Source organism: Hevea brasiliensis, chromosome 15, assembly GCF_030052815.1.
Source record: "Hevea brasiliensis isolate MT/VB/25A 57/8 chromosome 15, ASM3005281v1, whole genome shotgun sequence".
Classification (NCBI taxonomy): domain Eukaryota; kingdom Viridiplantae; phylum Streptophyta; class Magnoliopsida; order Malpighiales; family Euphorbiaceae; genus Hevea; species Hevea brasiliensis.
In genome coordinates, this window is record NC_079507.1 from 60,063,173 (window position 1) to 60,135,261 (window position 72,089).

At 31.3% G+C, this 72,089-nt stretch overlaps 6 protein-coding genes across 10 annotated transcripts; 2 read left to right on the top strand and 4 right to left on the bottom strand.

The window, feature by feature from the left end:
- Positions 1-11,489: 11,489 nt before the first annotated feature.
- On the bottom strand, positions 11,490-15,984 carry LOC110635614 (vacuolar fusion protein CCZ1 homolog B). Of its 4 annotated transcripts, XM_021785028.2 has the most exons (10): positions 15,695-15,983; positions 15,494-15,587; positions 15,219-15,402; positions 15,081-15,122; positions 14,858-14,967; positions 13,761-13,856; positions 13,101-13,559; positions 12,537-12,692; positions 11,927-12,156; positions 11,490-11,820 (listed from the first exon to the last, which is right to left on the bottom strand). In XM_021785028.2, exons 1-10 carry the CDS (start codon positions 15,874-15,876, stop codon positions 11,790-11,792), a joined length of 1,584 nt encoding a protein of 527 aa, XP_021640720.2. In that variant the 5' UTR covers positions 15,877-15,983; the 3' UTR covers positions 11,490-11,789. The 4 variants fall into 4 exon arrangements, with proteins under 4 accessions (XP_021640720.2, XP_021640722.2, XP_021640721.2 ...); XM_021785030.2 differs by lacking the exon at positions 13,761-13,856 and having other exon boundaries at positions 15,695-15,984; XM_021785029.2 differs by lacking the exon at positions 15,081-15,122 and having other exon boundaries at positions 15,695-15,982.
- Positions 15,985-20,367: 4,383 nt separating this feature from the next.
- Positions 20,368-21,479, bottom strand: LOC110635620 (uncharacterized). Its single transcript, XM_021785039.2, has one exon. The coding sequence runs from the start codon at positions 21,405-21,407 to the stop codon at positions 20,640-20,642; it is 768 nt and encodes a 255-aa protein (XP_021640731.2). The 5' UTR covers positions 21,408-21,479; the 3' UTR covers positions 20,368-20,639.
- Positions 21,480-33,550: 12,071 nt separating this feature from the next.
- LOC110635599 (receptor like protein 29-like) lies at positions 33,551-35,253 on the top strand. Its single transcript, XM_021784996.2, has one exon. The coding sequence runs from the start codon at positions 33,761-33,763 to the stop codon at positions 35,183-35,185; it is 1,425 nt and encodes a 474-aa protein (XP_021640688.2). The 5' UTR covers positions 33,551-33,760; the 3' UTR covers positions 35,186-35,253.
- A 2,411-nt stretch (positions 35,254-37,664) lies between these two features.
- Positions 37,665-43,121, top strand: LOC110635601 (glycolate oxidase). Its single transcript, XM_021784999.2, has 12 exons — positions 37,665-37,816; positions 38,840-39,013; positions 39,209-39,333; positions 40,101-40,147; positions 40,317-40,394; positions 40,889-41,013; positions 41,234-41,300; positions 41,382-41,444; positions 41,530-41,599; positions 41,769-41,869; positions 42,375-42,479; positions 42,904-43,121. Exons 2-12 carry the CDS (start codon positions 38,877-38,879, stop codon positions 43,087-43,089), a joined length of 1,104 nt encoding a protein of 367 aa, XP_021640691.2. The 5' UTR covers positions 37,665-37,816; positions 38,840-38,876; the 3' UTR covers positions 43,090-43,121.
- Positions 43,122-44,579: 1,458 nt separating this feature from the next.
- On the bottom strand, positions 44,580-48,824 carry LOC110635607 (probable disease resistance protein At4g27220). The gene is made up of 2 exons (XM_021785012.2): positions 48,608-48,824; positions 44,580-47,653 (listed from the first exon to the last, which is right to left on the bottom strand). Exon 2 carries the CDS (start codon positions 47,646-47,648, stop codon positions 44,742-44,744), a length of 2,907 nt encoding a protein of 968 aa, XP_021640704.2. The 5' UTR covers positions 47,649-47,653; positions 48,608-48,824; the 3' UTR covers positions 44,580-44,741.
- Positions 48,825-56,582: 7,758 nt separating this feature from the next.
- LOC110635608 (protein TIFY 5B) lies at positions 56,583-58,364 on the bottom strand. 2 transcript variants are annotated; one of them, XM_058136917.1, is made up of 3 exons: positions 58,054-58,364; positions 57,856-57,958; positions 56,583-57,008 (listed from the first exon to the last, which is right to left on the bottom strand). In XM_058136917.1, coding segments are annotated over exons 1-3 (306 nt in total). In that variant the 5' UTR covers positions 58,056-58,364; the 3' UTR covers positions 56,583-56,807. The 2 variants fall into 2 exon arrangements, with proteins under 2 accessions (XP_057992900.1, XP_021640705.2); XM_021785013.2 differs by having other exon boundaries at positions 58,082-58,336.
- Positions 58,365-72,089: the final 13,725 nt, after the last annotated feature.

Consider the following 72,089-nt stretch of genomic DNA (forward strand, 5'->3'; position numbering starts at 1 on the left):
AGAAAAGCAGGTTAACCAAAATAAAATCCTCCTATAGCCTGAAAAAAATATTGAACAGGAGTGGCGTTACTCGAGAGTAAAATATCAATTTTAACCATAATCTCTATAACTATCTAAAACTAATGCACCCTGTAGAGTGAAATGCAACATCAACAACATTTTCACATTATAACATCAACAACATTTTCACATTATAACATCAAAAAGGTAATTTGGAGCACTCACGCACCCTGTAGCATCAATCATAACATATGGGAGCTCATCCCCTATACAGCTCTCTTAAATCCAACCTGGTGCCAGCGAAGAACTCAAGCCGGACTTTCGCTTAATAAACCAAATCGAGGGTCCCAGCGAAGAACTCAAGCCGTGACTACCCCTCGAAGGATCGGGTCCCAGCGAAGAACTCAAGCCGTGACTACCCGTCCTATCCATAGTCCACACCACATCACACGCACGCCAACGCACGCACACTGCTCCAAATTACCACAACAACATCATGGCACTTTAACAGTTATCAATGCATCATAAATCGTGCCTAGAGTTTAACTACATAAATATAAGCATATAAGTGATGCATGGGCATGCTGAACATATAATAATATCGAAATTACAATTAAAATTAATATTTTACTCACAGACTTGACGACAATCACTGTAGCGGCTGGGCGGAGGAAGAAGGCATCGACTCACGACAATTTTATTACAATCATTTAATAAATTTGACTCAATACAAACACACAAAAAGACCATTACGTCCTAAGTCGTAGAAAATCCGTGAGTCTCCCCTATACCTAGGACCTACCCAACCTGCAAAAAGGCTCAAATCACACTTCTATATTCGCAACTCATATATCCACAGTTCAATCACATCACACAGCCCCTCCTGGGCCCATCAAATCAGTCATTCATCACAGTATGTAAAATTACAATTTAGTCCTTAAAATTGATCATTTTTGCAAAAACTACCCAAATAAGCTCTAAAAATTCTAAAACTTTGCCCCGCGGTCCTTAGCAATATTACTAAGCTATTGCAAAAAGAATCATAATTTTCTAAGCTACCACGAATATTTTATGGATTTTTAATCCTATTTAAGCACTAGAAAATTATAAAAAAGCAATGTTCGGGTTTACCTTTGCCAATTTCGACTTCGGGAATGCGCTCGGGACGTCTGACAATGGCGGGCTAGCCAAAACCTCGGCCCAATTCGGAGACTTTTTCGTGCAGTGCATCTGGCAGAAATTTGCGGACCGGTCAATCTGTCTAATTCCGCGAATTGAGGATACCTACGAATCCCATAACACGGGGTTAGTACATAAATTTTCAGAATTTTCTAAGCTCATTTAATGCTCGGAAAAACAACTGCGAAGTTAGTGGGACCCACGAAAAATGGTGTCGGAAAAATTTGAAATTTATGTCGCGCGAAGCTCTCGGCGAGTGGAGCGTCTTTGGTACCCTCGGTTTTCGTGGGATTCACGGTTTCGAGAAATCTAGCCCAAAAGTCGAAATGGGCTAAAATCTTCCCGAGCAAAAATCGGACAAACCGCTCGATGGATTTGGCGTTCTTGGTGTCTATGGAAAGCTCTCGAGTAGATGATTTTAGACACAAGACCGGTCCAATTGGTGGCCGGATTGGCGAATTTTGGAGAAGCGCAGCAGCTTGCGAGGAGAGTGCGCGGTTCCGGCCGTTACGGCGGCCGGTGGCTGGGGTGGCGGTGTGGCGGCCGGTCAGCTGGGTGGCGAGGGAGGTGGTGGCCGTGGCGGAGGGAGGAGAGAGAAAAGAGAGAGAGAGAAGGGGAGAGGGAACGACGCGCGCGGGGAAGAAAAAAAGGAAAGGGAGCAGGTCCGATTCGACCGGTCCGATCCGGTCCGGTTCGATTCGGCCGGTTCGATTCGAAATATAAAATTTTGAATTTTTACTCTGCCTCGGGACCGAAAACGCGGTCCAAAAATTCCGAAAAAATTTCAGAAAACTCAGAAAAATACGTAGACTCCAAATATATTTTTAGTTTTGCCACGTGGTCTTTAAATAAATTTTTAAAATTCATCAAGGTTTATATTTTTCGGAAAATCGAACCCGATTTTTAAAATCCGAAAAATCTCAAAAAAATTCCTAAAATTTAAATAAAATTAAAATACCAAAAATGCTCATAAAATTTAAAATTTTGGGGTGTTACATTCTTCCCCCCTTACAGAAAATTCGTCCTCGAATTTTACACAAGGCAGAATAAAGCACATGATTATACATTGAACAGATAAGGGTACTTGTTACGCATGTCCCGTTCTGACTCCCAGGTGCACTCTTCCACTGACTGACTCCTTCACAAAACCTTAACCATAGGGATCTGTTTGGATCTTAGCTGTCTCACTTGGTAGTCCACTATGGCTACAGGTTGCTCCTCAAATGTCAAGTTCTCTTTTAGCTCTATCACATCCAGTGCGAGACATGAGAAGGATCGGGAATGTATTTCCTGAGCATGGAGATGTGAAACACGGGATGAATGTGAGAAAGGTTGGGTGGTAGCTCCAACCGGTAGGCAACTGCTCCAACTCTATCAGTAACCTCAAAAGGTCCGATATACCGAGGTGCCAACTTGCCTTTCTTTCCAAACCTCATGACTCCCTTCATTAGAGAAACCTTCAGGAATACATAGTCGCCCACTGCAAACTCCACATCCCTCCGTCTGGGGTCTGCATAACTCTTTTGCCTACTGAAAGCTGTTTTCAGTCGTTCCCTGATTAAAGGAACTACCTCTGAAGTGTACTACACTAGGTCTACATCATGCACCTTCGCTTCCCCCATTTCTGTCCAACACAGAGGAGACCTACACTTTCTTCCATATAGTGCCTCATAGGGTGCCATCCCTATCTTTGGAGTAATGCTTGTTGTTGTAGGCAAACTCCACCAAAGCTAGCTGATCATCCCATTGACCTCCAAAATCCAAAACACTCATGCGAAGCATGTCCTCCAGTGTTTGGATTGTCCTTTCGGACTATCCGTCTGTCTGAGGGTGGAAAGCCGTACTAAAGTTCAACTGTGTGCCAAGTGCCTCCTGCAACTTCCTCCAAAACCGAGAAGTGAACTGGGGCTCTCTGTCAGATATTATGGAAGCCGGAACTCCATGCAATCTGACTATTTCTCGAATGTAGAGTCGGGCGTACTGTGCCACCGAATACGTAGTCTTCACAGGCAAAAAGTGAGCTGATTTGGTTAGACGGTCCACAATTACCCATATCGAATCATATCCTTGCGTGGTACGAGGCAATCCAGTCTCAAAATCCATAGTGATCATTTCCCACTTCCATTTTGGAATAGGGAGCTCTTGCAGCTTCCCTGACGGTCTTTGGTGTTCAAACTTCACCTTCTGACAAGTCAAGCACTTGGACACAAAGTCTGCTATGTCTCTCTTCATGCCATTCCACTAGTAGCTATCTTTCACATTATGGTACATCTTGGTGGAACCTGGGTGGACACTGTACAGTGTGTAGTGTGCCTCTCGCATGATTTCATTCCTGAGGTTGTCCACATCGGGCACACATATCCTAGAACCTTGCACTAGGGCGCCATCATTGGCAAATCCAAACTCACCACCTTCACCTTGCTGTACTCTTTCTATAATCTTCATCAATTGTTGGTCTCTGTGCTGGGAAACTCTAACTCTGTCTCTCAATTCTGGCCTCACTGAAAAATGAGCCAGCAATACCCCCTCATCAGAAAGATCTAGGATTAAACCTTGATCCATCAACTCATGTACCTCCTGAATCAATGGTCTCCTCTCTACTGAAATGTGCGCCAAACTGCCAGAAGATTTTCTGCTCAAGGCATCTGCTATAACATTGGCCTTCCCAGGGTGGTACTGGATGGTGCAATCATAGTCTTTCAGAAGCTCCATCCATCTCCTCTGTCTCAAGTTTAAATCCCTCTGCTGGAAGATGTACTTCAAACTCTTGTGGTAGGTGTATATCTCGCACACTTCACCATATAGGTAGTGTCTCCAGATCTTTAGTGCAAAGATTACAGCCGCCATTTCCAAATCATGGGTGGGGTGGTTCTGCTCATGCCTCTTCAGCTGCCTTGAAGCATAAGCCACTACCTTTCCATTCTGCATCAAAACACACCCTAGGCCAACTCTGGAGGCGTCACAATACACGGTGTATCCTTCACCACTCACAGGTAGTGTCAACACAAGGGTAGTGGTTAGACACTCCTTAAGCTTCTGGAAACTCACCTCACAGTCATTTGTCCAAATGAATGGAACATTCTTCCTGGTCAACTTAGTTAGGGGAGCCGCTATCCTGGAGAAATCTTGTACAAAACGCCTATAGTAGCCAGCTAAACCCAGAAAACTTCGCACCTCAGTGACTGTTGTAGGCCTAAGCCAATCGATTCTGACTTCAATTTTCTTGGGATCCACTTGAATGCCGTCACTAGAAACCACGTGTCCCAAGAATGAGATGCTTTCTAGCCAAAATTCACATTTTGAAAATTTGGCATATAGCTGGTGCTCCCTCAAGGTCTACAACACCATCCTCAAGTGCCACACGTGTTCTTCCTCGGTCCGAGAGTACACCAAAATGTCATCTATGAATACGATGACAAAACGGTCCAAAAATGGCTTGAACACCCTGTTCATCAAGTCCATGAAGGCTGCTGGTGCATTAGTGAGTCCAAAAGACATCACCAAGAACTCATAATGACCATATCTTGTCCTGAATGCCGTTTTGGACACGTCCTCATTCCTGATTCTCAACTGATGGTAGCCTGATCGCAGGTCTATCTTGGAAAAGAATCTAGCCCCTTGAAGCTGATCAAACAGATCGTCGATCTGAGGAAGTGGATACTTGTTCTTCACAGTCACCTTGTTCAGCTGTCTATAGTCAATACACAACCTCAATGACCCATCCTTCTTTCTCACGAATAGAACAGGAGCGCCCCAAGGTGAAGTGCTCGAAAGTATAAAACCCTTGTCCAAAAGCTCCTGTAGTTGCTCCTTCAGCTCTTTCAATTCTGCTGGTGCCATCCTGTAAGGTGGCATCGATATGGGGTTTGTACCCGGCACAACATCAATGCAAGACTCTATTTCCCTTCCTGGTGGCAACCCTGGAAGCTCTTCAGGGAAGACATCCATAAATTCTCTGACAACAGGAACATTTTCCATGCTGACACCTTCTACAGATGTATCTCTCACCAATGCCAAATACCCTTGGCATCCACGCCTCAACATTTTTCTACCACTAATTGCTGACACCAAATTATATGGAGCCACGCTCCTGTCACCATCAAAGCTAAACTCTTCCACACCAGGTATGTGGAAATACACCTTTTTGTTCCTGCAGTCTAAAGTGGCATAGTGAGTTGCCAACCAATCCATCCCCAAGATTACATCGAAATCCATTACTGGTAGAGGAACCAAGTCTGCTGGGAGGATCTTTCCATCTACTACTACTGGGCTACCTGGAAAAATCATATCTACATCTATGTTGTCACTAAGTGGGGTAGCTACCGACAAAGGACATCCTAAGGTTGTAGGGTTTCTACCCAATCTCATGGCAAACACAGGGGAGACAAATGAGTGCGTAGCACCCGGATCTATCAAAACACGAGCCTCATAAGAACAGACCAGAAGAATACCTGCCACAACTGCATTTGAAGCTTGAGCATCCTGGTGGGTCAGGGTGAAAACCCGAGCTTGACCCCTACTGAGTGGCGAACCACGATCGACTTCTACCTCCTGATCTACCTCCAAATCCACGTCCCCCTTGTCCTCGGCCCTGTTGGCCACTGAACTGACTACCTGCCATGTTGAAAGTACCCGGATACAACTGGCGAGGAACATTTGCAACAGAACCCTGTGACCCCATATGTGGCTCACTGAAAACGGGGCATTCTCTAGCAAAGTGACCTGGTTGGCCACACCTGAAGCATACTCCTGATCCCATCAAACAAGGTCCTGAATGTCCTCTTCCACACTGTGCACAAGGTGCCAAGGAGGATCCTGAACCAGACCCAGAACTGCTGTACCCTGAACTGTGACCACTGCTGGATCCGTACCCTGGTCTGAATCCTCGAGGTTTGTGTCTAAAACCACTCTTCTTGTTCCTACTTCTTCCTCTGTAATTACTCTGGCCACCACTGTCCGGAGTACCCATGGAAGGGACACCTGAGGAACCCTCTGCTCTGTTTTTCTTGGCTCTCCAGCTGTCATCCGCAGCATAGCTAATCTCTATCTGTCTGGCTCGATCAACTACCACGTCAAAAGACTGATCAGACATCATGGCTAGGTTCGCATACCTCCTGTCAAGCCCCTTTAGGAATCTCTTCACCTTCATAGTTTCTGTAGCTACTGCTGCAGGGGCATATCTGCTCAATTCCAGAAATTCTGTAGCATATTCGTCTACAGACCTGCCATTCTGTCTTAAGGCCTCAAAGGCCCACTGCTTCTGATCTCTGAAGCTTTCTGGCACAAACCGATTGATAAAAAGTTCCACAAACTGAGCCCATGTCAAACCCTCCATCCGGGGTAACACGTAGTCATTCATCCATTGTCTAGGCATAGGCCCCATGACATGCTGCATACACTCTATCAATCTTCTATCAGTCAACTGTAATTGCATTCTGCCATGCAGTAGGAATCCAAAAACCGATATGCATCGTCTGACACATCATAAGTACCAGGCACCAACTTCTTGAAATTTATGAACTGTTTGTAAGATTCCTCTCTTGGTGCGGTGGACTGCTGCTGCTGTGGAGGGTGGACCATATACTGCGCCATCATATCAATGGTCCTCTGCAAACCAGCTAGAGTAGCTGCCATGGGGTCCATGGGACCCTGTGCCATAAAGGACTGATCCTGTACTGGGGGTGGGTGCTCCTCTACTTGAGCAGCTCAAGGCCTCCTACCCGCCTCCTCGGGCGGGCGCCTCATCTGTCTTGACACCTCGTCAGTACATGCAGTTACAGTGCGATGGCGGCTCTCACCTTCTGCGCATTTTCTGAAATTCAGCATTAGCCCACAAAATTCAAAAGCGCACATTACAGCTCTATAGACTCATATTTATACACAATATATGGAGCAGAAACTAGAAGCAAAGACGACAATGCAAGACGAATGTGGACCCTATTTTTCCGCATGTGACTCCTAGTAGACTCTTCCCAACACTTTAGACAAACATTCCCTAAGAATCTGGAGCCTAAGCTCTGATACCACATTTGTCACGACCCAACCTATGGGCCGGACCGGCACTAGGACCTGGTCCAGCCTAAAGCCCCCGAGGCCCGTAGTAAGCCTAACTGTTCATTAACCCAACTCTAAGGCCCATTTGGGCCCAATATCAAGAAAACAAATGGGCCAGTCCGCCATAAAATGGACTTTCCAACGGGGAGTTTTCGACTCATCCGACCTGTAAACATAATAAATACTCAATTGGGGAGCTCAGCTCACCCTCCACATACTCATATCCTCATAAAAATAAATGGGAGCTTAGCTCCCTCATCCAATCCATCAAACATGCATATCATTATACGTTTACAGGTCCAACATGATAATAATATTACAGACCATAATCAAATAAATACTTCTAACACATGCGGAAATTCTAGGAGTAAATAAAATTACACAAATATTGATAAACAACCTGAGAAGGAGAAAAGCAGGTTAACCAAAATAAAATCCTCTTGTAGGCTGAAAAAAATATTGAACAGGAGTGAGCGTTCGACTCAGAGAGTAAAATATCAATTTTAACCATAATCTCTATAACTATCTAAAACTAATGCACCCTGTAGAGTGAAATGCAACATCAACAACATTTTCACATTATAACATCAAAAAGGTAATTTGGAGCACTCACGCACCCTGTAGCATCAATCATAACATATGGGAGCTCATCCCCTATACAGCTCTCTTAAATCCAACCTGGTGCCAGCGAAGAACTCAAGCCGGACTTTCGCTTAATAAACCAAATCGAGGGTCCCAGCGAAGAACTCAAGCCGTGACTACCCCTCGAAGGATCGGGTCCCAGCGAAGAACTCAAGCCGTGACTACCCGTCCTATCCATAGTCCACACCACATCACACGCACGCCAACGCACGCACACTGCTCCAAATTACCACAATAACATCATGGCACTTTAACAGTTATCAATGCATCATAAATCGTGCCTAGAGTTTAACTACATAAATATATGCATATAAGTGATGCATGGGCATGCTGAACATATAATAATATCGAAATTACAATTAAAATTAATATTTTACTCACAGACTTGACGACAATCACCGTGGGCGGGCGGAGGAAGAAGGTTGTCCTGGCTCACCTGACAATTTTATTACAATCATTTAATAAATTTGACACAATACAAGCTTAAAAAAAAGACCAAATATGTCCTAAATCATGCCAAAAATCCGGCAGAGTCTCCCCTATACCTAGGATCTACCCAACCTGCAAAAGGGCTCAAAACACACTTCTATATTCACAATCCATATATACACAACTCAATCACATCACACAGCCACTCCCGCCCATCAAATCGATCATTCATCACAAGATGTAAAATTGCAATTTAGTCCTTATAATTAATCATTTTTGCAAAACGCCCAAATAAGCTCTAAAAATTCTAAAACTTTGCCCATGTCCTTAGCAATATTACTAAGCTATTGCAAAAAGAATCATAATTTTCTAAGCTACCACGAATATTTTATGGATTTTTAATCCTATTTAAGCACTAGAAAATTATGAAAAAGCAAGGTTCGGGTTTACCTTTGCCGATTCCGACTTCGGGAATGCGCTCGGGACGTCTGACAATGGGGGCTAGCCAAAACCTCGGTCCAATTCGGAGACTTTTCCAGAACAGTCCATCTAGCCCGAAATTTGCGCACTTGGTCAATCGCCGAATTTTCGCGAATTGAGAATACCTACACGAAGCCCATAACACGGGGGTTAGTACATAAATTTTTCAGAATTTTCTAAGCTCATTTAATGCTCGGAAAAACACTGCGAAGTTTCGTGGGACCCACCGAAAAACGGTGTCGAAAAAATTTGAAATTTATGTCGCCGCGAAGCTCTCGACGAGTGGAGCGTGCTGGTACCCTCGGTTTTCTCGTGGGATTCACGGTTTTCGAGAAATCTAGCCCAAAAGTCGAAATGGGCTAAAATCTTCCCGAGCAAAAATCGGACAAACCACTCGATGGATTTCGGCGTTCTTGGTGTCTATGGAAAGCTCTCGCCGAGTAGATGATTTTAGACACAAGACCCGATCCAATTGGTGGCCGGATCGGCCGGATTTTGACCGGAGAAGCCGAAACGCCGCGCGCGCAAGGGAGGGAATTCGCGGCTTCCGCCGCTCGGGCGGCCTACCGGTCAGTGGCGGGTGGTGGCGCGCGGCCGATCGGGTGGCAGGGGAGGTGGTGGCCGGGAGGTGGTCGCGGCAGGGGAGGGAGGAGAGAGAAAAGAGAGAGAGAAGGGAGAGGGAACGACGCGAGGAAGAAAAAAAAGGAAAGGGAGCGGTCCGTCGACCGGTCGATCGATCGGTTCGATTCGGCCGGTTCGATTCGAAATACAAAATTTTGAATTTTTACTCTGCCTCGGGACCGAAAACGAGGTCCAAAAATTCCGAAAAAATTCTAGAAAACTCAGAAAAATACGTAGACTCCAAATATATTTTTAATTTTGCCACGTGGTCTTTAAATAAATTTTTAAAATTCATCAAGGTTTATATTTTCGGAAAATCGAACCCGATTTTTAAAATCTGAAAAATCTCAAAAAAATTCCTAAAATTTAAATAAAATTAAAATATCAAAAATGCTCATAAAATTTAAAATTTTGGGGTGTTACAATTAAATTCTGTATCTGAGAGTTATTGAGAGTGATTTCTTCTACACCAAAACCTATTTAAGGTTGTGTAAGTGTGAGGACACACTTATGGAAGGTTTTCAAGTACCTTGTGAAGCTTGTGAAAAGTTTTCAAGCACCTTATGAAGCTTATGAAAAGTTTTCAAGCACCTTGTGAAGTTTGTGGTCTTTTGTGGGAAGCAAAGACGTTGTAAAGGTTCTCAAGCACCTGGGAAGCTTGCTGAGATTGCAAAGGCTTTGAATCTTACTTGTTGAAAATATCAAATAGTGGAGTGACTCTCAAAGTGGGATTTTGGGAAGAGTGGATGTAGGCAAAGAGAGCCGAACTGCTATAAACATTGTGTTTGATTCTTTTCTTCCCTTAACTCTTTAATTTTCAGCACTTTGATTCTCTAATTATATATTGAATGTATTGAGAATTTGTTTTATTGAGTTAATACTGAGCTTGAACAATCAAACCTGCAAACTCTGATTTTTATGTGAGAAGATACTCTTGATATTAAGTAATTATTTTGTGTATGAGCTGCTATTTGTGGATAACTTGTTTGATCACTTAAATTACATCTTAAAAACAGAATTATACACATATATAGAAGTGCAAAGCCATAATTTTTCATTAAGTCTTAAGCAAGGATTAAAAAATTACCTAAAGTGTCTAATTCACCCCCTTCTTAGTCACTTTCTTCGGGACAACACTATCCAACTGCATAAATGATGGGTGAATCTTCATTGTAGTTGCAATTTATGGATCTGTGTATGAAGGGTTTTGATTTGGAAATTATGTATGGAAAAGATTATGGTTACTCCTTTGTAATTGGTAATCACACACCAAAGCGCCAAACAGTAAATTTGTGGAGTTGATCAGGGTGATTTTTCTTTCGGCTTGATGACTTGATAGGGGCTGTGCTGTCTAGACCTACCACTCCTAATATTTGCAGGAAATAGGAACTTACCATATTGAGCTCAATTTGTGAACCAGTTTCATTCAGAAATTGAAGCAAAATAATGTAGGAAGTATTTCTATCATGTTGTCATTAGTGTGGAAAATCATATTCTGATGTGAAGCTCATGTAACTATGGCGTGCCTTTATTTAAAAAACCCCATCTTTTCATATCCTTACTGCTAAAAAAAGTATTGATCTTACTAAATATAAAATTCACTTACAAATTTTATTAATTTTACTTAAATCAAAATTACAGGTTTGCTCATTTAGAATTTATTGATTAATTGATTTTGATAAATTTAATTAAATATAATTTTATTTTTTCACTCTAAACGATTTTAGGTTAAATCTTCCGAAATATAAGATTTAATTAAATACAATTAATTATACAAAATTAAAGAAATAAATTTTTAAATACAATAAACATGTCACATAATTTTATAAACAAAATTCAAAAAATTTTATACTTAAAATAATTTAGGTTGAAAATTAATGCAAGGCGATCTCCAAGTTCAGGCAAGAACAATTACGAAAAATTAATAAAATTAAACGCATTACATATTCTATCTTCATTGCAGCTATTGGAGTTTCTTCAGTGGCAAAAAATGATTGTTAACTTGAGTTAAAATTCACACAAAATTACTAACTCACAGAACAATAAAGACTATAGACAAAGGTGTAGGGGGGAGAACAACTGAATAACAACGAAAACAGCATGTTAACATGCCTGGAATCATCATTAAAAAATATACATGTATATACATACACACGCACACAACAGAAACGAATATTTAGTTTTGGACCTCAGTATTACAAAAATCTATACCATGCCTCTACACGTGTAAAGCAATGAAAGAAGAAACAGAACATCATTGATAAAAATACAAGTACCTAATCCAAATATGCTAGTCCAAAGCAGTTCCTCTAACGTCTAATCCTCATTATTTGCTGCACATGCAGTTTCTCTAATCCTAATTATATAGGAACACTACACTTCCCCTAATCCAATGAGAAAGTGCCACCACAATACCTGTATGAAGCATTAAACATATCAAAGAAAATTTTCTAATATTCAGATACTCATAAAATTAATATGCGTCATGCTATTTGAATAAAAGAGAAAAGAAAGTATCTACCTGTTGCTGAACTTCTCAACAGCATCAGAGGCATAAAGGAGAGTTTCGTTGGCCTTTTCTAGAACCATATAAAGCTCCTTCCCTCTGGTAGTATGAGCAATAACCCAAGCATTGTTTTTTGCTCTAATGCATATTTCCAAATCTTTCTCTTGATCTACACCATTCCTTTTTGCTCTACTCTTTTCCAAATCTACCTCTTCTCTAAGCTTATTCATGGCAAGTAAAGATTCCTGCAATATGATGGCAAACTCTTCAACTGACCAGATAGGGTTCTCAATGGAAAACCCAGTATTAACATTCTAGACAATGTTGCCGAGTCCTGTGATTTTCATTTGACCTGTGCAAGGCTGATGCTTGATTGACAGACCAGACTTCAAAGTTAACCAAGATAAACTTCACAGAGAATGATATACGGGCATATTACATGAGCTAAATATTGTAAATTGATTCTTAATAACAATTCTAGATGTAAGCTGTAACCATAATACATATTTTTGCCTCATTACAAGAAAAAAGGTATATTATCAAATTCAGTTGAGCCAGGTCACATCCAGCCCATGTTAAGCCAGACAATTATGTATTCATTAAGCAAGATTGAAGGGGATTATACCTTTGTAAGGGTTGTAACCTTTACTGGCGGAGAAGCCCTAGATATATTTCGATCATCATCGACTAGCAAGTAACGATACCCACTAACGTGATAAGCATTCTCACCACCCCATCCTTTTGATAGTTTCTCTTCAACTTTCAACATCTTAAGGGATGCCTAGTACATCACAAAAGAAAATGAGAACCAAATAAAAGATGGATAAACTTTCAACATGTGAAAATCAATTGAAGGTATAATAAGAGCGTAAAGCAGAATTTCCATATAGCTTGACCTTTCTCTTGTACTACCAGATAAAATTATTCCAGCATGGGCTATTCAAGTAATGCTTGGTAAAAAATGCTTCAACATTGTGCACTGTGCAATATCATTCTGACGTTCAGATATCAGACAATCAAGCACAACTGATGAGATGACCTCATCTGTCGCATGTCAAAGCTATCATTTGGCTATTCATGCTGCAAATCTTTGCACATACAACAGAACGAGTAGAGACTGGTAGAGTTTATTTTTTACTGGCTGAATTGTGTAAGGAATAATTAGCAATTGTCACAGGAAGGGACTTACATTTTCAAGAACTTGCTGCTTCACCAGGGAAACACCTTGCTCCCCATTAAGAATGGAGGAAACAGGAATCAGAAGGATTAAGGTCAGACCTTTATACTGATAAGCACAGAGATACACTCTTTCCTCAGTCTGACGAAGCCAAATTGTTGGGCTAACTGTAACAGAGCTACCAATCTCTGCACCCCAAATATCAGTGACAAGAAAACCATCCTTCCCTTTAGCCCACTTGTCATGCTGTAAGGGTCTCTTAACATGGTAACTGTCATCTCGACCAGGAGAGTTATCATGTGAGCGATATAAATGTTCTGAAACAGAAGCAGATTGGGCCAGTGTAGACCCTGCAGCAACATGAGATGCAGTGCTTCCTTTGCGTAAGTATGACCATGAACTTGCCCCAGAGGATAAAGCACGAGGAGTCAACCTCAGAACCGCATATGTAAATAAATTTATGGTGTCATCCTGACAAAACAATGCAATGAAAGTGAGATTTTGGCCCAAAAAAAGTCCCCAGCAATGTCATTATTAGATTTCTGGTGAAATAAATCTTATGTAAACCTTAAGATCCAAATAAAATATTAAAATCTAAGATTAAAGGCAACTGCATATCATAAAAAATAGAAACTCATGAAAATCAAAAGTTATATGGAGAATGAAACATACAGGAGAAACTGTTGTGGAGACAAGCAGGTCCTGAAAGAAAATCAGTGAATGGCAAGGTGTGGTCCCAGCACAAGACTCTAGTACCCTGACAAGTGACTGCCAAAATAACATGGTATCATTAACATTGAACAACCCTTCTACTCACAAGCCAAACATGATATTTCTGTGTTCTGTATGGTATACAACAGGAAGCTTCAACCGAGAAATGGTCCAGTGTGGTGTGGCCCTCTTAATCACTAGAAAAAAAAAATGGCAGTCTACATAGATAATTAAATAAGTGAAGATTGAAATAGAAAACAGTACATATAGCATGGACAATAGCACTATCATAGTATTTGACACTAAAAACTGGGAAAAGGAAGAAGTGTGTAATAGATGGCATTACATGCGAAAATACAATGGGGAAACAGATTATCATCTATTATAAAATTGAAGGCTGCTAGTGAGGTATGTTTATTTACTTATTTTTGCTATTCTGCTAGTGAGGTATGTTTATTTACTTATTTTTGCTATTGATTGATTTGTAGACCCGCGAGAGACATATAAATGGTTTAATGACTATCAAGCATGTTAATTTAAACATGCTGGGCACCACTCCACAACAAAATGATAATAACAACAACAAAAAATAAGGACAATGCATTGAAAACTAAAATTGACATATTGAAAACATTGTATTAACCAATAACATGAACTACAGATTGAATTGCCCATTACTCCAGCATACCCTCATATGGACAGAAAAAGACTTGTTCAGGCTTAGCTATTATCAGTCTGACATTATACATCTAAATACAAGAAATCCCAACACCAAGTGGCAAAGGACCAAACCATATATATTTTTTTAGAAGTTTAAAGAGTAATCCTGCAAATGGCCTTGGAGCCAAATGGCTGCTTTCCTTCCCACAACATGTGTGAAGGGTCAGATTGCAGGTTAGATCCCACATAGGTGCTAAGCACACTTTCATAGGGGGAAAAAGTAATAAGAAAATTTTAGGACAGGTTTAAATAGCTTATTCTGGCAAAATGTCAATGAGCTTTGGCATTTCAAAATTCAAATGTATAGGATCACTCAAAATTTTTTTCTAAAGGCAAACCTGAACTTCAATTGCAGCTTCTCTCCCAACAGTCAACATCTGAACAGTTCCACGCTCCGTTAAACAGTCACGAAATGATGGTAATTGGAGTTTCTTCCCAACAAGAAAATCTGTCCCAAAGATAAAAGTTACACGTAAGGTACTACAAGATACAGCAACTTCAGCAATACTTTGGATGCTCAAATCCAATGGAGGTCATTTGATACAGCAACTTCAGCATTACCCCAGCAGCAGTAGTTTTCCAATGGAGACCACATTTGACATGCTGACAATTAGTGACTTACAATGAAACATTTTGAATCAAAGACAGGATATTTGATTTAAAGCAACTCTGGTCGGCAAACAACTGTGTATGTCTTACCACTCATATAATCCATTATGAAAGGGTATAGATGAGATCGAATTACTCCTCCACTAGGTTCTCTCTCAAGCATTGCTCTTATAGACCCATTAAACATCATGAAAAGAGAGTGAACTTCCTTGAGAACCTCTCGTAATGCATCTATCCGCCATATGACTTCCAGCCCCTTACTTTTCTCCACTACCTACAGCAAGGTTAATGACCGACTAAAACTAATCAATTGCAACAAATTCAGATTCAACCCACGTCGATTTAAAAGGGGAGGAATACCATACCATCACCATCCAGATGTCCGGCTCTGCCTCGTAAAATACATGAGAATGCCTCTCTGCTTCTATGACCTCGCAAGCTGCTTCTGGAGAGAAAATTCTGCGCATAATTCAACGGATATCTTACAATAAACTTGATGGAGAAAAAAAAAAGAATTTGCGATTGAATAAATAGGCTCCATATACCAAATCAAAATGGAAACTGACCTTGTAAAGGTGATGAGTCCTTCACTGAGTCCTATGACGGAAAGTTGGGTAGAGAAGGGCAAATCAGCAGGGAAAAAGAAAAGGATCTTATCCAGCTCTTGCCCTTCAAGTTGCCCTCTTCTCAAATCAAATACACAAAGTTGCATGCCTTCACTGGAAGTGTTAGCGGAGGCCAAACCCATAATTTGGAATGTTAGAATGCTTCAGAATTCGAAGATTGTAGTGGCTAAACAGCGAGAGAGTCCAGGAAATTGAAGACGTTCGAGAGAGGAAGTAAAAAAGAAAACGTTTAGATAACAAGAAAAGGAGGCGAAAAAAAAAACCTTTTAGCCCAATTCATGTTGGGCTTTTTCCATTACGGCCTTGTGTATTGGACTTATTCCTTTTACTCTTTTGTTGACTTGAGCAAAAGGGAATTCCAAAAAGAAAGAAATAAATGAAAATATTGTTAACTCAATATGCTTAATAATATCAATGTTGATAAAAGAAATGTAATTCTTTAATAAAAGTATAAACCCAATTGGCCATTCCTTTTAGTTGCTAATTAAATCACTGATCTACCTGCAAATAATTAAGGATGATATTTAGTCATCCAGAACAATATTAGATGCTAAATGCAGCCATTAATTTGCATATAAAATACAACTATAAATGCAAAAAATTAACTCTTACTCATTTCATCAAGCATAAAGCTAAATGGGTTATCAAATTAGGTGGAGCTGCTGATGAAAAATCAGGCAGAATGCAAGAGAGAGATAAAGATGCCTGGAAAACTTGAACAGTTCCATCCTCTTCTTTCTCTAGTTCATCTTCTTGGGCAGCAGCAGAATGAAATGAAGGAAATTTTGAATTGAGATTGTGCAAGTTGAGCCAAAAAGTAACCACCACTAGAACCAAAGACTACAGCCCTTCTCCTTGCAATAATGAGACTCTTGTTTGTGGAAACTTGAGAATTTGAAGAAAAAGAAGATGTCCCCTGAACTAGAGGAGAGGGAATGCCATGCAAGGAACCCAACACTACCAATAATGTTCCCTCTGTTGTCCAAATGAAGCAGGTTAACTACAAATGGTAGAGTACCCTTCTCCTTTAGTGGGCTGAGCGAAAGTATACATGAAATCGGCTTGTGTTGGGTTCTGATAACTTTGGATCGCAAGCATTGAGTTGATAAAGTTTAGTCTTGCCTTACTAAGTGTTCCTGGCTCTAAAATATATAATATATATCCAGTTGATTAACCTAATTGAGATGAAACCATTGATCAACAATCTTCTTAAACCTTAACTAAAGAACTCTCCAATTCCAAGCTTAGACTTAGCTTGATATAGCCAAAGAATTAAGGAAACCCACCTTAAATCCTACACTAAAGTTGTCTACTAACGTTATGTGCTAAATTATAAAGCACCGGATATGCTATCAAGCATAGCATGACATGTTACCTGCTACTTTAAAAAAATTTTTCCTTTATTTTTCTTTTTTTAATTATAATATTTAAAAGAGTTTCATAAATTAGAAAGAATTTTTTTAAAAATTAAATAGATGCATCTTATAGTTATTTTGGTTTTCTAATATTTTATTTTAACTTTATTTTTTATTTATAATATAAAATTTACTACTATTATATAAAAATAATTGTTGAATTTTTAATAAAATAATTATGAGGATAAATAAATTAAGCCAAGCCGAGTTTTGAAAAATTCAAATTTATTTTGTCAAAATTTTTCAAAAGTCGAGTTGAATATCAATAAGCTCAAATTTTGCTCGTTTATATAACAAGTCGAGTCATGCCAAACTTTTATTGAATCAAATCTCAAGCAGCTTGTAAATATCTCGACTCATTTACTTTACTAATGAGTTTTTAAATTTAGAATTATAAAGTTCAAATAATGTAATTTTAATTAATTCTCATATAAAAATTAATTAATTTCATTTTTATAAAAAATAAAATTTAAATTACAAATAACTATATTTTATAAATAAATTTTATATATTAATTATATCATAATTTAAATAATATATTATTTTTTGAATATCTGTAAATAAAATAAATATATTTATGATATAATGAAATATAATAACTAGTATAAATATCTTATAAACAAGATTGTTGATGGAGTTTATTCACAAACCATTTTATGAGCTTATAAACGAGTTAGCTTGCAAGCTTATAATGAGCTAGTTCGCAAACCTTGACAAACTTGACTTATTTAAAAATCAAGCTGAAGCGAATCTCCAGCAATTTAATTCCTTCACACTCCTAAAATTAATAATAAAAAACTCTTAAAAAAATTCCCCATATATATAGGAGATTTATACGGCTTATAATGCGAAGCTGAAATTAGACTAATTCAAGTTTCAAACAACACACCAATAAGATAATAAAGAAACCGAAGAAAAGCCAGCAGCTTGACAAAGTCACAAAGATAGAAAAACCATCACCACTTTAATTTTCATTTTTAAATAATATTAATTATTTGATTTGGGATAAATTAAATGTGCATCTACAAAGGGATTGATCATCATGCAATTACTTTTGGAAGATTAATTTCAACTAAAACTTTACTAGAGAGATCCCATATCTTTCCCTGATCGCATCATCTCAAAGAACTTTAATTTTCTGGGTAAAAAAAAAAAAAAAAAGTAGTTCTTTTGAATGATTCTCCTCTCCCATGATTTTCTTCTTATGAGACAAAATCATGGGACACTCGGCTAAATCCAAGCCAGCACAAAGGCCATGAATAAAAGCTTTTTCATCTGCTACAATTTAGTAAAGTTGTTGTTGATTAGGTTCGTATTATTTAAGATGCTGTATTTGAGTTCTGCAAATTATCAGGTCAGAGGGTGTTAGCTTCATGAAATCTAAATTTTGAGTCTCAAAATATAACATTAGGAGAAGAAATTCTAATCACATCAAATTAATTATGGGGATGCCTTTGATGAAATTGGTTGGTACCTCCTTGGAGGCGTGTATGGATGTAGGTCAGGATGCAAAACGATATTATCACTCTTCCATTGAAAAGGTGCAAACAAAGTTCTTTTATAGTAGGAGTTTTCTTTGGGGCTCCTGATCTGCTTCAGATAGATCATCGTGCTCATCTTGCTGAGTTGCGTCAGCGCTCTTTTCCTTGCGTTGTTCTATTCCTTAGGAATTAGCTGCTGCTATCAGATCGTAATTAGCTCTTTCTTTTTTGTTATTGAATAAAGTCTAAAAATTAATAAATTATACATTAAGAGATTTTATTTTTTTTCTTCTATTGTAAAAGTAATAAATTTAATTTAATTTAATTATAGTTTAAATAACATTTTTCAATTAATCCTTTTATAATATTAATTACAATGCTTCTGAATTTAAAAGAAAAATTCGATAAAAAAAATTGAGATGAAATGTAAAAAAATGTAATGATAATAATAAAATAACAGCTGATATTGTCAAATCAATTTCTTTTTTTTTTTTTAATTTTTGATATTATGGTTAACGGTATCGTACTATCATGGATAGTTAGTCTACCTCATGGTCTCCCCACAGACCACCTCAGGTGCTGTCTTATCATGGCAATAATGTACCATGATAATGAACTTTATTTTCCAAGAAAACGTATTTCTTTTTTATCGTTTCCTCTCTGATATTATTATCTATTTTGAAAAACACTTTAAAACTATTAGCCTTGTGAAAACTTAATTAATTCTATGGAAATAATAATAATAATAGCAACTGCATGCCATGCAATTATGGTCTGGACAATAACAAAAGTTCAAACATCAATCATATGGAGATAGGGTTGAAAAACATAATTAACATTTTGTTCATATATTCTAATTTCAATAAAATTAATCATTCTAAATATAATAAAGGTACACTCATATATAAAAGAAAACTCAAATCTGAAATTTGTCACATAAATTATATGTCTTTAAGTCAAATAAATTTAGATAAATTTTAAATTTACTGTCTTATGATTTTAATAAAATAGTAGTTAAAATTTTGAAATATAAAATATAAAAAGCAAGCAAACAAACAAAATGTAGCAATTATTAAAAAAAAAAAAAAATCAACCATGCCCTTCAGATTTTGACTTTGGTGTCAAAATCAATTTGTAATGGACACATTAAAAGAATGAAGTTAACTTTACACTGTGTTTGAAAAAAATTTTAGAGTGGAAAGAAATTAATAAAGGAAGGAAAATAAAGAATTTTTCTTGATTATTTTTATTTTTATTTGAATAAAAAGAAAATAAAAATAAAATTATTTTTCTTATTTAGAAAATGTTGAAAATAAGAAAGAAAAAAAAGTTGTGATATTAACTTACAATTTTATTTTATATATTTCAAAAAAGAATTTAAATAAAAATGATAATTTTATAATTTTCTCGTGAAAAAAAAAGAAAATAATAAAAAATAATAATATTTATTTTTCTTTCACTTTTTATTATTGGTCCTTGGCAATGCAAGATTCATGTTAAAGTTCGATGATATATATAAAATGGTTATTAATTATTGTCATGTCAATAATGGTACTTAATTTATAAATAAAAAATAAAAATCAATTTTAAGCCTGTGAACTTGTCAATTATTATTCAATTAAAAATATGGGGCTTAACATAATTAATAAATAAAATTGAAAAGGTTCAAGAGCTTAGAAATGACATATTGCCTAAAACATATACTAAAAGATGAAGATGCAGAAAATAGATCATAATTATATATAAAATATATAAGAGAGGACCAACAAAAGGAAAAAATAATATGGACAAAGACAAGTCTCCATACAAAAGTCTAAAGTGTTTATACTTAGATAATAACATATATAGAAAAAGATAGAGCTAGTGGAAGACAAACATAATCTAAAAGGCATGGCAAAATGGCAGCATAGTTTTCTAGCTAGCTAGCTAGATTTAGGCTATAACCTCTTGGATCGATGGAACCCGAATTCATCACCTACTTGAGTTTATCTAATAAACATCTCTCTGAAGCCGAATCTGCCTGTTGAATCTTTGAATAAACTCTTCAACTCTTCTGTTTAATTCTTCGTTGGACATTTTTGCATACGGATCATTTTTATTTTCTTCTCTGTCTACAGGGTCTGGTGGTGAGTCATATATATCAGTTTCTTCTACTCTTCTAATAATGTTCTTACTCTCATCAATCACTACCCTTTTATGGATATCTGACTTACAACGTTGAAAAGTTTTTGGCTGGACCTTCTTCTTCTCACGATCTCCACTAGCATTATCTTGTTCCAGGCAACTTTCAAGCTTCTTAATCTTATTCCCTTGGAAGCTGGTGCTGGACCTTGTCCTTTGAGGGGTTGTTATTTCTTTGCTCTTCTCCTGCAAGACCTCGACCTCTTCTTTAGGAATGCATGTCTTGATAATTTGAGAGTGGTATTGTCGGTAGGAGGATGGAGCACTTGTTTGCCTTCTCATTATGTGGTCCTGGTAAAGATCGTGTTGCTTAGAATTGTCTCTGGAGGAAGAGAATGCACCATAATCTACCAGAATGATGATAATGAGAGTGTTGGAAATGAAGAACCAAAACTTGGAGTTCTTGACAAGCTTTGAAGGGGAGAGATTGAAAACATAGAAGATAGAGATATACATAAAAATAGAGAAAACGAAGGCAAAGAAGGATATGCCCGTGGCTTTTTGTGGGTAGTGAACTTTGGATATGTAAGGATTGATGACTGAATTTTGCACAACAATTGATGTTGGTTTTTCCATTTTTAGAGAAGGATAGGCTGAGAGAGATTAAGGGTTTTTGCTTATTAATTAGCAAGTGGTTGGTGAAGTTTCCGAGCTCTAAATCTTGGGCTTTTATGGGGCAAACCTATAGGATGGCAGGCAAATAATTGACCTTTTGAAATTACAAATACATCCCACTTTCGCATTCTAACTACCATTTGACCATCATATCGCAAATGACTATTGGCAGAAATATTGACTGTTTCCAGAGATACCTATGCCACCTAAGCTTCTTTTTATATCACATATGCATTGAACGCAAGAAATAGGATATCTATATAACACTTTAAGTGCATTGAATTTTTTTTTTTTTTAAATGGCAAAATCGAATTTTATATGCAAGTAAAAGAAAAAGCACATTTTTCCAAAATATTGTTATAAAAAAATAGAAATCATTCGATTTGACGTGTAATTGTGCCAGCCATTTAAAGGAAATTAAGGGGCAATGCCACATCATCATGGTTACTGCTCATCAATGATACCTGGCGTTAATAGATTTAATGCTTTCATAAATGTGTCATTTTCAAACATTTTAGACCACTTATATACACGCATTTCTAAATTAATTCCTTAAATTTTTCATATTGCTACCTAACACAAATGCCAGAAATCAGTTTCAAGCTATCTATTATAATAAAAATATATATAAATAAATTAAATATCAAATTAAATATTATTTTATATTAATTTAAAATAAAATATTTGTGTTAAATATAAAATTTAAGTAAATTTTTTTTAAGTTATTTTTTATATTAAATAATATTCAATTTATTTTTTTATATAATATACTTTAATATTAAATTATCCAATATATATTTATCTATAAATTTTATTTTTTCAATATTCATGTATTAACATGAAAAATATATTATTTTATGTTAATTTAAAATAAAATATTAATACTTAATATAAAATTTAAATAAATTTTTTCCCTTTAAATTAATTTTTAAAATTGAATTACAACCATTCATTTCATCTATTAATATTACTAGGATTTTCTCATTTGCAACACTTCATACGTATGATATGACACGTAGAGTTTCCAACTTGTAATTGGTGAATGATTAAGGTATTTCCATGGAAACTTTCTAGATGTTTACGGATGGATCTTTGATGTTTCAGTCATCAGGAGCTTCTGTTCCATGATGGGCATGTGTCAAATTTACAAAAGCAATGTTGGGTGTGGACCCTTTTGTAATACAACACCGCGTCTATGTTAATCCCATGTTCTTACACATGTACCGTGAATTTACACTTAGGCCCCATGAATGGTCTGCTTTTCTTGTACCGCAGCCGCAACTGTTGGGTCCCAACTCACCTGGGTAGTTGCCACGTGTGTGGCAAATCCAACAAAGTCAGGCTAACAACATATATAAAATTACTTAAATTTAATTTATGCATATTAAATCTTAAAATTATAATAAATTAAATTTAAATAAGACTTCTCAATATATAAAAAAATTTAATCTTATACTTGCAATAATGATAGATTTGTACTTATAATCTAATGAATCATCACCATAATTAATTCATTAATTTGTAAATCATAATTGCTTACTTGTGCTTGAATTTCACTTTCTCTTTGGTTTTGAATAACTTCCGTGATGACTTGTTAATTATATAATTATAAGCTAAGGGAACAACGACTTGCAGGGTGGAAGATTGAAGATTGAATGGCAATTGCTTATTGGTCACCTGCCTTCTCTCCCTCACTTTCTTGCGTGGGATTGTAAACAAGAAAAAGATAATTAATCCAATAATTAAGTTTTAATGCAATAGACTTTTGTAGTAAACCAAAGGAACACTCCAATGACAGCCAGACAAAGATGTGTTTCGTGCGATAACTTTAATAATTTTGGCTACGGAAGACAAGGCTAAATTTATGGTGGCTCTTTAAAGATTTTATAGAGAGTAAAAGATACTCCACCTGATCATATAAGAAAAAAATAATAATTAATTAATAATTTCACAGAGTATTATTGTGATGGTATTTATTTATTTATATAAATAATTATCTTTAAGTTGTTAGACAATTTTTTTAATACCAAGCGATGAAATTATATATTTTTAATTATCGAATAAATCTGTTATATACGCTTAACTCATAATTACTTTAATAAAAAAAATTTCTTAAAATGTATTTAAAATTATCTGATCAAACCGCGTTTATCTACAGACCAAAGTTGTAATTTGCCAAGCTATCTCCATTTTCCTTTTGATCCATTAATATTGAATTTATGATTAGTTTGTGTAAAATTGAGCAAAGAAATTAAAATGAGTAATTGTTTGGTCGAGTATTTAATTTTCATGAATGAAAAATATACTTATTGAAAACATTTTATCTCTTAAAGGGCTGACTCAACACAAATAAAATTAGTCCTGATTTATTGGACGAGATATTTATAGAATATAAATAAAAAATAAAAAACGATATTGATTTAGATGGTATAAACTCTTCAAGATTAAATAATTACGATTTATTTTGATTATATCTTGTTGTTTTGTTTGGTTATTTTTTCTTGTATGAATATATTTTGATGTTCTCTATCTTCAATAGATAAATAACCTATTCATCAATTTCCAACGGATTAGTCTAATTTAATAAGTGGATTTGCTTGATCATCTATATATATATATATATATATACGGCAAAAAATATATAAATAAATTTATGTAATTTATTAAAAGACCTAAACTTGTGGTTATATTTTTTTAATTTTAAATTTATAAATTCTTAATTAAAATTTCTTATTAAATGAATCCTAGTAGAACATCATCTCTATCCTTATAATTATTTATTTAAAATAAATGTTAATTCAACTATAACTCTTTTGTATAGAATTTACTCATATAAAATAAAGAGAAAAAAAAAAAGAATTCCTTCAATGATTCAATGGAATTTCTATTTCTTTTTCTTATTTCTTATTGCAATTCACTATCGTGTTCAATTTTCTATGTTTCGTCATTATTGTTTTCATATTATTTTTTATTTTAATATTTAATTTTATTAATTTATCTTATACTCAATTAATTTATTCTTTAATTTTATATTTATTCATCTATAAACTATAATTTTTGTTTTCTAGATTTTGTTTATCTATAAATTATAGTTAATTAGTAATTAATAATATACAAAAATTTATAAATAAAAAACCAACTTATGAATGATAAAAATATTTTTAATTTTATAGTATTTATTATATTATAAATTCAATTAATTCCATAAAAATATAATTACCTTATAATTTTTTTAAAAAAATAGATAAAAAAAAGTTATTTAAAAGAGATAAATTAATATACTATACTATAATAGTATAATATTATATAAATAATATAATGTGTTACATTAGTATCGCATTATTGTAGTGTTAGCCGATACACACAATATGGGCTTGTCCATACATGTACACGGCCAGTTATTTTTTAGGAAGGAATTAAATTCCATAATTAATTAAGACTCTTGCTTAAGATAAGAGTTGGTAATTATATTAAAAACCAAACTTTTAATACCTGTTTACACTAAAAATAATTATTTTATTTATTAATTATTTTAAGTGTAAGAATTAATTAAATTAATTTTTTATGAAATTAATTTAATTTATTTTATTTTATTAATTTAATTAATTTGTGGCTTGAGATAATTAATAATTAAATTATTCATGGTTATTGGATGGTTATATGAAAAAGGGAGTTAGCAACACTTTTAAACAGTTCTAAGGAGTGGGCAGATGGTTACAGATAACTGCAGAACGTGACAAAGTGTGTTCCAGAGTATTCCAGATATTTGCAGGCATAATTATAAAAATCAGATACACTGCAACGTGAAAAGCCCCAACAACATCAACTAACAACAACTCAATCAGATTCTAATAGTATTTTATTTTCATTTTATTAGTCATTTATTTTTCGAAAGCTCTTACATTTAATTTTAAGTATTGTACTATCTTTTCAATTAATCAAAGCGTCCTTTCAATTTCTAATTTACTTGCCTTTTAATTTTGGAATGAGATTGACGAAACTGCGTTTAGTGTAGTCAGTTCTCACAGTCATTTGATTCAGAAGTTCGAGCACAATCCCATGTAATATACTCAGTATCTGGCACACCTACACATTTCCTAAACTGTTAGCCAGTCAAATTGTTTTTTAAGGAAATAATTTTTGGCACGCCCAATAGGACCAAAGTCTCATTTTATTCGACATCACTGTTATCGTTTTCCTTTTTGCAGGCAACACTATACCTCCAAAAACCAGAAGTGCTCTCTGCAAAAAAACCACCAGGTCTCAGGACACGGAGGAGAGTCCTATAGTAGTTAGCCCAAATCTTCAAGTTTCTCTCATGGTGGAACGATTTGAGAAAGGATCAGCTACTCATGGAGAAGAAGTGTAGAATTCAGATGTGTTAAAAACTATATATACCTTAAGCGACACTCCAAACCATAAGCAAAGTGGTTCAGTTTTTATTATAAATAAAAGAAACCTTGCATCAACAATCGCTGATGTCCTAGAGAAAGGCTTAGGAAGGTGGATGGATATAGCTCTTAATAAAATTAATGCAAATGCGGAGAATATTATTTTGTTAATTCAGACATTAGCTAAAAAGTTTAATTTGCCTATTTTGTTACCTTCTGATGGCCATGTCTATAGGCTATAAGAGTTTAATGCAGTACCCAGAGGTGCTAAGGAGCTCAGGAAGTAGGTCCAGTCCTAAACCCCTCAGGTTAGTGCTGAGGGAAGTCATGCCAGTAATGAAAAAAGATACTAGGCACCCCACAAGAGAGAAGAATAGGTAGCTAGCCAAACAAAAACACCAGTCTAACCTAGTTGCCTTAGCGGCAAAACTGTTATTCCCACCCAAGTCATCACAGCACTAACTTAGTTACTTACCCTAGTGTTTATGATATAGAAGTAGTTGCAGGTCCTTAGGTGATACTAGCTCTCCAGCAGCAACAGGTGCAAATGCCCCAGTGACCTTTGGCTTTTTTTGGCTCAAGGGGTAACAACTTCAAAGGCACTACAATGTCTGTTGTGCAGATACCTCAATTAATACCAGCACCTCTACCTCAGGTACTAGTTCCTGCAATCTAGGTACCTGCCATTCTAGCTACACCCCAAGTGATGATAAATGCTATTAAATATGCTGTACAGGAGCTGTATGGGCCTGGCCTTAGACAAATTGGTTGACCAGCTTCATAAGCCATATTTAGACTTTATTGATAGGAAGAACCTATATCCAATAGGGTACTACATCACAGACTTCAGTTTCTTTTCAAGAGAATATGGACAGTCGACTCTATAACACATAGCAAGGTTCACAATCCAGTGTGGTGAACTAGTGAATTACGAAAATTTTACCAGTTAAAAGTTGAGACTATTTCTAAACTCTCTCACTCATGCTGTTTTTACTTGATACTTTACTCTTCCTAGAAACCCTATGTATTCCTGGCAGGAATGGAGAGTTTGTTCCATACTAGTTCTTAAGAGATGAGCTAGAAGAATGTGCTGCTGAACTGTTAAGGATGACATAGAGGAGTGGAGAATCAGTTGATGCTTTCATTACTCAGTTCAAGAAGATGAGGAATAGGTGCAAGGTGTTCTTACTAGAGACCGAGTATGTGAAGATGGCCCAACAAGGACTAGACATCAACTTTGTTAAAATATTTTTTTATTAATAACATAAAATATAAAATATTTACTTACATCTAAAAACTTAAAATTAATTATAAGTTTTTCCTTTATCAACAATAATAATTATTTTATTATTTTATCTATATTTTTGAAGTTATCTAATTATTTAAAAAAATTAATTATTTTCTTATTTCAATAATAAAATAAATGATATAATATAATAGATTAATAATTATGTATTTATTTTAATAATATAATAAATGATATAATATATTAATTTAATAATTATACATTTAATTTAATAATAAAATATATATAATAAATTTTTAATTTTATATTTATGTCAATAATAAAATAAATTATATGACATATACCTTTATTAGTCATTTCACTTATCAACAGCAACAACTAAATATAATTTTATCAAACATTTAACAAAAATTAGCTATCATTAGCTACCAGCTATCTGCTAACAGTAACAACTATCTGTATTCAATAGTTAAACCAAACGGACCCAAAGTGTGTTCAAGAGTCTTCCAGTACCTGCAGACAGAACTATAAAAGTCAGATGCACTATAATGTGAAAAGCCCCAACAACATCAAATAACAACAACTTAATTAGACTCTAGCAGTCTTTTATCTTTATTTTATTAGTCATTTCTTTTTCCAAAATTCTTGCATTTAATTTCAAACCTTTTACTCTATTTTCAATTAATCAAAGCATCCTTTTGATTTTCAATTTACTTGCCGTACCTTTTTAATTTTAAAGTGAAATTAATGAAACTGTGTTCAATTTAGTCAATTTTCATAGTTTTTTGACCCATAAGTCAGAGCGTAATTCTAGCTAATATACTCGTATTTGACATGCCCACACATTTCCTAAGCTGTTAACCAGCCAAATTATTTTCTAAGGAAATAATATTATATGGATTAGAAGGACATGTATACATAATAATAGCATGAAATTCGTTGTAATATTTGGCTATAACTAGACCTAATATTTAGTTGTTCTTTTTGCGTAATTTTGGTTTTAAGGTGTCACCTATTAGAATAATTTTTTTTATTCTACTAAATTGTGGAAATTCACAGTAAATAAGGTATATTTAAACTGTAAATTAAATATTTAATTTATAGATAACATGTGATTTAATATGAACCTATGATACAAAGTTGATTATAAATATGTAAGCATGATATAATATAGTTAGGAACATATTAATTTTTCAATATGAAGTATATGTAGAAGTAATTTAAATTTTAATAGTAATTGATAAACTTGGAGGATTAAAGAGTGGGTTAATCGTGTGCTACGCTTTGGGCTGATTATGGGCTACAATTGAGCCATATTTCTTCCCAGCCTAGTCCACGCAATCGAGTAGCCTCGTGCAAGACTTCACATACTCGAGTAAGTGTATGGCGAATCCGTAATTTCATATAGAAATAATAAACTAATTAAATATAAACATATTAAAAATTATTGAGTAATATTTTTTAGATTTATTATTAAGCAGTCATTTTTTTATGAAACACAATTACATATATTTATCTAAGTTTTATTTTTTTATTATTATATATAGAGTTAAAAGAGAGTTACCGTTTTATTATTTTCTTTGAAATTTATCTCTCAATTCTATTTATTTATTTATATACATATAATATATACAAATGTACAAATGATGAACTTTTGAACGGATAAATATATTTTTATTATATTTATAAAATTATTATTTATAAAATACTGTTATTATTTAAATAAAAAAAATAAAATCATAAAATATTAGAATTCTAATGCTATAAAAATTATAATTAAATTAAAATTTTTAATAATTAAAAAAGTTTTCAAACATTCCTCCTCTTTTAAATATGCTATTAACTTAATTAATTGATATAAAATTTATTAGATATAATTAATTTATTTGAAAATCAATTTTATATAATTAATTATCAATGATAATTAAAGTTCAAAGAGAATTGAAATTTGGATTCCGCTTTACAATGGTATATATAATGTAACTTTAACTTATTATTCTATTTCACATAAAATTTATTATGCAACCATAATTTTTTCTTAGATAATGTTAAATTCGTAAAATTTGTTAACAAAACTAAAATGATGACTGAAATTTTTACTATTAAAAATTGCACTTTCTTAATGTTTAATCGTTATTTATATATAAATTATCCCAATTCAAAAATTATTTAACAATTTTATTGACTAAAATAAAAATTGATTTTATTTATGCATATTTTTTTTGTATTTTCTAAATATATGACTTATTTTTAATATGATTATATTCATTTATAATTAAGATTATATATTGTAATTATAGGCTATATAAAAATCAATATTAAATTTCATTCTTTTATCTTTTTTTCAAAATTTTAATTATAAGTACATTAAATTACATTATAATTTTTAATTATAAATATTTTAATATATATATAATATAATATAATATAATATAATATATTTAATCCTTAATTATATATATCCCACAATAGTTAAAACTTGTATAATTAAAAATAGTTAAAAAAATATATTGTATATGATATATTATGTATTAAGAACTAACTTTAAAATTTAATGTAATTTATATACAAGTTTAACAATAATAATCACATAAAATTGTTTCAATGGTCGAAATCTAAATTGAAATTTAATCAAATTGAACTACAATTGAATATTAAGAATACAATTAAATTAAAATTGAAATATCGAAAAATCTATCCGAAATCACATCAAATTTTAATATGATTCCGATTGTTAGATAATCTCTCAATCGGAATCAAAACCATGCATTCTCATGGCTTATAGTCACCTATAAAGCTAAATTAGATGTATCCATCATATGTTTAAAGTTCAAAATTAGACTAAAATTAGTCATTTTAATTTGAGATTTTAAATATCATTAGAATCAATTTAAATAAAACATTTTTAGCTTTTGTTTTAAATTGAAATTAAATTATTCAATTGAAGATCAAATTGACTTTTTTAATTAAAAATTAAAATAATTTTCAAATGTTGAAATAATAATTGAAATTAAGATTAAGAAATCTTATGATATGATGTCAATTCTCTAATTTCATAAATGAAAACCGATGATTCGATCTTGAAATCAGATCCATGACCATCCTAATTTGAACAATTTTTTTTTCTCCATAAAATTTGGATCAATTAATAAAGATAAAACTATTACACTATATAATTTTATTTAACTTAGTAGATTTCAAAAATTTTATTTATGTAATAATTATATTATTTGTCAATACAAAGAAAATATTGAAAATCACTTAAAATATTAAAAAGAATGAAGGATGAAAATCATGATATTTAAAATATATATATATATATATATATATATATATATATATATATATATATATATATATATATATATATATATATATATATATATATATAACATTATACCAACAATAATAGGTGAAAATTTATTAATAACGAAAATGAATAGTATAATAAATTTTTATTTTTTTTCTTAATTTTATTTTATTATCATCTTTTTTATATTTTGGAGAATTAAAATATAAGTAATAATGTTTACTGATATAATAGTTTTTTTTAAAACCTATATCACCACTAATGTTACATATAATTAAATTATTTGATTCTAAATATATTAATATGCATAAAAATTTTGAGTTATTACTCTCACAAAATATAATTGTCAAAGGTAATGAAATTATCATATTTTAAGAAATTGTCTTATAAAGGAATTTAACAAGAATAATAAAATAATAGGCATGAAAAGTTTTAAATATTTATATATTGTATTACACTAATTAAATTTTAATATTTATTATTATAAAATCTTAGTATTTTATTTAAATAATTAATTTTTATATTTAATTATTATATATAAATAAAATAATTACATATTATAAATTATTTTGATGTATATACAACACACGTACTTCAGAAACTAGTTTACAAAAATATAACTAATCAAGGATAATTTTATAAACACAATACATAATTTAATATTTTTCCTTCATGATTTAAATTATTTATAATTATATTTTTTCATTATTTAGATTTCAATTTCAGAATTTAAATATATTTAAAATTTTTAATTAGTCCTAATTTTACTTAATTTCTTCTTTATTAAATTTTTTATTGTAATAAAAAATAAATATTTTGTAAAAAATAATTAACTAATATAATAAAAAAAAATGTTCCCACGTCATTAATCTTAGGTTTTCATATTTAGCTTTCCTATAATACCTAGGTAGTTTTCTACCTAACAAAGAAAACTAAAAATTATTTCAATTAAAACTAATTAATTTTAAGCAAATTTTTATTATAAAAATTTTAAATTAGTTATATTGTTGTAATTATAAATAAGTAAAATTAAAATAAATATATAATATATCTATAATAAGGGATAGATTAAAATATCCATGGTAATTTCTTGATAAAAAAAATTTAGTAAATTAATAATAGTTAACTTAGACCTAGTTTTCCATTTTTTTCAAATTTAAAATTATTTTGAAAGAGCCAACATGATAAATTTAATAAAAGACAATACATGTTCAAAATAGCTTTTGTTGAATATAATTAACCAATTATAGAAATGGATTGCATACATTAAAATCCTATTTGAGTTTCACGAACATGTTATGTAATTTAATTATTCATAAGTATTATTAGAAAATTTTAATTCAAAGTAATAATATTCAAACACAAGATTGTTATAAATTGAAAGCACAAATATTAATTTAGATAAATATACCTATTTTTATTTGTTACTTCAAAAAGTTTAAAGAAATTTAAAATTTTATAAAGCATAGGAAATAGTATTATATGAAATTTTAATAGTAACACTAACTAATATAATGATAATCATAAGATAAAGATAAATAGTAGAAAAAAAATAAATTATATAAATAATATAAACAAAGAGTGCAATTTAAAAAACAATACATTTTAACTTTGCTCAAGGTATAAAAAACTAAACTTATAAAAAAATAATAAAAACTATAAACCAATTTTAATTAGAGTAAAATACAGTTATGTTAATTTGACATTACGAGAATGAACAATTAAAATTAATTAATCATTGAAAATTTAATATATTATGATAAAATTATATTATGTATAAAAAATTAAATTACGAATATATATAATGAGAATAAATAACGTGTAATATATTTTCTAAAAAATTAGTTATTTAAGAATAAAAATTTAATTTGTATAAAAATGATACTTTAAATGTTTACATCATTGCATTTTATTATCATTACATTAAAATTTCATTTGAAATAAATTATTTATAAAAAAGAATTTAATTGAATTCACACATAAATCATACTTAATTTTTGTTTCTTTTAATACTTGATAAATTTTACAGTTGATATGCCTAGCCTATAAAATTTATCATACTTGAGAAATTTTTATATTTTTTTAAAAATATATTATCAAATTTAAAATTTATTCTTTTATATTGTAATAAATTTTCAATCATTAAAAAGTACATACCAACACTACGAAATAAACATTAGGCCACATCCTTACCATCCTTAACAATATAATGCAATTAAAGGGTATATAAAGTTGGAAAATTCTTATTTATATTTAATCTATTATGTATTAAGATGTAAATATATAAAATTTATATATTTAATATATTAATCCACCTTGCATCTTATATTTTATATCTATAATAAATCGAGTATAAATAAGAAAAATTTCACATAATATCTATAAGTATGTATTTTTAAATTATAATTTATATTTTTTTTTTTATAAAAAAACCTGTACAAGCTTGATTAAAAGATATCAAATTTAAATTTTGCATTAGATAAAAAAGTTTGATAAAATTTAATTGCATTATATGAGATAACAAAACATATGTAATGCAATTGAAAAATCTATAAAATTAAATAAAAATTTAGGTAGAAAATTATTAATTTGTTGGTTAGAAACCTCCACAAGCTTAACTAAAAAATAAAGACGTAAATCAAATAAAAAAGATGGAGAAAAACTCAAAGCAAATTCCGAGAAAAACCATTACCAATTCCACCACTCATCTCTCACCAAATCTCATGTGAGTGAGGAATTTTAAATTGATAGAAGAGAAAATTTAATACATAAGAGCTGTATATGCTTGCAACTAGCCTGCATCAAAGATTCCAACACCAACAGGCCAGCGGCCAAATCCTATAGGCAGAGAGAGAGAGAGAAAGAGCACAGTAACTCTGTAACCCAATTGCCATTGCAATGTTATGTCGGCCTCATAGAGATGTTCAGGTAGAGCTCCGTCCCATCATCTTTACCACTTTTAGCTTCTCCCATCTTGACCATTCTGCTCATTTTTTCCATGTTTAGTTACTGCTTCTCTCTCTTTTCAACTTCCTTTTTCCATGCAACCTAACACTGTCATTTTCTCCATCACGCTTTTAATTCCCTTACCAAAGGCCACAAGGTTTTCCATAATGCAGCTTTAATATTCCTCTCTCTCACACACTGGGCACAGCGATTAAGATAGCGACTGCTACGTATTCCTCTCCTTTCTTTCCTTTTGCCCATCGCGATATATTCACTTATTCACCAAACAAGCTTTGTAAAAAAGCTTGCATTGTTTGGTCTCTTGTCTCTACTCTCTACAACACCACCATCTTTCTTGCTTGGTTATATCTTTTTGGCTTTTAGTTAATTTCTTACTTCTTAGTCGGTTCTTGCTCCTCTCATGGCTTCTTGTGTTTCTCTTTGCCTTGCTGGTTTACTTGTTTTGGCCGGTGAGTTAATTGCACTCTCAAGAAACTCGTATGGGAGTGACATGGGGATGGAGGAAGAGGAGCTTTTGGGGCTTTTTGAGGTTTTTGGTGCTCTTTTGGATGATCCTGATTGGGCTCGAGTGCACCCACAACCATGCACTGACACTCCATGGCCTGGTGTTCAATGTGAGCTCGCTGAAGACCCTCCCATCTTTCATGTCACAAAGATTCATATTGGTCCTGATATTATTAACCCTCCTTGCAAAGCTTCTGCTTATCTGTCAAGTTCCTTGCAGAAGCTACCTTACCTAAAAGTTCTTTTTATTTTTAACTGTTTTGTAACATCTGATCATCCAGTTATTCTTTCTCCTGCTATTTTCGAAACTTTATCTTCCTTGGAGCATCTAGCTCTTGCTTCCAATCCAGCTCTCTCTGGACAGATACCCTCAAGTTTAGGACACGTTACCAGCCTAAGAGTTCTGAGCCTGTCCCAGAATAATCTACAAAGAAGTATCCCTCGTGAGCTTGGTGGCTTGGTAAATCTAGAGCAACTTGACCTAAGTTACAATAATCTAAGTGGTGAAATTCCTAAGGAGATTGGAGGGTTAAAAAGCTTGACCATTCTGGACTTAAGTTGGAATAGCCTTGAAGGGCAGGTTCCATGTTCTCTGGGTCAGCTTAATCTTCTCCATAAGATTGATTTGGGCTCTAACAAGCTTCTGGGAAGGATAACTCCAGATTTGGGGAAGCTAAAGAGATTAGTCTTGCTTGATTTAAGCCATAATTTTATGAATGGACCAATCCCTGCAACCCTGTCTGGATTGGAACAGTTGCAATACTTCATAATTGACCACAATCCGATAAATTCAGGGATACCCTTGTTTGTGGGGTCCCTAAAACGGCTCACGTTAATAAGTTTGTCAGGATGTGGGTTAACAGGCTCAATACCGAATTCTTTGTCGTCATTGAAAAGTCTTACTGCCCTCTCTCTAGACAACAATGGCCTCATTGGGACAATTCCTACAAGCTTGGGGTCACTTCCAAATCTTGATCAACTGAACGTGAGCAACAATCAGCTAAGTGGAGAACTACTACTCCCAGAAGAGTTCATCGGAAGGCTTGGCAAAAGATTAGATGTTAGAGGAAACAGTGGATTGTGTACAAGCAACAAGATGTACGATAAGAAAAATGTTTCTATCTATCTAGAGACCCCAACTTGCTTGGATAAAATTGGCAAAGGTGGCCATAAAATTTGTCCAGAAGAGAACCCAGATGAGTCCAAGGGAATGCAATCTCCACGGTACCGTAGCAAGACAAGTTCAGACGGTCTAGCATTTGCTGATCAAAAGCTTATTCCATGTACTTTTCTTCTTTTCATTCTGCCTCTCTTTTTGTAACACCGCATATATACTTCTACTATCGGCTAGAAACCAGAAAATCCAAAGCATGGCATGCACTATGATTTTTCGTTTTCACTGTTTTGAGAAAACTGACTTTGCCATAAATAGCATTAGTTGAACATTTACTTCTGGGAGTAAAAACGCATGGCTGGGGATAATATAAAAATTAAAAATAGATGAATTCTTTTTCTTGGCCAGAGTCGATATACCATTATTATTATTATTATTATTATTATAATTGATGGGAAATTTTTTGCAGTGAATAAAGAATAAGAGTGGGAGGTCGAATTCATAATATTGATAAAGGACTTGAGTGGCCGAAGTTTGGGCCACGTTCTTTTACGTTGGTAAAGTTCTTTGAAGCAGAAGCCCAATCAAAAGGCCAATAACCATGAAATTTCTTTGCCAACCCTTCTGAACCCACCACCAACACTAACTATATTGAATGAATTGAAATTTTTTATAAAAATATTTACTTTTCTTTTTTTTTTTAAGATAAAAACATTTACTTTTCAATTCTTAGAAAATATTGCGCACATTTTAATTAAGCCATTTGTTTAAAAAATTAATTAATAGTTGGAAAATTGTATCGGCTAGTATACCATTGCATATCCACAATCCAGCCCACATAATTGGAAAATGTCGTCACTAGAAACGAAGTCGCGGAGACTAAATAATGAAATTTTTTAATTTTCTTCCCCTTGTATGCATTTATTCTAAGATTTGTGTCACCTCATTTCATTTCTGCTCCTCATAAAAATCAATTAACTAAACATCATGTCTTATTTGTATTCTCTTACGTTTCGTAAAGTAATTCTTCCTGTTTTTTAGGTCTTCAAATTGGATTTTTTTTACTCCAATATTTTCAATTAATGCATCAATTTTTTTTATTTCAAATAATAATTAAAATGCAGAATCACGATATGAAAATTATTTGTTTACTATGCAGGCAGTTTTAAGATTAATTTATATTATGTAAGTGAATAGAAATTAGAAATGCCCAAGGCCCAAGAGCCGACTTGTAACACTTGAAATCCTTGTGCTGATGTTGCAGCAGCCAGGATCAGGAAGCAGAGTTTGGGTGAACTTTGTGAGGTGGCGAAGATAGGCCAAGTCTTCATCAACCAAAGGCACTTGTCACCTCATGTCCATACTCACAAACATGTGGGGCTCCATCTACCAATCAATATAGAGTTTGGCCTATCTCAATTTCCAGCCTGAAACTCTTCTATACATCAGAATTCAGATACCTTCTTAGATGGGAAATTTGGGGTATATTTGCTCTTATGCTGCCAGAGGAATGAAAATTGGCTTCTTGCATGAATGTGGCATCAAAAATATGAGAATTGACTTGCATGCAAAATATTTCTTATTTATTCAATTTTTTTATAATGTAATAAAAGATTAAAAACTCAAACCTCCAAACTAAGTATATATCATCCACATATTGGTTTGGATAAGCGATTCATTTATGTGTGAAGGAGACAATAAATTAAAAGTGCCACTGCATTCCCTTATGAGCTCCATAAAATAGATCAATTGCATATTATAGAATTCATAATTTTTTATCAACTAACTTTATTAATATAGTGTAAATTTTCATTATTGGAGGGATGAAAATGGAATGACCAATCCTTTTGATCTTTTTATTTTTTTTTTAAAAAAAAGAAAATTATAAAAATATGGCCAACCTTGTTTCCCTCAACTATTTTAAGTCATTACTTCTTATTATTTTTTTAAAAATATCATGCATGTAAAATAAAATATAATTGATCAATAAAATTAAGGAGGAAAACAGTTTTTTTTTTTTTAATTAAATTGCGAAGAGAGTAAAAGAAAAGAGGAGAGCTACTACTGTCATAGAACTCACAGTGCTGCTAAATATTCATTTGGCATTTTATTAATATATATATATATATATATATATATATATATATATATATATATATATATATTTTTTTTTTTCATTTAGAATAACTTGTTCATCTCAAAATTAATTTTTTAAAATGAACTCTAGTAAGCTGAATAGGAATAAAGATTGAAACTTTAATTTCTATAAATTTATTACCATATTGTATTTGATATAACCATTCTTATTCATTTCTTAATTAAGCGATAATAATAATAATAATAATAATAATAATAATAATAATAATAATAATAATAAAAGAAACAATATCCCGATATTTTGTGAGGCATCGGAGTCTCAATCCCCTTCGCCTTCTTACAATTTTTAATAAATGGAAAATTTTAGCATATATAAAAATAAATAAATATGGGGATTAGCTCAAAGAAGTGATAATCCAACAAAATTGCCCTCCACACAAATCTCAAATTTCCATGAAACAGATTTGGCTACAAATTCTCACCTTCAAAACCTAATCCTTTTAGCGTTCTCTGTGACTCATCCTTCTAATTTGATCCCACCATTTTTGTCATTTTCCTTATTTTTTTAATATTTCTGCATATGCTTCGTCTGTTTGTTTGCATCGCTTGAGAGCTCCAGTGTTCCCCTCTCTCTCTCTCTCTCTCTCTCTCTCTCTCTCTCTCTCTCTCCAGCATTATATGCACTCTTTCTCATTTGCTCTTTACATTTTCCCTCTCTCCTATTGGTAGAGTTTGACCAAGGTCTGTTCTCTCCTCTCTCGCTTCACTCTGGTTTCACTTCTCTTTCTTCTTTTTGCATATATTTCTCACTTCACTCTCACTTTGTGGGATTTTCACGTTATACTGTTTAGTTTCGTTTATGGGATTTTACTGTCATCTGGGTCTGATAGTTTGGTTTTTGTAGTCTTCATTCCTCATGGGAAAATGGGTTTGAATTCTTTTGTTTGAGTCGCATGTTATTGCTTGTTAATTATCTATTGATGGTTTCTTGGAAGGGGGAATCCATCGGACTTTTTTTTTTTTTTTTTTTTTTTTTTTTAAGTTTCAGCTTTGTTTCCCCTCTCTGTTTTGTCATTTGTAGCATTTGATTGCACGTACTTGAGATTTTGTTGTCTTTGTATAATAAGATTTAAACGTAATTCATAAGCATATAAACATATTTTCATGAGGTGTAATCTGTCAAGCCATGAGCTCAACCAGGTTACTCTTTATTGTTGAATAGAGTTCTTACAGTGGATTTTTAATTGAACATAATATATGAAGCGTCCTCTCAGTTAAGAAACAGGACAAGTTGGAGAATTCTGCTTCTTTAGCTGTTGGAGGATTCTTAATCTTTCATTTGCCACCTTTGTTCCCCTCCAAAAGACATCTAAATAGGCTCATCTTGTTCGATTGCTGGGGACTTTTTGAGTGCTGAACTTCTGGGTGTTTGTAGTCATTCCTGTTGCTGGAATGACAAAAACAACTTTTTTTACTCTTAAAGATGTTTTATTTTCTTCTCTAACGTCAACTGTATTAGTATGCCTTTTCTTCTTAACTCTCTTCATGGATGATTTCTTTGGTCTTCTTTTCTTCAAAGGTTACTTTTCTTTTCTTTCTTTTGTTTTTTCCTTTTTTTTCCCATCTTGCAATGCACTTGAGATTTCATCATTCACAAATACTCTTGCAAGTGCCTTTATGATCTGTTATGTTTTGACATTTTTGAGAAACCTATAATGTGTGAAATTAAAGCAATACTAATAATCTCACGTTGAACCTTTTCAGAATTTTATTGTAAGGCACAAATAATCAATCCAGAAAGATGGAGATAACCAATGTTATGGAATATGAGGAAATTGCTAGGCAGAAATTGCCAAAGATGGTTTTTGACTATTATGCATCAGGTGCAGAAGACCAGTGGACCCTCAAGGAGAATCGCAATGCATTCTCTAGAATTTTGTGAGCTCATTTATTCCAATTTAAATTATCATGGATGTTTTTATATTTTTATTATATAAGATAATTTATGGCTAGATTTAACTTTTCAGCAATATTTTTGCTGTGTATTGCATTGCTATTTTAACTTATATCAATTGTTCTTGCTTAAAATTTATTATTAAGTTGCTTTTCCTTTTTCCTTTTCCATTAAAATAGGTTTCGACCGCGCATTCTTATTGATGTGAGCAAGATTGACATGACTACAAGCGTCTTGGGCTTCAAAATTTCAATGCCTATCATGATTGCTCCAACAGCCATGCAGAAAATGGCTCACCCCGAAGGTAATTGTCCCCGTCTTCTTTACATGAAAATAATTGAATTTTTGCAGGTCGAGCAAATAAAGATATGTATAAATGCCTACATATGAACTTATTTCTTTATATGCTTGCACTTGTGTGTCTACACAGATACTTGTAGTTGCAGGCATATGCAGACATCAATGGATGTTAGCATGACCTGGAAAGTTCAATGACCATAGGATATGCCTGAAAAAGAACAGTCCTAATTGCCACATGGAGCAGTAAAACCCACTACACTTCTTTCTGTGTGATCCTGACACTAGTATAAGGCATCAAATATGCTTATATAAAATTCAGTTGTTTATGCATAGAGAGATTAGTACTCTTTCGCAGGAGAGATCACAAAGTCTATGTCACATGCTGCGGAAGAGCTTCTTTCTGAAGCTTGCATTTGCATTGTTACTATTTCTTTGATGAAAGTTTCTTTAGAGGACAGTTCTTATCACCTCTATTCATCATTTCTCTTTTGTTTCCCCCTTTTTTTATCAAAATTTTCAATTACCAAGCAGCTGATCCTTGAACAAGATTCCTTTCCTTAATCCTTATACAAGTTAATAATTAGGAAGTTATCTGGCCTGGGTCACAATTGTGAAAATATCGAAGGAAAATGGAGCTAATGTATTTTTGTTCTGTTGAAAACAAATTCTTTGAGCTCTATTCCCTTCCTTTTTTCTACTGTTATGCAACTAACTTCTGATATTGGAGAGGGAAAAAAATCGCTTGTAACTGGATGTTATATTCCAATGCAGGAGAGTATGCAACAGCAAGGGCAGCTTCAGCAGCTGGAACAATTATGGTTTGATTCTCTTAATCTTTTGTAAATTTGAAATTGCATCTTAAAAGTTTGTTTATGATATTGGCTTTTATTAGCAAACTGTAGAGCCTGTTTGGTATTGGTTTATCAATGAAATTGCAATCAAAAGTTTACTCTTTCTTATTGAATTAATCTTGATTTATTATTTCAGACGCTATCTTCATGGGCTACTTCCAGTGTGGAGGAGGTTGCTTCAACAGGGCCTGGCATTCGCTTTTTCCAGCTTTATGTGAGTTTAATGCATTTTACTTTTTCTTGTCAATTGATGTTAATTTTCATATTGAGTATCAATTATCCAATTCTCCAAGGGAATCTTCATTATGTGCAGAGTTATGTTCTTCACTTCAGCTATATTTTATTCACTAAATCAGGATTATTCACAGTCCATAACATAGCAAAGAACCTTCTCAAAATTTAAGAGTTTCTCTGAAATTTATTATGCATTCCCACTCTCTGCCGTGCTTGACTCTTGATTAATTTCAACAAAAACTTCTCTACTTTTGTTATACATTAATTGTTTTACTTGTGAATTTTCTGGAGATATAGAAATAGAGAAAAGACATACTACTTCCCTATAGAGCATTGTCTGTATTTTAGAATCTTCAATTCCTGCTGACTTTTAGGATGTCCAAGTTCTTGATAATTTAAGGGTCCAAATATTTTGTAATTGCATTATCCTTGAGAGTTATTGTCAATCATATCCCCTTTTCGCTCATCATTCAGGTGTACAAAGACAGGAATGTGGTTGCTCAGCTTGTCAGAAGAGCTGAGAGGGCTGGATTCAAGGCAATTGCCCTCACTGTGGATACTCCAAGACTTGGCCGAAGAGAAGCTGACATCAAGAACAGGTGATCATCAATTTAAATATATTAAAAAATATGGACAAAAATTAAGAAAAAGTCTCACAAGTTTTAGGTAATGCAGAATATATCAAGGCCAACTGTGGTCTTGCATGTTATTTTTCTTAACAAAATTAATTTTATTGATCATAAGAGGGGGGAAAAAGCAACTAAATTTGCTTTGCTATTGTATGGGAAGTGTATAATTCTTGAAAGTATTTCATTGCAGATTTACTTTGCCACCATTTTTGACTCTGAAGAACTTTGAGGGCCTGGATCTTGGCAAAATGGACAAGGTATGGCTGACTAAATTCAGGATGCTATTTTTCCATATGTATTGTTTCTATGATTTGATTGTAGCTAGATTGACTTTGCAGGCCGATGACTCTGGACTTGCTTCATATGTTGCCGGCCAAATTGACAGGACACTTAGCTGGAAGGTAAGATAACTTGATTGATTTTTACAATGCCTGAACTGTGACATAGACATGGTCTTTCGGTAAACTTCTCTCGGCCATTGGACAGGATGTGAAGTGGCTTCAGACAATCACGTCACTGCCCATCCTGGTGAAGGGTGTACTGACTGCAGAGGATGGTAAGAATTCTAAATAAACTACTTGTCCCCTACTCACTGGAAGACAGGGAAAAAACAACTAAAAAAAATGAGCAACAGAGTTTTCTTCCCATCTGATTCTGTTTGTGGCCCTCATAAAATTCTTCTGATGCACCCTCTGTTTTTTCCTTTTTTTTTGCTATCAATGCAGCAAGGCTAGCCATACAGAATGGAGCTGCAGGAATCATTGTATCCAATCATGGAGCTCGCCAGCTTGATTATGTTCCTGCAACTATTATGGCATTGGAAGAGGTACAAGTGCTGGCGCTTGTAAAGTTAATATATTCCAAGTGCATTTTTAACAAGTTTAAGTACATTCACAAATTTTGAAGATTTTCAACTTTACAACCTTTTTTTTTTCTCATGAAATAATTATTCGTTTCTTACCTTTTCTCCTTCAAATGTATTAATGGTATGCTAAGCCTTTTTAATTTTTCAAAACCATATTGAAATAACCACTTTCCTTTAATGATTATTTCTGTGTTGACATGAGCTCCTCCTACTCTTTTTTTTCCTTCTTTGGAGGCAATGGGATTAGGGTGTTGTCCGCTGTTTGACCTTCAAAACAGGGATATCATTGCCTTGCTCACCTCTCATGATTTCCTTTCTCTTTGTTACCACTTATTAACAAACTGTGAGATTCAAGCAATTCTTTTTGCTGAGTACCCCTTTATCTTTGCTTCTAGTGAAACTGCAATTTTTCACATTTTTAAGTTGTAATAATCGGATTTAATGATTTTATTGATGCATCTCACAGGTTGTCAAAGCTGCACAAGGCCGTGTTCCTGTTTTCCTTGATGGTGGAGTTCGCCGTGGTACAGATGTTTTCAAGGCATTGGCACTAGGAGCATCTGGAATATTTGTAAGTATATAGTTACTGTAATTACCATTATAGCACATCTCAGGAGCAATGACTGGAGAATCCTGTATACAAAATATAGATAAGGGACAACTAATAATCCTATCTTATAAATTTTTATTTTTATCCTTGGGAATTATTGGATAAAAATAATATGAAACTCTGCCAGAACACTTGGGTGAAATATGTTAAATTAGTTATCACTAATTTCCTCTGGATAACTTTCCTTCAAAAAAAGAAAAAAAAAAAAGAAAAACCTCCGGGTAGTTGATGATCTTGCTCCTGGAATCCTCCAGTAGTTATTCTGATAGTTATTCCATAAATCCAACTTGGAAATAGGAATGGAATTTAAGCTGTTGAACTTTGTATCAGGGTGTTTCTTGCTTTGAATTTAACTTGCCTGTTTGATACATTATCTCAATTTCAGATTGGAAGGCCTGTGGTGTTCTCATTGGCTGCTGAAGGAGAAGCTGGAATTAGGAAAGTACTTCAGATGCTTCGTGATGAGTTTGAGCTAACAATGGCACTGAGTGGCTGCCGCTCGCTCAGGGAGATTACCCGCAATCACATTGTGACTGACTGGGACGTTCCTCGCCTAGTTCCGAGGTTATAAGGCACCATCACTCCCAACCGCTTACTGAAATGGAGAAAGGAAAAGTTCGGAGAGCCTGTCTGTCATTAGATTCACATATATCAAATTGAAGGGTTGATCAATATTTGAAAGAGTTTGAACTTTTGTAATGATAATCAATACTATATCTATGAATCGCCACTGCTTTCCTTGTATATTCCTTTTCAAACCAAAGCATACCTTACTTACCATGCCACTCATACATAATCCTTGGGAATGACTGGTCAATAGCATTTTGTTCTGCATTGAAAGTGTAGAAATTGAGTTTAGTTTTATATCACAGCAAAAGGGCCATTTCAAAAGTTCTAAAATGGATTGGAGTTGGCTCTTAAAATGGCAATTTTCAGTTAATTAGAAAAAGAAAATTAATGAAACAGCCTTTCCTTTTTGTCAACAATCACCCCCTGCCCTCGGCTCAAATGAGGGGTGAATTCTTTATGACCAATTTCACTTTCTTTGCTTAGGAGTTGCAGATGTATAGAAGAGATATATCAAGGAGACAATGTCGAGACAGGTAGAGGGCTCATTTCTGTGGTGGTAGGCGAGAAATTGCTACTAGTTGTGGGCCGAAGGAAATACCCAATGATTGGTTTTCATTCTTTAGCAAAATAAAGCGTATTAAAAAAATTAATGTGAGGAAGGAAAACTTCCTTCAGGAGAAAAGTTTCCTTTTCGTCTATGAAAGACAGGGAAACATTTTCCTCTCCCTTCTTATATTTTCCCTGTGATGACCTACCTAATTTTATCTCGTATGTCATTTTTATATTGAATCAGTGCATACACTTAAGCATGGTTTGTTCACTGAAAATATTTCTTTGAAAAATATTTTTTTTTTATATTTTTTAGTGTTTAAAATATTTTTAATAAATAAATTAATAAAAAATATTTTTTTAGTTAAAGAAAAAATTAAATTATTTTTAAGAAAAATATCTCTCTTTTCAAAAGTGAAAATTATTTTCTATTTTATAAATATAAATTATTTTCTGTAAAACAAACTAAGTCTTAAGTATAATTTAGTATTTTTTTTTCATCAATTATATTTAGAGTTATTAATTTGTTAGAAAATAATATTATAATTAATATTTGCACCGACTGCGAAATTCACAAGTAGTTGAAAAATTGAAAAAAAAAAAAATCATATTTTCTATGTAATTCAAGGGCACATTTTCTATTTCAAGATTGAGGGATTTAAATAAAAAAAAAATCTTTATGATTTATTTATTTACTAATTATTATCTAACTCTGAATGCAATGCTAGTATTATATAATTGAATATAAAGTAAACAAATAAATTTTTAATTATTATTTTATTAAATTTTTATTTAATTATATTTAACTACATTCTCAAATCTCACTTGATAGAATGAAAAGCAAACAAATTTGTCAATTAGGTTTAAAATTAGAGATGCTATCAAATTATGTCTATATATATATATATATATATATGTTAAAAAGACTTGCTGAGAACAATATCACAAAATCAAACTTGGTTTCAATCTGCTATAGTAATTATCACACGAAAGGTTTTCATCTAATGGTTTACATTACATTTTTACAAAGGATTATTTTTTAAAAAAATCAATTTGTAATTATAATCTGAAAAAAAAAAATTTGTGGACAATATCATGTACTTTTTACCTATCTTCTTTAAAGAAAGGCAGTAAAGAACTCTTAGCATTAGGGTCATCCCAAGCCAACTCATCCCACCATTTCCTACTTCCCCTGATGTGCTTGACGGACAAAGGCAAGGTCTCCACAGAAAAAGGGAGCCTCTTTAGCTTTCCACAGTCCAATACATCAATAGAATCCAGGGAGTTACAGACACATAATCTTCTGGAAATGCTTTTCAATTCAGGCAATGCTGATAAGTACAATCGAAGTAACCTTGGAAGTGACACGCTAGGTAAGGTATTGCTATTGTCTCCGCAGGTTATTTCCTCCTCATCAATTATCACCTCTATCGAACTACAATTCCATACCTCAACTTCTTCAATATTTTGGAGACACCGTAAAAGACCAACTGAGAATAGGCGCCTGAGCCTATTACAGTTATAGATATGCAGAGTTTTCAAACTGAACAGGACATTGCAGCCTGCCACGTATCCATCGCACAGAGCCTTCAGGTTGTGCAGCTTATGCAGGACCAACCATTTGAGGCTTGGAAAAGAATTCTCATCAGCCATTGTGATGCACTCCAACCCAATGCAACTGGAGACATAACATTCCTTTAAGTCAGCTAGTTTTGATATACTTGACAGTTTTGACAGAATATCAAAATCATGACAACCATGTAGTGCCAACTGCTGAGTGTTGTCTGGGATCATGATACAACTCTCACTGGAAATAAGGTCACAACCTTGAATTTCTACACTATAAGTGTCTTTAGCAACAGGTAAAAAGCTTGACAAATGTCCTATACCGATATGGTAGCTCTTCAGGAATTGCCAGTGCCCAGACCTCACATAGCTATTGAAGCTGTATGGATCTTCGAAAGAGAGACCAAGACTAGTCAAGTGTGATGAGCTTGTGACTTCTTCAAGATTTGCTCCGTTATCCAATCGTTGTGAAGTTGGTGACCATCTATATCGACTTTTAAACATGGATAGGTTTTCTAGACAGGGTAGTTTCGATACAGCCCCAGCAGGAAACACATGTAGTTCCTCTGTATAAGAGAGATCAAGACGCCTGAGATTTACCAAGCCTTCGATACCATATGGCAACTCTTCGATCAAGCTATATGAAAGGTCCAGTATCCTCAGTTCCTTGAGCATTGCTAATGAAGGAAGATTTTTAAGATCAGAAAAGCATAAAAGGAGTGCACGGAGGTTCTGTAAGCTGGAAAGTGAATCTGGCATTGACTTGATAGAACAGCCAGAAAAATTAAGAACTCTAAGGTTATGCATTTTCACAAAGAAAGTTGCAGGAATATTTGAGAGAGGGTTCTGTTGCAGGAGCAGAGTATACAGATTTATGCTATTGGGACGATCTGGAAGAACTGTGATGTCATTTTCCATCAAGGACACCCTTTCAACATCCTCCAGCCATATCCTTGGAAATGTTCTCAATCTCATTCCAGCTTTTACCATAAACCGAGGTCTGTTCCCAGTGATTTTAATTGCCAAATCCCTTAATAAATCATGCATTTTCACCCACTTTGTTCCTATACTCTCTAGCATGCAAGCATCTTTGAGTTCCTGAAGCACTGCATGTGCCTTGTTTATCTCATTCTCCCTATCTCCCACTTCATCTATCAATCCTTCTGCCATCCAGTACTCCACTAATTCCTCAACATCAATCTTGTAATTGTCAGGAAACAATGCACAATACAGAAAACAAGCTTGAACCCTATCATTTCTTAAGTGGTAGTAACTAAATTTTAAACGTGCAAAGACATTTTCTTCCATGCCTTCAATTTCTGATCTTGAAGTTTTCAGTTCTTCCAATGCATTCTTCCAAACTCTTGCATTATCAATTTTCCTCATTGCTCGTCCCACAGTAATGATCGCAAGTGGCAAATAGCCACATTCTTCAGGAATCCGCTTCGCAACGGCTTCAACTTCAGGAGAAAGAATTGCACCTGTTCCTGCTTTATCAATGAAAAGATCCCATGCCTCTTCTTTAGAGAGGACATCGACTTTGATTTCTCTGTGAGTTTCCATGCCTCGACAAACTTCCAAGAGTCTAGTGATAACTATTAACTTACAACCGTTTTCATTAGTTGGTTGTGGGATCCCTACCTCCTCTAAAGAAAACCTATACCATAAATCATCAAGAATGAGTACAAACTTTTTCCTGGCCAGCAGATGGTCGAACAAGATGGTTGATCTCCTAGCGATATTATCATCCAAGAGGTCCAAATCAACTGCTTTTGCTATATCAGTTTGCAATTTCTCTGGGCTGAAAATTTTTGATGCAGTCACCCAAATGACACTGTCAAAACTCTTGTCTTCAATGATTAAATTGTTCACATGCATCATAATAGTTGTCTTTCCAACACCACCCATGCCATATATGCCCATCTTACTGATGTTAGCATCCAACAAGCATCCCAAAATTTCTTGACAAACCTTCAAGGGTGTTGTTTTACCAACCATCAATGTTGTTGGCATCTTCTTTCTAGTTTCAGGCAAAAGGTCAACAAACAAACCATTTGGAAATGCTCCCTTTCTCTGAAGCTCATTAACTTCTTCAATCTTTTCTGCAATACGCTTGCCTAATTTGTATCGCGAATAGCAATTAGGAAAACAGCCCTTCATGCATTTCCCTTTTTCACTAATACAATTTTCTATGCTGCTCAATTCTTTTCTTATCTTCTCCACATTTTTAAGCCACAAATCTGCCTCACTTTTCAGCTTCTTGTTTGGGACCAGCATGCCCCTCTCAATCTCCATTTTGACATCATTTTCTCGACCATTTAGTTCCTCCATCTTGATATGAATTACCTCTACAAGTTGCTGAAAATTTTTCAAAACAGAGAATTCTCTTGAAAGGGGTGCACATAATAAATTCAAGGATCCCAATATAGAGCCAACAGCATCCATTGTCACTGTGATGTACAATAAAAAAAACTAGTTCATCGAAACAGAAAGGCAAACAATATGTAAAATTACTTTTTCCAGACTATGTAATATTATCCCAACTTTTCTTCCTAAAATCTCTTCCTCAAACAAAAATCTTGCACAACGTTTTTAATACTAGTTTCCTCATGTCATGATTGTATTTGTCAATGTGATAAACAGTGATATCATCCCACACCAAGAGTATGTAAGAAAATAGTGAAACATTATTGCTTATTGTTTATCACACAAATTGTTTCCCTCGAATTCAATTCATAGCCTCACTTGAAAAGATTCAATTTAATGCATTTCTGCTACCTAAGCAATATATGCATTTGACATAATCCTAACCCCCACGAACATGGTAGCAACTAGAAATCCATAATAAATGTAATTGTCCAAAAGATTGGTCCAGTTTTTGTTGCTCAAATTCAAGATAATGGCCCTAGAACCAGACATTCTGAGCTCAATCTAGTATCACCCCTAAACTGGTACCTTAGCAATTGTCCAATCAGTGCTGGACAGAGGATTTCAACTCCTCGCCAGCAATTAAAAAATAAAAATCGGACAGTTAGCAAACTGTCACCATAAAAACAAGAAACAGAGCAAAAAAAATATCAAACGAAACTACTGCTGCCATCATTGAATTTTTTTCAAGCAAAAGATCAGTTGGGTTCAATAGAAATCATGGCTAGGTTTCGCTTGAGATTGTTCTTTAGCTTGGAGATTGATTAGAGCAAATAATTCATTACTTTTCTAGTAATATTCAAACTTGACAGCACCGATCTCTCTTTCTCCCACAGAATTTCAGAATTCTAGCAGGGATATCTTAAAACAGGTTAAATTCTTTGCATAGGTGTTCCCATCCAGATTAAAACAAGAATTGGATGTTGGCACCGAATAATACACATTAACAAGGAAAGCAAACAAGAAACAAGAATTACCTCAAGATCTTGCAATTTGGCTGAGAAGTGAGAAGGGGAATTGAGAGTTTTGACTTTTTAATAGAACATTTTGGGCTTCCTGTTATAAGCAGACAAAAGCAATTTTATGAACAATCATTGATAAGATTATTCATTTTTTTTTTTTAATTTCAAAAACACTGTCACTTGCATTTCTTATTTGTTCACTTGTGGGAGTAGTGAAGGTTGCTTATGCTCACCAATAATCACTGTAGTATAAGGTCGAGAGGTTGCTACAAACTAAAGAATACCTAATATGCCAAAAAACTAATTACGGTAATATTTCTTTTTAAAAAAAATTATATATAATTAATTAAATATTTATTCAAAAAACTGTTTGATATATAAATATTTAGTCCACCATCTTTGTTTACCAGACTCTCATATCCCTTTCTTCCGTCGTCCAAAACCATTTCTCACTTTCCTTTCTTCCAAACATCTTTTGCAATTTTATATTAATTTCTTTCTTGTTATAACATATTTTAGTTTTTTTTTTCCTTTCTGATGCAGCGTATAGCACAAAAAAAAATTATGCACGATAAAACCTTTAAAAATAAATAAAATCTAATTCAATATCTTAAAATAACACGTGATTTAATCTAAAATTTAGGATAAATTTAAGATAAAATAAATATAATTTTATAAAAAAGAAAATTTTATTAAAATAAATATTAAAACTTATACATAATGAAAATCAAATAGATATTTATAGAGTTTTAAATCGTAGAAATTAATTAAAGAGTTTAAATTAAAAGCCTTAAATTAAATAGAATTAATATTTTAAAGTTTTAAATAAATTATGAAATATAAATAAAATATATCTTATAAAATAAAAAATCCCATTAGAATTAGAAATCCTCATAAAAATAGATAAACACAAATTTTTGAGTCTGGTATGGATTTATTCACCAAATCAACTTCATTGAAATTTAAAATTGCAATTCACATTATTGCTTTTAACATTTCTAGCCTTTTACTTATTACTTAATTAGCACTCAATATTTTTATTATTTTTAATGTCGGATAAAATCAAACTACAAGTCATTACTGTTTAATTATTTCTATATATTCATACTTGTCTGAGGAAATTTCAAAAAATTATTAATTAATATCAATAAAATGAAACACAGGCATAAATAATTATATATAGTTTTGCTATACAATGGTAGAACAGTAGAGAAATACATTACTAAAGATATCATTTCTCTTGCTTCTGGTTTTGAGAGCTATTCTTTCATCCATGTCAATAGGATTAGGAATTTTGCAGAGCATAATTTAACTAAAAAAATTGCGGCTTGATGATTTCTTTAACTTTAATTTCTTGACGCAAGTCAACTATGTAATCTCTTTTTTGGCTATTAATGTCTCCTAATAAATCTTATCTTTGAAAAAAAAATAGAGAAATAGCAATACAATCCTCCATTAACAAGTAATATAAATATAATTTGATCAAATCAAATTACATGAAAGTAAAAAGATTTTTATGAATTAATATAATTAATTTCTAGTTTATGTTTTTGATAATTAATATAGTAAATTAAAATTATATTTAATTAGAAAAAAAAAAAATCAATGGCCCAATTAGAATTATATTACTAAATATTTTGGTCTAAATAGAATTTTATTTAGGTGAAATTATCATTAAGTGAAGGAATGTCTTTATTTATTTATAATTTTATAATAATATTAATAAAATTCTAACATTAATATATTGAGAATTATATTTTTATAATATAATTTATTATGAAATAATAAATGATATATTATGACCACATTAATGCATAAGTGCACTGTGATTAGCTATTTTATTTTGTTTAACATATTCATTAATCTTTTGTAATCTGTATAATGCTACAATCAAATATTATATAAAGTTTAAAAAGTAATCATAAAATATATTTAAAAATTGAATTGAACTTTTATAATAATAATAATAATAATAATAATAATAATAATAATAAGTTATATGTAACAACCCGATATTTTTTTTATTTAATATATATATATATATATATATATATTATATTTTTGATAATAATTTAAACTTTTTTATTTAAGGTACTAAATTAGTATTTTCATAATGATTATAATCAAAGAAAATGAAACAATAATTAAGTTTCTTTAATTAGGGTATATTTAACTTCATTACTGAAGTCTTATTAAATTTAATTATAATAAAAGAATATTTGGACTTAATTGAAAAACATTAAAAAGTTTAAGGACTGATTATGTAATTTAAAGATATAAAAAAAAAGAAAATAATAAAGAGAAGAGCTCACTGATAGGACGTTCAGCAGAGGGAAAAGAAAAAATAAAATAAAATAATAATAATAATAATAATATAAGCAAAAGTTTTATATATATATATATATATATATATATATATATATATATATATATATATTAAGTCGAAATGACCCCTATGCAGGCGGGATTTGAAGGAAAAAAAAAATCAAAAATTTTGAACGTTGAATAGACCAAACCAACCCCACCCCCCCCACCCCCCCCCTCCTCTTTTTCTTTCTCTCTCCTCTCGTTCCCCCATTTTTACTTAGATGAGCCACCATCCCCACCGACGAGGCACCGGCGCCCTTCCCCCATGTCAAGGCAACCTCCAGGAGGCAGCACCACCCAGCAGGAGGAGGCAGAAAGAGAGAGAATGAGAGAGGAAAGAGAGGAGAGAGAGAGAGAGAGAGAGAGCACGATAGGGGCTCAACTTTGCAGCATTGATTCGACCGACTCCAACAGCCATTTCAGGTGATTTCAAGTGCCAAGGACTCCTAAGATGATGAACTTTCAGATGAGACCAGTGGCACCTCGTTTGGTGGCCGAAGGAAGAAGAATCGGCGAGAGAAAATTGGAAGAAAATTAAATGGGTTCCGCTGGGTTCCCGGCTATTTTTCTGGCGATCCGACCATTGGATCGAAAATCTGAGGCCACCGATGTACTCAGGACGGTGAAATCTTCTAGATAGGACCAATCTCGTTTCGATCGGACACCGTTTGAAAAAGGCGATAATCGGACAGTCCATATCGCTTGGTGAGATTTTCGAAACTTTTTTATTTTCAAAATTTTAAAATAATTTTGATAATTATTAACACAATTTAGATCTAATTTAGGTGCAATCGAATCGAGGATAGCTCATCGGCGTCGGGATCACATTTTCAGCTAGATCCGGCTGCCTAGCAGCCCGTCTCAGAACGTGATCGATATTATAGTCAATCCTAACATTTTCAAACATTCTGGACGCATTCCAAGTGTCAGAATTGACAAAGGTAAAGCCAAACTCCAAGTTGCTCATTTCCGGCTAATACCAATTTAGAATAAAATTCATAAAATATTCGTGGATGATCAGAAATTTATGATTCCTTTTGTAATAGTCTTATAATATTATTAAGGACCACGGGGAGAAATTTTAGAATTTTTAGAGCTTGTCGGAGTGAATTTTTATGAAATGTCAATTATAGGGACTAAAACGTAATTTTTCAAGTTTATGACTATTGACTGTTTGGGTGGGCCCAGGAGGGGCTTTGTGATGTAATTGAGTTGTGATTGTGTGATTTGCGAATTTAGAAGTATTATTTGAATCTTTTTGCAGGTTGGGTAGGTCCTAGGTATAGGGGAGACTCTGCTGGATTTTCGGCATGAATTAGGCTGTCTGTTGTTTCTTTATAGTCTTATTTTGAATTTGTACTAATAAATCTATAAGATAATTTTCTAGATGATTGAAGTCAGCTATTTTTTTCCACCCAACAGCCACAATAGCCTCTAGTGCACTGTGAGTAAAATATTAATTTTAATTATAGTTTCGATACTATTACATGTTTAAGTATGTCTATACATCACTTATAAATATATATCTATGTAGTTAAATACTAGGCATGATTTATATTGCATTTTTAAATTGATGAAGTGTTATGGATGTTGTTTGTGGTAATTTGGAGCAGTGTGTGTGCGTTGTTGTGCGTGTGGTATAGTATTGGATATGGATAGGACAGGTAGACACGGCTTGAGAGAAACTCGCTGGAACCCGGTCATTTATGGATAAGTCAGGATAGACACAGCTTGAGAGACAATCGCTGAGACCCCGCATTTGGTTTACTAAGCGAAAGTCCGGCTTGAGAGACACTCGCTGGCAGAGGTTGGATTAAAAAGGCTGTATAGGGAATCAGCTCCCATATATGTATTGCTTGACATTATTGAGCGTGTAAGTGCTTCAATTTGCCTTTTTGCTGTTATAATGTGATGTGTATGAAAATTTTGATAGTGTTACATTCCACTCTTTAGGATGCATTAGTTTTAGATAGTTATAGAAATTGTACTTAAAATTGGTATTTTATTCTCTGAGTCGAACGCTTACTCCCGTTCACCATATTTTTCCAGGCTATAGGAGGATACTTTTTTTCAGAATAATCTGTTCTTTTCCTCGCCGATTATAAAAAAAATTACTTAACTATATTATTATGATATAAATTTGTAATTTAGAATTTCGCATGTACTAGTAGTAGCATTAATCCTGTCAGGAACTGCATGAATTTAAGTTTTTGTATTAACAAATGAAAAATTTTTATGAATTTTAAATAGTTTGTAAATGATGTAATAGGGTTGAGCTGGACTCCTCTAATTTTAGTTTCTGATAATTATTGAGTTAAGTTGGCTCGAAATAAAATTATAACAGTTTAATTTAAATTATTTTATATGCATATTAGGTCTAAATTGTGGGTCTGGTCATGGATTTGAGAACAGTAAGACTTACTACGGGCCTCAAGGACTTTATACCGGCCCAGGTCCTAGTGTCAGTCCGACCCATAAGTTGGGTCATGACATTATAAATATTAAATAAAGCTAAACCTTTTAACTTTTTCAAGACTATGAATTATAAAAAAAAAAATTAAAACAAAATAAATAATTTAAGTCAATCAGAGATAAATATTAATTTTAGTTAATTAACTAAAAAAATACAATTTAAAAGGAATTTTAGTTGATTTTGATAAAAAAAAATATTAATACTAGCAAAAAACTGTTAATGAAAACTAAATCTAAATCCAATTTACATAGAGCTTGCCTTATATATTAATTAATTAGATGGATATCTCTACTACTATAAATATTTATATTTTTGTTATCTTTATTTTCTTTAATATTTAAGCTTCGGTTGTGCATGGTTTTGATTTTTGTAAATCGAATTGATAAGAATCATTATTAAAAAAAAAAAAAAATTATTATTTTAATATGGTTTTGATTTTTATCAATGATTGAATTAAAAAATTATATCAAATCATACGAAATAAAAAGAATAAGACAAAAATTAATTTTATATTTTTGGATATATTAAATAATTTTAGCATAATTATATGTAATATTTATTATGATTAATAAACATTAAAGTTTTGTTCTAACCAAAAAAAAAAACTAATCATTAGAGTTTGACAAAAAGAAATTGAAAAGCAAAATAAGCATTTTATTAATTACTTGTTCACAATTATCTTCTAAGTTTCAAGTTTATATTGATTTGGTGGGTTATTCTTGTTGCTCCTGATTTAAGGTAAAGCAGTGACGATTAGGTAGCTGCATTAGCCTAAATATTAGACTTTAATTAGAAGTTTGCAAGTTGAGTAAAAGTTAAGAAAATAAAACTTCATTTATTTTATGGAGAAACATTACATATAAAAAAATATTTTTTATGTAAAATTTTTTGAAGAAAAATATTTTTTAATAAAATATTTTTTATTATTTATTTATAATATTAAATGAATGATATATGTTTATATATTTATATAAAGATTTTCATATTTTAATAAGATTATTAAAATCTAAAAAGTGATTTTCTCTTTTGTCTTAAAAATAGCTTAATTAATTTTTTGTATAAAAAATATTTTTTATTAATTTATTTTTTTTAATATTTCAAATGAAAAAAAAAATTAAAAAATATTTTCTACAAGTCTTATTATCAAAGTATTGTTAACAAAGTGATTAAAAGGAACAATCATTACCGTAAAAAAAACATTTAAAATATTTTTTATAAAATTAATTTTATTAAAATTTAAATTCAAGGCCTTGCAAACACGAAAACAATTATAATATCATTAATAAACTTTCATTCATTTAAAACATTTTATTTATTTATAATTATTCTCTAAGTTTGCCTTCTAGCTGCCCACTTGGTGGCTGAACGCTGGTGGATCGAATCCAATTACACGCAAACGAATCTGTTGCATTTTACAGCTGACTTGAATTATGTTTTATTCTGTAGCAAATTAAAAGTTGGCCGCGAGTTTATATAATTGCACTGATAAAAATGATCAGTAATGAATAAGTTTGGGTTAACATAATATTTATAATGAAATTTTGTCAATAAACGTTTGTATTGAGGTTTAGGTAACCTCTTCGCAAACATTTAAAAGCAGCTTCTGGTATGTTTCTTGTGCATCTTCTGCCATGCAGAAGACTGAAAGTGAAAACAGCCATAGCCTATGCGGGCTGGAACTTGGAAGTTTCGTTCCTTAATTAATTATAATAACCATATTAATACCTTACACTGACCACTTAATGCTTCCATTTTTTAATATTAAAAATTAAATTTAAAGAGTTTTAATTTGGTGGTATTAAAATATTTTCTAAAATTGTGAGATATCATATTTGAATTTTAATTGGAATTAATTTATATAAAAAAATTAAATTCATTTTATTTTATTATAATTAAAATTATATATTAAATAATTAATGTTCATATAAACATATATATATATATATATATATATATATAATTAAAAAAATAAAAAGTAAAAGATCGTTGCTTCCTACCCAGATACCTCGAGCCACACAAGCTGTTTTGTACATTTTAAGTCTCATATGACTCAATTTAGTCAAAGATGGAATACTTACAATATGAATATGTTCAATTTAAATATAAAACATAAAATAATAAATATATAAATCATTTATATTAAGAGGATGAGATTCATAAGGAATGCAAATTGATCATTTGTGTTTAAAAAAAAAAGAAAAAAAATAGAAAGGTAAAGAAAATATTTGGTTGTTGACTGAATGAATATATAAAATTAGGAGTCAAATATAAGAAAGTATGATTTTAAGATTTAGAATAATAAAATAATAATCCATCCATGCAAGAGCAGACAAAACATGTTTTCGTTTTTCATGTTGAATAAAAGATGCCGAAGGAAGCAACAGATTTCACATTGGGAAGTTTCCCATATAATAATGGTAGATAGAGGAGATGATCTCTTAAGCATTATAACTATTCTTATTAGTGGAGCCGTATCAAATTATCAGAGACAATATCATTATCCCATTGACTCTATTTGTCAAAATCCGCGACTCTTTCTGGAGCACCGACTGATTTTATTTTATTTACTTTCATCGACGTTTCTCCAAGCCAGATAGAACAAACATTTCCTACTATTTTTCAAGTTTCCTCTTCACCTTCTGTTCATTTGGTTTTGGTTTTCCAATTAATTTAGGCTTAATTAGACTAACTTATAGTTAGTCTGACTTTCGATTCCTTAATCTTTTACATAAAAAAATAGAGTAGCTGGATGAAAAGATGGACCTGGTCCTAAAGTTACAGGAATTTTTAGGTCAATGGGACAAACGTGCCCTTATATATGTTCTTTGAAAATTTCTATCCAAATCCAATGGGGTTGTCTAAGTCTTGCTAATCAATATCTTAAAGTTGAATTTTAGTAGATTACATGTTACGACCCATGATTTTCCAAGAAAAACACGTATATAACATTGACCTTAAAATTTTCCTACGTTCAAGAGTCGACAGAGAACTTCACGGAATTAAAACCTAAGGGCATTTTCTTTATAGGAACCTAAGGGCTAAGGGCAATTTCAGTATAATTACTGTAAAAAAAAAAAAAAAAAAAAACATGAATCACGTCTTTTCGTAGCATAATACCATTAATTAATTAAACAATAAGGAAACATAGCATAGTTCTAAGAAATATATAGCATTAGTTAATATAAGCCACACTTAATACATTAATCATTATTTACAAGCCCCATGGCATACATATATCCATTCATCAGAAGGATTCCTCTAGAGAAATATTAATTGATTAACATGATTTAATTCTATACTGAAAATTTTACTTTCTCAACTATATATAAGCGTCAAAAGCCCATGCTCCATGCATAATATTAAGGTTAATTAATATTAATGATTGTAAGGAGAAATCGCTTGGACCCTATGCTTCCTCTTCTGGAGGAACCGTTGGATTGATCTCTTCATGGAAAGGCCAGCAGCCATAGGGGTACACAGCGGAGATGGCAAACTTGGAGAAGCTACTTCTGACCCAGTTGGGGTTCGCAGATTCTCTTCCATTTCTCTACTTGCTAGCAACAGAATGGCTCTTGCCTGTGCACAAAAGAAAAATAATTTGATTATGTTAATTAAATGATTTATTTTTTGCCTCAATAATGCATATTTTAATGTTCTTACTCCTTGCCAACTTTTTTTTAACAGGTCCAAAGAGACCAGTAACACGTGTCATATGTTAATTCTAGAACAGAAAAAGAAAAAAGATAGAGAGTTGTGGAATTTCTTTTTTTTTAAAAAAAACAGACATGAAAATCTCATGTTGTAATTTGAGGTCAAACTCCGCGTATTGCATTCAAGTTCTGATAAGTTCCATGAATCTGGAGCGTTTTCAGTAGACAGCCCAACAAACTTGTCGGTGTGGGTCCCTTTTTATTTTAAGTTAATAATTTCTTCTTTTTATTTCAAAATTTTCATATATAAATAAATAATTTTTTTAATCAAAAAATTTTCTTTTTCATAAATGAAACATACGCATCTATAAATCAATATGAAATGTCGAAATGCCAGCGATATTGCCGCCATAAATTTTAGATTATACGTGCATTAAAGAATCAATGCAATCCCCAGAGTTACGTTAGTGGATAAATATGTAAATTTTTTTATTTATTAAAATTTAATTTTATTATAAAAAATATAAAATTATATAAATAATTTCAAATACATCATATTAATATGATAAAATACGCATTTAAAATTGCTAAAAATAAAATACACATAAAAAGCGTTTTCTTTTTTTTTTTTAAACTAAGCATAAAATAAAATAAAAAAATTATGACCATTGCCTATTTTCGGGGATGCATCATACATGTATATCAAACCCAGAAAAGAGAAAGAAGAATAAGATGATGATGATGAAGAGATCGAGAAACAGAAACAAACAAACCTGGAGCTCCGTGACATCACAGACGCAAACCCTTCCATTGTAGAAAATAGTGAGCTGTTGACTATGCTGTGGGCTTTGCTCATCACTAGTCTCCTTCTCCTCCCTTCAAAACATCATCAAAATCATATATCTCGACTCAAAATAATACACACTAATTAAACACGTTAATGCATCTATATATATACACAAGAAACATACATGTATATAGTGAAGAGAGAGAACTTACAATACAGGTGGGTGGTGGTCGGGATCGGAGAAAGGAAAAAGTTGGAGTTCAAGATTGCAGTTTCGTCTCATGTTCGTTTGATATGTCAAGAAAATGAATGACTTCAAGAATGGATAGAAGAAAGCCAAAGAGAAGAAGAAAGAGAGAGAGAAGGAGAGTCCAAACACATATCTAATTAAGCATAGAAAGAAACGAATAGTGCAGAGGGTGGTTTATAAATAAAAGGGAATACGATCGAGAATCGTATTTTTATACTAAAGAAGGGTATCTTCTTTGACAACAATAAAGGTTAAACACGTAACTCACATAAGTAGGGCAAGAACTATTTGCTTATGGGAGGGAAACGTTAATTTTATTTTGCACGTGAAACCTACTCTTTTATTATTTTCTTTTTCTTCTTCCTCTTCTTTTAGCTTAATGGCTCAAAAATCCCTGGTTTTGCTTCGCATTCCTTCTATTTCTGTCCTCTTGTTTTTTCCCTTTTCCATCTTTTTTTTCTTTCCTTGTTTTTTGCCATTTTACTGCTGCATTCTTTATTTGTCCAAAGAAATTCTTATATAAACTTATTCATTATGAATTTAAAATATAAATATGTATGATCTATTATATGCTTTAGACTCCGATTATCTAATCTAGGCAAACAAATTCGGTAATCTTGTGCTTTGGTGGTATAAAAATCTGGTTCATCAATCATCATTATATTGACTACCAAAGTGTACTTCTAGAGTGTCTCCCTTATTATTTTCTACTTTGCTTTTTGGTATTTTCAATATTGATAAAAAAAAAAATTAGGCAGCAATTTTGGATTTTATCCAAAGAAATTTGTTGCACACTTAATTTTAATTTTAATTTTAAAATCAAATCAAGAAACAAAAATTTAATATTATAAATCAAAATTGATTGGTATTATTAGCTATAAATATTTCAATTTAATTAATTAATTAATACATAATAGAATATATCATATGTGTAAATAAAACAAATCATTTTTTAGGGGAAAAAACTACTAGAACCACCAAACCAAAATTTGAAAAGGAATATCTAACCACGCACTCGATTTGGCGGGTTGGCTGGGTGGGGTTTTGTCCCCTACCACTTGTGGGCTGGAATGTGAAAGATGATGACTGGCGGCCAAATGGAACCGCACTATCTGATGCCTCCTTCCTTCCCCTTGCTTGCTTAATGATTCATTCCCTAGGGAAAAAAGAACAACAAGGAAGCCTGATATTTTCCGATTTATGGCATGTGATCAATACTCTCTTTCTGTAATAAGTTCTTCCATTTTTACGCAATACAGCACAATTCATGACCATTCCCAACTCAATATTGACATTCACCAGAAACTCATGACTATGGGTTGGGTACCAAATGAATGGGATGGAAGAATTAAAATTTGAGATATCAAACGGCCGGCGATATGGTATCAAAATCTGGTCATTCAGTTGTACACATGTTCTTTAGTAATTGAGAAAAGGATTTCAATTTGTATGAAACCCAAAGAGATTTCATATGCTATTCGGTAGACTAGAACCGGATTATTTGGTTGGCAAAATTGTACCGAATTTTTGTTGGGTTTCACGAGCTCCCACCACGTGCTTTCTATTGGGCGTGCTATCCACGCCTCAATCACATGGTGAACGAAGCTAATGTGATGTGCGTCAATTGGGTTCGGTGGTGGGTCTCACAACGAAGCTTTCTAAATTCCAACGTATCAAATTAAATTAAATCTATTAAATAACTATATAAAGTATATCAAAATACTTTATTTTATTAATTTAAATCATTTTATACTAATATAAATAATTATTAATTGTTGTGTTTTAATTAAATTTAATTTAATAATTATTTATAAAATATATTAAAATACTATTAATAATACTAATTTGTTTTAAAATTTCATTCTCAAGTCCACAATAATTATAGCTTTTCAACAATCTAAATAACTTGACAATTTCTACAAAAAAAAAATTATTTTTTTAATTATTTATTTATTTAATAAGTCACTTCTATATTAAAAAGAGTATTTAATTCACTATTTACTTTTAATTTTTGACTTAAAATATATTTTTATTTTATAAATTAATTTAAAAATAAATTATTAATTATTTAATAAAATTATTTAAAATTAATTTTTAAATAATTTAAATATTTAATTAAAAAAACATAATTTATCAAAATGACAGAAAATAATATCATTAAGGATTGTAGTTGTTAAGAAGAGAATAATATTAATATTTTCAAAAAATATTAAAATAATATAATCTTTTACTTGGTCAAAATATAATTCTAAACTAAATACATAAATTATAAATAAATTTTTCTTGTGATTTATTTTAAATAAATTTTTTAAATTATAAATTTAATTAAATATTAATTTATTTATAATTTTTTATTTATAAATATATTTAATCGACAAATTAAATTCAATAGCGTCTAACCTTGGAAAAACAATAATAAAAAAATTGTGATTATTTAGTGCAAGTTCTAAAAAATTTGCCTTAGAATAAAATTAATTAATTAATATGGCTAATTGCATGCATGCTTGAATTAATTAATTAAAAAGGCTGATATTGTAAATTAAATTTACAGCAATATCAGTCAGAAAACAGCTTGAATTAATTAATTATCTCATCAGCTGTTTGAATTTGACTTTTTCATGTATGCCAATTCCGTTGGTTTTGCGTTTTCTTCCTTTTTATTATTTTTTTAAGGGAATGTAAATTAAATGGTTAAGTTTGTTGCAACTAACACGAGCCATATTCTGCTGTAACCGAAAACATTTTAAATTCAAATTCCAATATTATATATATATACACACACATGCATTAAGTCCCCTCCTCCTTTATTCATTAAAAAAATATTAAAGTGAACCGTTTATTGTTAATAATTTTATCTATTTTAAGAGATATAAAATAAATTATTGTATTTATTTTAAAAAATATAAGTGAGTAAATATAATTATTTTAATAGATACAAAATGAATTATTATATTTATTTAAAAAAATATAATTTTTTTATAAATAACAGTTTAAACAAAATTTTATAATTTTTTTCTCTTTTCTCTTTATTTCTATTTATAGTTAATGTTATTATTTTTTATTTCATTTTTAATAAAATTTTAAAATTACTGTTTAGAATTATATTTTGATTTTATTATCTCGAAGGGATCTGTTCAAATTACCAAGCAGTAATATAGTGGGTAATATAATTGCCTTAAAGAGAGTGACTACATAATCAAATATAATAATTATTATTATTATTATTATTATTATTATTATTATTATAACATAAGTTTCGTCACATTATATTAATTTACTAGCTATATATTCGTGCATTTATATGTTTGAAATAGAATATTCAAGTTCAATATTATTTTTATGTATATATATATATATATATATTTAATAAAAAAATAAAAAATGCTTTGAAAAAATAAAATAAATAATCAAAATTTGTCAAAATATCAAACCCCGCACATATTTAGTAATTAAATATAAGAATCAAACACATTCCTACCAATTTAATTGATTTGTTTTGATTAAATTATTAGTCAATTATTTATATTTAAAAATATTTTAAATAAAAAAATAATAATCTTCTAGTTAATTCTTTCAAGAATATTAATAAAATTTAAGCATTTATGTTATATTTATCGTAACTTGCAAAGTTGATGACGTTTTACGTCTTGTAACCTATAAACTATATGTGAATCTCTCCAATAAATGTGAATATAATAGAAAATATTAATTTTTGATATAAAAATAACTTGTTATCTCTATTTTTTTTTGTTAAAAAATAATAATTGTGTGAAAAAAAATCATAATCAATAATGATAATAAATTACAATCCTATAAATGGATTTAGATTTCGATTTTTTTTTATTAGCAGTGAATTATAAAATTTGTTATTAATTTAAAAAAAATTTCTCTTTTCAATTTAATAAAAAAAATTAATTTCATTTATATATATATATATATATATATATATATATATATATATATATATATATATATATATATTAAAGTTAAACCATATAAATAAGTTCATAAATCATGTCATGTGTTTAAGAAAATAATTTAAAATTTTATCATTTGTCATTTTTTTTTTAAGTATAGTTATCATTAATATCTGTCAACCTATATGCCATTTTGATAAAAAATACCACATGTTTAAATTGATTTTATTTAAAAATATAAATTTTTAGAATTTAAATAGTATAAAATATTTAAATACTTATTTTAACTTTTTATCTTCTCTTAATTATTAGTTATAAAGTATATTTAAATTTTAAAAAATAAAAAATATTAGATGCTTCTTATCTAATCATTTAAAAATATTTTATTTTAATTATTATTTTTATAAAATATTTAAAATAAAAATTCTAATCAATTCGAGGGAATTGAAATTTAAAAGATAAGACACACATATATATACACACACTTTTTGAGAATAGGTAGATATATTTAATCATGACTTTGATATATTCTTTATCTTTTGTACTTTGATATTCTTGAGATGCTTATTTATTTATGATGATTGTGGTATTTTACCTAATTGATTTGCCAAACTATGCATGACTAAGTTTAATGATGTTACTGTAAATTACGTGATCAATGGGCTTAAAATAAGATATTATGATATATATACTCCGATGAGCACATAATTTTTTATGGAATTGACACTTTCTTCCATTATGATTCATAATATTATATAATTAAGTTAATTTCAATATTTTTTTTATATTTTAATGGAGAATATATATATATATATATATATATATATATATATATATATATATATATATATATATTAAAACATACAAATAAACTCATAAAATCATGCCACTTGTTTAAAAAAATAACTTAAAAGTTTGCCATTTGTTATTTCCATAGCACAGCTATTGTTGACATATATACTATATGGCAAAGGATACCACTTGTTTAAATTGATTTTATTTGAAAATATAAAATATTTAGACTTTAAATAGTATAAAATATTTAAATTTTTATTTTAATTAAATTCTTATTTTTTTAATTATTAGTTATAAAAATATTTAAAATTAAATATAAAAAATATTTATTAAATAAAAAATATTATATGGTTTGTTTTTCTAATCATTCAAAAATATCTTATTTTAATTTTTAGTCATATAAAATATTCAAATCTAATATATATATATATATATATATATATATATATATATATATATATATATATATATATATATATATATATATATTCACGCAAAAATTATTTATGAAATTTAAGAATGTATTTTTAAAACTTATAATAATATAAATTTAAATAATTATTCACTAGAAAATTGTTTACAAAATTTAAAATTTTATTTTAAAAATATTTATTATATTTAAAATTTAAAAAATTTAATAATAATAATTTAAAAATTACCCCATTTTTATATATATTATTTTGTTTATTCTTTTAATGGTATAAGACAACTAATTTATAAAAAATATAAAATAATTAATCAATCAATTTATTTCAAAATTAAAATTAAATGATACATTATCAAAAACGAAATCATATCAATTATTATTAAAAAATTTATATATTAACTATTAAAAAAGTTATATATTAACACTTAAAATAAATTTATAATTAAATAAAATTTTTATCATTAAAATTTTATAATATGATTATAAAAATATAAAATATAGAGAAATATGTGTTAAATTATATTATTAAATTAAATAATAAATATTTTACACAAAGTGTGGACAAAAGGACTAATTGTATATTTAAGTTGAGAACACTTTCTTTTTTTTTCATTTCACTTTTTTTTTCTCAGTCTAATTTTCTTTCTTTTATATTTTATATTTTATTTTTTTTCTCTATTTTTTTCATCTTTGGCTCGACTATTTTCTTTTATTAACAAATTTTTTAATTTATTGATAACTTATAATTTTTACTAATGATTTATTTCTATCTATAACGTATTTATAAGTGTTTTTTCATTAATCATAATAGTAATTTTTTTACGTGGTTTATATTTATTAGTAATTTATTTTTCAATTATTTTTATCATAAAATATTTAAGATAATTTTTTATTAATTTTTTTAAAAAATATTTTTATAGTATTTTATTTTTTATTAGTATATTATGTAATTTTTTATTAATATTTTTTACTATTATTTTTCATATATTTTTATTTTTTAGTACTAGATTTGATTGATTTTTACTAATCGATTATTCAGTACTAATTTTTATTAGTAGTTTAGTTTTTCAGTAATTTTTATTATAGTTATTTATTATCATTTTTTGTACTATATATTTTATTATTATATTATTTTTCAGTATTAATTTATTTTTAAAAGCAATTTGCTATTTTATTCAGAATTTTTAATTTTTTTTTTAAATTAACAATAAATGGAGATTTTGTTTCTAAATTAGCAACATAACGTAATTCATTGCTAGAATGCTTGTAACGGATTGTGATCCGTTGAATTAAAATTCATTGTTAATTAACAACAGAAAATTATGTTCTTAATTTGTTGCTATATCTGAAAATTATTCTCCACTAATATTATCATCTCTAAACAAAAGACTTTAATTATTTATATTTATATATTTTTTTCTTTTATGAAAAAATATGTTATATTTATTTTTAAAATTTTATTAACGAATTATGAAATTCTTAATAAAAAAACTCTAATTGCAATTTAAATTTATATTTTATTATGTAGATAATTATAATATTTTTTATAATTGAGTTCGATTATTATTCAAAATATAAAATTTTATATTTTTAAAAATAATTTTAATATTATTAAATTTAAACTCATTAATAGAGAAAATTTTACTGTTAATAAATTAAAATATATATTATTATTAATTTTACTTTAATAATGCCATAAATTTTTCAATCTCATCAGTCCATAATTTCCTCGCACTTGCATAATTCACAATCACTTCAAATAAATCGTGCTTCGTGGACCCACCTCATGAAAGCTACTTGCTTCATTGACAATGAATTTCTCCATTGATTCCTTTGTATATATAGTTGACAAATTAATTTAACATCAAAAACATATAGAGGTATTAAAAAATCTTATTTAAAATTACTATAAATAGACATATTAGGATATTATAACTTTTACCCAACTCAATTTATAATTCGTTTAAATTTATATTTAATTTAACATTAGTTAAATTTAACTAATCCTAAAATTAAAAATTTATTTAATTCAAAATTACACTATTTGATTCAATTAACTGTAATTTATTTAAAAATTAAATAATTAAATTTATAACCACCTATATATATCTTTTATATAATAACTCAAGAAACAGCTCAAATCATGACACAATTATTTTTAAACTAGACTAATCTAATCAATTCAATTGGAAACCAAAACCTTGTCACAGACTGATTTCTGGACTAAACCGGCATTAGGATTTGGGTCAGTATAAGGCTCCTAAAACCCATAATAAGCCTAACTATTTTTAATCTATTCACAAAACCCATTAAGGTAGCTCAATTTCAAGAAAATAAATGGATAGAGTTCGACCATAAATTAGATTATCCAACGGGGAGCATTAACTCACCCGACCAGTAAATAAATAATATCAATAATTTGAGGAGTTTAGCTCACCCTCACAATCCTCAAATCACATATATCAACATTTGAGAGCTCAGCTCTCTCTATCATCAATAATAAGCATCTCATACATCCATGCAATTTCACATAATTAATTTTACAACTCAAGAATTAAGTTATTACAACCCAAATAAAAATATAACTATTGGTTCATGCCGAGTTCTACATTTAAATAAAAGACAATAAAAGCAAATTAAAATATTTTATATTTAAACTTGCGAGGAAAGAAAGCATGTTGATCACAAATAAAACCACCTGTCATCTGAGGAAAAATAGTTGAACATAAGTGAGTGTTCGATTTAGAGAGTAAGATATTAATAGTGAGCATTCGACTCAGAGAGTAAGATATTGATTTTAAATATAATTTCTATAACTATCTAAATTTAATACATTCCTATGCATGAAATGTAACACATTCACATAGTTCAAACAATTCAACCAATATTCACACAAAAAATAACTTGAAGTCACATCAATACCTATATAGGAGCTGATCTTCTATATAGCTTTCTTAATCCAATACCTGCCAGTGAGGTAAACTCAAGCCAAACTTTTGCTTAATAATTCAAGTACGGGAGCCAGCGAGATCAATCGTGCTCACCCCGACTTATTCATATATAAGGATCGTATCCCAGCGAGTCAAACTCCAGCCGCGACTACCCATCATACTCATTTCTATATCCACACCATACTCACACCAAAACACACACATGGCTCTAAGTTATCTTAAGGTGACATCTATAAATAAATTCAATAATGTATGCAGCAAAGAAGCATGCCTAGCATTTAACTAATTATATACATACATATAAGTGAATACATAAGTATACCTTAAATATAAATTAATAATATTGAAATTATAAATAAAATCAATATTAAACTTATAGTCTAACCCAATGTTTATTGGTTCTGTTGAGAAGAAGAAAATTGTTGATTTGAATCACCTATGCAAACACACCAATTAACTATCAATAATAGACCAGTAATTAATTAAAGAAACAAAAGACTTCCTAAGTTTGTGTCGAAAATTCGGCAGAGCTTCTCCTATACCTAGGACTTAACTTCCCTGCATGAGAAATCTTATTTATATCTCAACAATTTAAAGGCCTTGGATCCACAACACAATACAATGCCCATTTGGGGCCTACAAGTATCTTAAGTTACGTCTAAAACTCTAATTTTCAGCTCGATTTCTAGACTTCTTTATAGTCCAATTAAACTACAATCTCAAAATCTCTTACTAAAATATCATGATATGATTATAATCAAGTTAATAAATAAAACTTCAGCTCTATATTAAATTTCTAATGAATATTAGACATCATTCCCTCTTAAAATTAGACTAAATACCCTGTCACAAAACTCAAATTCACCATTCATTAATTATATCAACTTACACAAATTCTCAACTTATATCTTTATACAATTATAAATTCCAACGCTTCATACTCAAATCTAAATTAAAATATTTCACAATATATCCATATCACTAAAAATCCAACTAAACATTTATATTTATTTCCCAAAAATATTCCACAATGACTTAAAAATTCATTAAACACTATACACTATCTCAAAATAATTTTAGTTCCATCAAAATTACATATTCAACTTAACCCAATCCTTAATACCAAAATTGGCAATTTTTTAAATCAAATTTATATAAAATATTCTAACTGTCAAATACATTCTAAATTTTAATCATATCTTCAAGACATCCAAATATAATATTAGTAAAAATTTTAGCATCAAATTTTCTCTATATCATGAGATATCAAAATATCTATCAAACCCTTCAAATTTTGAATTTTTCAGAATAGTTCTTACTCGTATAACTCATACAAAATAATTTATATATGACAAACCACAAGTTCAAAATTCACCAAATTTTACCACAATATCCCCAACATCCTAAAGATCATCTCTATCAAATTTTATAATTTTCTAAGCATCCTAACTATTAATTTTCTTCAAATTTCAGTAGCTAAAATTTAGAATTCCAAATGCAGACAGCCTATGTTCAAAAATTTATTTCTCTAAATCAAACGTTAAAAAATTACCAACTTTCAACCATAACTTCTACACATATAGATCTCAAACATAATCAAAAATCAAAGGTGAAAGACGAATCAAACTCACTTGGATGGAAGACAAAATTGCTGCCCTGCTCAACTCCTATTTCTACTCCTATTCATCATCTTCCTCCCTTTCTCTCTCTAATTTTTTGGTTTTCAGACCACTCTCCCTCTTTTTCCCTTGTTAGCATCCTTCCTTGCTGGAGAAACCTCAAAAATCTAGCCACCATCTCCCTCCTTCCCTTCTTCTTCTTCTCCTTCTCTCTTTCTATCTTTTTCCTTTCCTTTTCTCTTTCTCGATTCTTCTACTCTTCATTTTTTTTTGTTATAATTCTGGAGAAGGGGCTACCAGTTTTCCCTCTTTTCAAACAAATTTCATTTTGATTATTGAATTCTCCAAAAATCATATTTTCTACCCCAAAACTTATAAAACTTTACTTTTAGGTCCAAAATTAAATTAAATTAAAATTTTCTCCCCAAAACTTTATAAATTATATTTTCATTTAAATAATAACCATATTTAATATTTCTTCAAAAATTGAGCTGTTACAAAGCTAGCCTATGGCATGTTCACATTATCCCTAAAAACTGAAATTCGTGAACAACATTCAAAGAGTTACCCATCAGAGTAACCCATACATATGTAATATAATATAGACAAAAATCAGATCCAAATAAAAGGGATTTGAATCTTCAAATTCGGATCAGATTAGAACATAAGATGTTCGGTCATAACATAATATGTTCGAATAAAAAACATAAGGTGTTCGGTCAGAACATAATATATTCGGTTAAAGCATAATCTATAATATGTTCAAATAAGACATGAGGTGATTGGACAAGAAGCAAGAAGTTTGGATGAAACACAAGATGCTCGGACAAAATAGGGTGTTCAATTAGAAATTGGATGTATACTGATAGGATGTGTTAAGTTCCCGCCAAGAATCTCACTACACTGTTAATAACATTTCCGTAATATACGAAAGAAGATGATTGGATATGAGTTGGCAAATCCCAAATAGTGCAGAAAAGGCATCACACCCAACCCTATAAATATGACTCATAACATCACCAAGGCACACAATTTTTATTTGATCATTGTTCGTCAATATTTATTTTCTCTTTGGCATTTATTGACTTGAGTGTCGGAGTGGCCTAGTTAGAACATCGACCTCACCTCATTTTTTGTCATAAGCACTACCCGGATTGCTCACTGACTCGAGAATCTCAAGCAATATCAAAATGGGTGAAGCAAATTCTAGTCATTTTTATCAATTTTTGTATAAAACAGCATTCTTTTGTACACATGATAATTATTAAAAAGGAAAAACATATTAATTTTATTATTAAAATAACATTATATTAATTTTATCTCAATTAAATATTAAATTCTTACTCAATGTATTCAATGATTTTCAAATTGGGTCTAGTCTGAAAATATTAAAAGGTACAATTTGTAACACTCCTAATTTTTAAATAAATATTTTATATGTAAGTATTATTATTTTATTATATTAAATATTATGAAAATTTATTTGAAATTTATCTGAATTTTAAAAATTGGGTTTGATTTTCTTAAGACAATAAATTTCATTAATTTTTAAAAATTAATTTAAAGATTACGTAGTAAAACTAAAAATATATTTGAACTGCAAAAATTTTTCTGAGATTTTGATAATTTTTTCAAAATTTTTGGACCTTGTTTTTTTATCTCAGGGCAGAGTAAAAATTTAATTTTGGGTATTCTAAATTAAATCGACCAAATCGAATCAGACCAGCCTTTTCTTCCTCCCTGCGCGACACCCTTTCTCTCCTTCGCGTTTTCTCTCTCCTCTTTCCTCCCCTTGTCGGCCAACCTTCCCACTCACAAGCGCTCCCTCAGGTAGCTTCCCTGCCACCGGCCGCCGCTCCTGTGGCCAGAAAAATGCGCTCGAAACTCTCTCCTCTCGCACGTGCCATTTCATCTTCCCGACCAAAATCTGATCATCAATTGGATCGAGTCTAGTCCCAAACCTCATCTACACCTCGAGAGATTTCCATAGATACCAATATCACAAATTTTCATTGGGTAGATTGTTTAATTTTAGCCGAAGAAGTTTTAGTCCATTTTGATTTTTGGGCCAAATTTCTCTCAAACTGAAAAATCCCATGAAAATTCTGAGACTAGCGTGCTCCACACGACAAGAGCTTCGCGGAAATATAAATTTCAAAATTTTTCAATACTGAAAATTCAATGGGTCACATGGACTTCGCAGTATTTTTTCGAGCTTCAAATGAGCTTATTTAATTTTGTAATAATTTTATTCTAACCCCTAGTGTTGTGGGCTTCACATAGGTACTTTCGTTTCATGAAATTCGACCATTACCCAGATCTATAAATTCAGGCCGGACAGAGAGGCTGCCGGAACCATTTTAGAACTGGATTGGAATTGTGGTCCTCCCCACCATTCACAGATGCTCCGAACATATTTTAAGTGTCAGAATTAGTATAGGTAAACCTGAACTCTAAGTTTTTTCAATTTTATAGTGCCAGGTTTATAATAATAATCCATAAAATATTCGTGGGTAATTAAAAATTATAATTTCTTTTGCATTAGCTTTATAATATTATTAAGGACTGCGGGGTAAAATTTTAGAATTTTTAGAGCTAGTTTGAATGACTTTTGCAAAATGTCCATCTTAAGCCTTATAATTGAATTGTTAGATTGTGTGAGATATGCCTGAGTTGGAGGGCTCAGAAGGGGTCATATGTTGTGTTGAGATGATGTGTGGTTTTAGAAGTGTTATTTAAATCCCTTTGCAGGTTGGGTAGGTCCTAGACACAGAGAAAATTTTATTGAATTTTCGACATAAATTAGGACGTCTTTTACCTCTTTAAAGCTTTGTTTTGAATTTAATATTGATCAGTTTGTAATGTAATTGTTTAGGTGAGCCAGGTCAGCTTTCTTCCTTCATTTGCTGCAGTAATTTATGAAGTACAGCGAGTAGATATTGATTTTACTTATAATTTCAATATTATTATATATTCAAGACATGTTCATGCATCATTTATAGATATATGCACATAGTTATTTGCTAGACACGCCTTGTATTGCATTTATATTTGATGATGTTGTTATGATTGTTATTTTATGGCGATCTGGAGCTGTGTGTGTGAGTTGGTGTGTATAAATTGTGTATATGAATATGAATAGGACAGGTAGACGTTGCTGGAGCTTGACTCACTGGGACCCGATCCTTATTATGAAAAAGTCGGGGTAGGCACAGTTTTGAGTTGATCTCTCTGGCCTCCACATTAGGATATTAAGAGAAAGTCCGCCTTTGAATTAATCTCGCTGACATAGGTTAAAACTAAGAGAGTTGTATAGAGGATTAGCTTCCATCTATATATGTGTGAGTATAGATTAACACACGGTGTGTGAGTACTCCAGATTGCCTTTGATGTGATTATAACTTGATTTCTTAGAAATGTGTGAAGATGATGCATTTCACTCTTAGGATGCACTAGACTTAGATAGTTATAGAAATTGTAAGTAAAATCAATATCCTAGTCTATGAGTCGAATACTGACTCCTGTTTACCCTAGTTTTTCAGGTTACAGGAGAGCTTATTATTGTGTTTAACTTGCTTTCTTCCTTGCAGGTCTATTAATTTCTATTTCCATAATTTGTATTATTTAATTTGAATTCTAGATTTTCGCATTTGTTGAACCATTTTAATTTAGCTTGGACTATAAGATTAATTATTTGGGGATTGTAAACTTATTAATCTATGTATGTGTAAAAGTGTGGATGAATGGCTTGTTATATGAGAGAGTTGGACTCCCATTTGATTTTATATTGAATTGTGGATTATTGTAAGCGTAGGCTGAGCTCCCCAAATAGTTTTATTTTGAGATAACAGGTCGAGTGAGTTAAGAACTCCTCGTTGGATGGTCCATGTTATGGCCAGACTCTGTCCGATTGATTTCTTGAAAATGGGCTTGAATATGGGCTTTAAGGTTGAGCTAGAGAATAGTTAGGGTTACTACGGGTTTTGGGAGCCTTATATCGACCCAAGTTCTAGTGCCGGTCTAGCCCAGAATTTAGGTCGTAACACAATCCATGTCCATAATTATAAAAGACTGAAATCCAAGATCAATCCATCTCAACTGATTTACCACCTATAGATAAGGGGTGGACCACATTTACAAATTTTGGCCCCATTTTGCGTCGGCCTCTATTCTATATGTGTTACAACCCAAAATTTTATGTCGCGACCTGCGCATAATTTAAGTATTCTTAAATTATGCAAGCCTTATCAGAGTATCTTGA

Coding starts and splice junctions, on each gene's coding strand:
- LOC110635614 (XM_021785028.2), bottom strand. CDS start 15,876: ATGGGTTTGGCCTCCGCTAACACTTCCAGTGAAGGCATGCAACTTTGT. Junction 12,157..12,536: donor AGGTTACAACCCTTACAAAG/GTATAATCCCCT, acceptor ATCATATTGCAG/GAATCTTTACTTGCCATGAA. Junction 11,821..11,926: donor GTTGAGAAGTTCAGCAACAG/GTAGATACTTTC, acceptor TGCTTCATACAG/GTATTGTGGTGGCACTTTCT.
- LOC110635620 (XM_021785039.2), bottom strand. CDS start 21,407: ATGGAAAAACCAACATCAATTGTTGTGCAAAATTCAGTCATCAATCCT.
- LOC110635599 (XM_021784996.2), top strand. CDS start 33,761: ATGGCTTCTTGTGTTTCTCTTTGCCTTGCTGGTTTACTTGTTTTGGCC.
- LOC110635601 (XM_021784999.2), top strand. CDS start 38,877: ATGGAGATAACCAATGTTATGGAATATGAGGAAATTGCTAGGCAGAAA. Junction 41,870..42,374: donor CTATTATGGCATTGGAAGAG/GTACAAGTGCTG, acceptor TGCATCTCACAG/GTTGTCAAAGCTGCACAAGG. Junction 42,480..42,903: donor TAGGAGCATCTGGAATATTT/GTAAGTATATAG, acceptor TCTCAATTTCAG/ATTGGAAGGCCTGTGGTGTT.
- LOC110635607 (XM_021785012.2), bottom strand. CDS start 47,648: ATGGATGCTGTTGGCTCTATATTGGGATCCTTGAATTTATTATGTGCA.
- LOC110635608 (XM_021785013.2), bottom strand. CDS start 58,152: ATGAGACGAAACTGCAATCTTGAACTCCAACTTTTTCCTTTCTCCGAT. Junction 57,959..58,081: donor GACCACCACCCACCTGTATT/GTAAGTTCTCTC, acceptor GATGTTTTGAAG/GGAGGAGAAGGAGACTAGTG. Junction 57,009..57,855: donor GTGATGTCACGGAGCTCCAG/GTTTGTTTGTTT, acceptor TTTTGTGCACAG/GCAAGAGCCATTCTGTTGCT.